The sequence below is a fragment of the Neomonachus schauinslandi genome, chromosome 4 (genome assembly GCF_002201575.2).
Source record: "Neomonachus schauinslandi chromosome 4, ASM220157v2, whole genome shotgun sequence".
NCBI lineage: Eukaryota > Metazoa > Chordata > Mammalia > Carnivora > Phocidae > Neomonachus > Neomonachus schauinslandi.
Window position 1 is genome coordinate 129,606,807 of NC_058406.1, and position 72,089 is coordinate 129,678,895.

At 39.2% G+C, this 72,089-nt stretch overlaps 1 protein-coding gene and 1 non-coding gene across 4 annotated transcripts; one reads left to right on the forward strand and one right to left on the reverse strand.

The window, feature by feature from the left end:
* Positions 1–4,634: 4,634 nt before the first annotated feature.
* LY96 (lymphocyte antigen 96) lies at positions 4,635–32,801 on the forward strand. Of its 3 annotated transcripts, none has more exons than XM_021688447.1 (5): positions 4,635–4,811; positions 16,532–16,621; positions 23,902–24,030; positions 31,646–31,698; positions 32,675–32,801. In XM_021688447.1, exons 1-5 carry the CDS (start codon positions 4,700–4,702, stop codon positions 32,771–32,773), a joined length of 483 nt encoding a protein of 160 aa, XP_021544122.1. In that variant the 5' UTR covers positions 4,635–4,699; the 3' UTR covers positions 32,774–32,801. The 3 variants fall into 3 exon arrangements, with proteins under 3 accessions (XP_021544122.1, XP_021544123.1, XP_044770170.1); XM_021688448.1 differs by having other exon boundaries at positions 23,974–24,030; XM_044914235.1 differs by lacking the exon at positions 16,532–16,621.
* Positions 13,197–13,303, reverse strand: LOC123324644. The gene has a single exon (XR_006539922.1). It is a non-coding gene; the product is annotated as a U6 spliceosomal RNA (small nuclear RNA).
* Positions 32,802–72,089: the final 39,288 nt, after the last annotated feature.

Sequence of the window (72,089 nt, forward strand, 5' to 3'; positions counted from 1 at the left end):
CTATGTAACCATTATGTCACCTGTGTAGTGGAATGAAAAACCTGTTTTTATTAGTATCAGAATAATTCAGAAGACAACTTGGTTGTTTAGGGAAAAGAAAAAAAGCTTAAAATACTAAGTGAGAAAGATGACTTCTCAAGTGCATGGTCTGGAGCAACACCAAGAAGTAGAAAAGGAACAGTATATGTAGAATATGATTCATCACTGAAATAAGTCAGCAGAAACAATTCAGGCCAAGGTGAGGAGGAAAAATTTACACACATCTCTCTATGCCACTTTACTACCTTCACCACAGGTGGAGTAAAATCTTGGAAAGGTTAGGGAAGTGAGGAGTCTCCCACTATCTATAGGAAGGGCGTTGAGTCAATTTTGAGTCTCAAAGGCAGGGTGATCCTGGCTTAACATCTGGGTTATATCAGATAATATACCCATTGATAATAAAATGTTTTGTAATCCCTTTCTAAACCTCGATTTCATTATCCTGAAAGATTTCAGCTTTTAGAAGCAAAAGTAAAGTGGCCATTAGGTCTAAATGATAGCCTTAGCTTGCACACAATTTTAAAAAATTGTATTCTGATTTTTTCAGGTACTTTTGTTGTTGGCTTCCTTTTTGTAGAGAATTTCAATCATTCAAAAGTAGAAGAGTACGATGAATCAACATGACTGTCATTCAGATTCAACAATTACCAATTTGTTGTCAATATTGTTTGATTTAGACCCCAACCACTTGCCCTCTACTTTTATTTGGAAGCAAATCCCAGACATCATAACATCTCTTTCTTAAATGTTTTGTAACTCTACCAGATAATGACTTAAAAAAAAAAACTATAATAACATTATAATACCCAAACCACTCCCCTCTCCCCAAAGTTATCAAGGATCCAGTCTGTTCAAATTCCAATTCCTCCCCACATGTTGTTTGGATTAAGATCTAAGTAAAGTTCATGCCTTATTCACACCAATTTATGAAATTTCTTTTAAGACTCTTCTATGGGCCCCTCCATTTCTTTCACTTCGTTTTTTTCTCCCTTGTAAATTATCTGTTGAAGAAATGGAGTTCTTTGTCCTTTACATCTTTTCGTGGTCTAGACTTTCTGATTGTATCCCTGAGGTGTAGATTAACATGTTTCTCTGTCTTCTGTATCTCCTATAAATTGGTAGTAGGACTTGAGGCTTCATCAGATTGATATTTGATTACTTTGGATAAGACTAATTCATAGATGATGTTGCTTATATTAACTATTGTTGCATTAACAAATTGCCCCCAAAAGTTAGAGGTTTTTTTTTTTTTTTAAGACTTATTTTTTGAGAGAGAGTGTATGTGAGCGAGCAGAGGGAGGGGCAGAGGGAGAGGCAGAGAAGAAGACTTCCCACTGAGCGGGGAGCCTGACAAGGGGCTGGATCCTAGACCCTGAGATCATCATCTGAGTTGAAATCTAGAGTTGGATGCTTAACTGTCTGAGCCACCCAGGTGTCTCAAAAATTAGAGGTTTAAAACCAGTTTAATACTGCATGGTGCCTGTTGGTCCAGTATCCAGGAATGGCTTAGGTGAATGCTTCTGGCTCAGGTTCTCTCATGAGATTGCAGTCAAGCTATCACCTGGTGCTGCTGTCATCTGAAGGTTGAACTGGGCCAGGAGGGACTGTTTCCAAGGTGGCTCACTCATATGACTGACAAACTGGTGCTGGCTTTTTGATGAGAGGCCTCAGTTTCTCACTACATGGTTCTCTCTTTAGGGCTGCTTGCTTCCCCTAGAGCAACTGATCCAGAAGAGCAGAGTGGAAGCCACAAGGATGTATTTTATCTACCTTGGAAGTTGCACACTGTCATTATGCAATATTTTATTAGTTACAGAATCAGCCTTATTCATTGGTGGAGGAGATTACACAAGGATTTGAATACTAGGAAGTAAGGATCATTGGGAGCCATCTTGGAGGCTGGCTACCACAGGGTTCAACCATCAAGAAGTTCACAAAGTCTTTCTCTCTGTGAAGTTAGCAACCACTGATGGCTCGGTGCTTAAGCTCAGTAATTCATTAGGTGTTGCAAAATGGTTATGTTCTATTTTTCCTTTTTTCATATATTAGCTGAATACTTCTAAAAGTAGATAAAAGAGTATAAGGAGGCAAGGGAAAATTGTCCCATCTACTATCTGGTTACCAGTAGTTCAGTTTCTATAGAAAAGTCAGGATAAATGCTTGATTCTTTCCCTTTATTAGTTTTCAAAAGAGTTGACTTCCTAGCATCATCTAATGATTAATTAGACTTTTAAAATATTATGAGCTCAGGGCGCCTGGGTGGCTCAGTTGGTTGAGTATCTGACTTGGTTTTCAGCTCAGATTCTGATTTCAGCGTTGTGAGATTGAGCCCTGCGTTGGGCTCTGCACTCAGTGCAGAGTCTGCTGGAGATTCTCTCTCTTCTCTTCCTCTGTCCCCCCTTCCCCCCCCACTTGTGCTTGCTCTCTCCCTCTCTCTCAAATAAATAAAATCTTTTTTTTTTTAAGATTTTATTTATTTATTTGAAGAGAGAGACACAGCGAGAGAGGGAACACAAGCAGGGGGAGTGGCAGAGGGAGAAGCAGGCTTCCCGCCGAGCGGGGAGCCCGATGCGGGGCTTGATCCCAGGACCCTGGGATCATGACCTGAGCCGAAGGCAGACGCTTAATGACTGAGCCACCCAGGCGCCCACAAATAAATAAAATCTTTAAAAAAATTATGAGCTCATAGTTTTAAAGATATTTGGTGTATTTCAGTTCATTGTAGTCACCATCTTAATGTTTGTATAGTCTACAAGTAGGTTGAATAATGGTCCCTCAAGAAATTCATGTCTGGAAACTGTGAATGTTAAATTATATGGCAAAAAGGATTTTATAGATAGATCTTGGGGAGATTATCCTGGATTATCCAAATGGTTCTAGTGTAATCACAGGGTTCTTATAAGAAGGAGGCAGGAGGTCAGAAGAGGTGATGTGATGATGGAAGCAGAGATGGGAGTGCTGAACTTTGAAGGTGTAGGAATACATGGGTTGCAGCTCTCTAAGATGAAAAAGTAAGGAAACAGGTTCTTCCCCCAGAGTCTCCAGAAGGAACCAGCTCTGCTGACACCTTGACTTTGGCCCAGCGAAACTGATTGCAGACTTCTGACCCCCAGAACTGTAAGAGAACACATTTGTATTGTTTTAAGCCACTAAGTTAGTGGTTAGTCATGACAGCAGCAATAAGAAACCCACCTTTGGTCACTGGAAACTGTCTTCATATTGGTTATCTAATATGCTAAGATGTTCCAGGCTCCATCTTAGACATTTTCTGCCCCAGACCTGGAATCAGCAATTTCTCCAGAGTCTTTGTTCCTTTTAGTGGGAAATGGTATTTTTGAGACCACTAGGGGCATTCATAGGTTTTTCTTCTTCTTTTTGTTTTTTTTCATTTTTTAAATGTGGTAAAAAATATATAATATAAAATTTACCATCTTAACCAATTTTAAGCACAAGTTCAGTAGTGTTAGCTATATTTACATTGCTGTGCAACAGATCTCTAGAACTTCTCATCTTCCAATCCTGAAACTCAGTACCCATTAACAACTTCCATTTCCACATCCTCCCACAGATTTTTGCCTTTCTAAAAATGGGAAAGTAGCATAGTTCTTTAGTGGAATCTTTTACCAACATATGATTATTTTCCTCTAAACTTGTAGATTTTTAGGCCCTGACTCCATGCTATTTTTATTTCTGGCTACTAATCCCAAACTATGTCCTACAAAGGATTTCAAGTAGCAAAGTATCTAAAAGATGAGCTATTTTTCTAGAACAGAGTGAGAAGTTTGAAATACATGCCACATGCAAAATAATGACCATTTCATTATCAGGGCTCAAAATATTCCCTGGAGCTGTACTTTGCTTAAGTAAGTGCATTCTCAAGCTTGGTGTGATCCCCGCCAACAATGCAAAAGTATAGCTAATATCCCATGTCTGCAGTCTCATCTAGTCTGGCTCTGCCCTGTGGCTGCACCTGTTGCAGAGCAGAAATAATTTGCATCAGACTATTCAGTTCAGACCTATAGGTCCAGCTCCCTGGGCCATGAGAAATTGTTGTATAAAAAATTGTTGTATAGGGGCACCTGGGTGGCTCAGTCGTTGGGCGTCGGCCTTCCCCTCAGGTCATGGTCCCAGGGTCCTGGGATCAAGCCCCGTGTTGGGCTCCCTGCTCAGCGGGAAGCCTGCTTCTCCCTCTCCCACTCCCCCTGCTTGTGTTCCCTCTCTCGCTCGCTCGCTCGCTCTGTCAAATAAATAAAAAAATGTTTAAAAAAAATTCTTTAAAAAAATTGTATAAAAAAAAATTGTAAAAAAAAAAAAAAGAATAGCAATGCAGATGGAAAAGGAGTGGCAGTCTGTTGGGATTCTAAAGGAGACCTACAGACTGGTTTTGTTACTATTGACCAGGAAGTACCTTGTTTTGTTTTTAAAGTTCTCTGTTCTTATTTGCATTACGTGTTCTAGAAGAGTATATTCTAAATCATTTTGCTCTCTCCCCTTGCCGGAAGTGCTCGAATACTAAACACACTCAAAAGAGGAAACTCAGGAACTCAGAAATCATGTGACCAATGACTAAGTTAAATCTTTTCTGCTTACTGAAAGGGAAGAGTCTGATGATTAGTTGCCGATTCTCCTTGTATTTTTAAAGTTTTGGTGATACTGAATCATGTTCCCATTTATGCTTTTTTCCACTCTGTTTTCTTCCATATTCACTGAACCTGGGGAGCAACATTGGATCTGCAATTCCTCTGATTCCAGTGTTTGGTATACCTATTGTGGTAAGTAAAACAGCAACAAGTGGTTCAGGGTTAAGTTTTCATAAGAACTTCGAGCTGCTGTGGACGGGACACAGGAAATGACAGTGTGTTCCCACTGCTGCTACTGGTGGAAAGGTGATGGCTGGTTGCTGTCCTGTGTGGATTTTCTGGATCCTTCACAGACCTCACAAGTCACAAGTACAACACACCTGTGTTGTACTTGACCTCCAAGGGCTTTTGTTGTTCCCTGTGGTCAGCTCTGTCCTCCCCGAGCCCAGTTTCAGATTCTTTCCAGTTTTGGCAGAACTCTTTGCTTCTGAGCTTTTGCCTTAGCCCCAAGACTTACTGGTTCTTCTTGAGAAGGTAGAATAGTCCTAGCTGCCTTTTGGAATTGATTATTGCTCTGGTATGTGATTTTTTTTTTTCCTTCAGCACGGCAGTGGGCAAAAAACAGGTGCTTTATAAGTGTTTGAGGCAGTGAGTTTTGGGGAGTCTGGGAATCACCTCCCTAATTGGATGTTAGCCTGGTTCTGTCAGTTACTAGCTGTGTGACCTCGAGCAAAAAGTACTAGCCTCTCTGTGTCCCAGCCTTTTTGTCTGTAAAATGAAAGTGATTTTATAAGCTTTTTTTTTTTTTTTAAAAAAAGAGTGGGGGGGGGGGGGGGGGGGCAGGGGGAGAGAGTGAGAGAGAATCTCAAGTAGGCTCCATGTCCAGTGTGGAGCTGAGGCAGGCCTTGATCTCATGACACTCAAGAGTCGGACGCTTAAACTGACTGAGCCACCCAGGTGCCCCTGAAAGTGATTTTAAAGCTATTTTATAAGGATTGTTGTAGGTTAAGTTTTTAGCATGTAGCCACACAGAAACAACACTATTGATGACTTAAAAAATCAGCCATACCCTTATGCTATTAACCAGCTATATCACTGTTTTTTGTTTTTCCTCCCTATTTCTCTACAGATGTCTGCAGTCTGAAAGCACAGCATCAGGGCTAGACTGCAGTTTTGGTTTGGTATTTGCCACTGGTTTGCTCATCATGGGTTGACTGGTCTTTTCTACCCAGTAGTGGTATCAGGAAGGGTTTGATGCTTCCGAAAATGCTAGCTCCTTAAAATTCTATTGGGAAAAAGGACTGATGGTCTAATCCTTGGGGGAGATTTACAAATGTACTTTGAGTTCTCAGAAGTTCTGTAAGAAAGAAACCTATTTAATCCCCAGATTTTCAATTTTATTTTATTTTATTTTTTGAGTGTGTGTTGACTTTTTGAAAAACACACTCTGGCAAATGCTAATATAAAGTTACTTCCAGGGAATTAACATAATTGCCAGGTATGAGAACAAGATTTAGCCATGTGACCAATCTTATACTCATGGCTTTTTTCCTATATGTGGATTGTAACTGAATTCCCTTGCAACTTATCTCTGAAATTTTTCCATCCTGTAAGGTCAGTATACCTCTCCCCCTCCAGGAAGCTTCCCTAGCCCACTCTGCCACCAAGTGTCTCCTTTCTTTTGGCTTATATGTACCATACATTGATTATGTCACCTTCTATTTAAAAAAAAAAATTTTATTTTTAAGTAATCTTTACATCCAACATGGGGCTTGAATTTACAATCTCAAGATCAAGAGTCACATGCGGGGCACCTGGGTGGCTCAGTCAGTTGAGTGTCTGACTCTTGATTTCAGCTCAGGTCATGATCTCATGGGTGGTGGGGTCGAGCCCCACATCTGGGTTCTGTGCTCAGCAGGGAGTCTGCTTGAAGATTCTCTCCCCCTGCCTTTCCCACACACACGTTCTCTCTTTCTCTCAAATAAATAAAGCTTTTTTTAAAAAAAGAGAGAGTCACATGCTCTACTGACTGAGCCAGCCAGGTGCCGCAATATGTCACCTTCTCTGCGCCGTGTTTCACATGGCCTTTATTTTTGAGGGAGGATCTTACGCCTTTCTGTCTAATGCTGAGAAATCCTGTGGTCCTTTCCTGCTGCCCCACTGCTGTAGGGACTGAGGGGAGCAAGCAGAGTACACAGCTACAGCACAACCCTGCTTGGGGCCCTGGCCACTGCCATGTCCTTATCTTCCCTGCCTTAGAGAATCTATCCTGGCTGAGCTCAAAGTGCATGGGTCGGAAGCACTGATTCCTGTAGGTATTCCTGTGAAGCTGGTGGTACAACAACAACACCTGATTTGGTTTTTCTGTGAGGATGAATTGCATTTGGTGAACCTATGGGGTATCTACAGTGTATCGGTTTGCTAGGACTGCCATAACAAAACACCAAAGATGGGGTGACTTGACAGAAATTTATTTCTCACAGTTCTGGGAGCTGGAAGTCCAAGATCAAGGGTCAGCAGATTTGTTTCCTTCTTGCTTGCAGATGGCCACCTTCTTGCCATGTCTTTATATGGTCTTTTCTCTGCGTGCACTCATGCCTGGCACTCCCTGTGTGTCTAAATCTCCTTTTCTTGTAGGGACATCAATCATATTGGAGTAGGACCTCACCCTAACAGGTTCTTTTTAACTTAATCTCTTGTTTAAAGACCAAATCTCCAAATATAGTCACATTGTCAGGTACTGGGAGGTTAGAATTTCAACATATGAATTTGGTGGGGGTGGGAGGGGACACACAATTCAGTTTATAATCTACAGAAATGGCATGAAGTAGCTGTGTGTTCCTCCACTTTGGAAAAGGCAGAAAATGTGGGTGTGCGTGTCAGTCCATAAGACCCTGGGCACATGCCCTCTTGTAAATTAGAATCATCAGACTCAGATTCGGTTCTAGCCTTTTTTTTTTTTCGTTGCTATAGGTAGTCCAGAAACCCAAGAATTAATGGATCATTTAATTAAACCAATATTTACTGAGCATCTAGCATGTCTATTCTAAGCACTGAGGATATTATATAGCAGCGAACAACAAAGAAAAAAGTCCCTGCCCTTGTGAAGTTTTTTTTTTAAAGACTTATTTATTTGAGAGAGAGAGAGAGAGAGAATGGGTGGGGGAGGAGTAGAGGGAGAGGAACAAGCAGATCCTGCCCTGAACGTGGAGCAGGACAGGGGGCTTGATCCCGTGACCACCAAAGATCACCACCGGGGCCTAATCAAGACTCTGACACTTAACTGACTGAGCCACCTAGGCGCCTCCTCGTGGAGCTGTTATCAGTAAAATATTCAGCATGTCAGATGGTGATAATTTCTTTTTTTTTAAAGATTTTGTTTATTTGACAGAGAGAGACACAGCGAGAGAGGGGACACAAGCAGGGGGAGCGGGAGAGGGAGAAGCAGGCTTCCCGCCGAGCAGGGAGCCCGACATGGGACTCAATCCCAGGACCCTGGGATCATGACCTGAGCTGAAGGCAGACGCTTAACAACTGAGCCACCCAGGCGCCCTTGTTTTACTTTTTTTGTTGTTTTGTTTTTTTCAAGATTTTATTTATTTATTTGACAGAGAGAGAGAGAGACAGCGAGAGAGGGAACACAAGCAGGGGGAGTGGGAGAGGGAGGAGCAGGCTCCCCGCTGAGCAGGGAGCCCGATGTGGGGCTCGATCCCAGGACCCCGGGATCATGACCTGAGCCGAAGGCAGACGCTTAACGACTGAGCCACCCAGGCGCCCCGATGGTGGTAATTTCTGTGAGAAAAAAGTAGAGCAGGGGAGTGGACAGAGAGCAGAGATGGGGAAGGGGATTGCATTATAAAGTCGGATGACCAAGGAAAACATCCCTGGGAAGATGACATTTAGTAAAGACCTGGAATAGTTGAGGGAGTGGGCCATGCAAGATATCTAAGGGAAGAGGTAGAGCAAAGAGCAAACACAAAGGCCCTGATGTGGGACATGTCTGGTGTGTTGGAAGGATAGTAAGGAGTCCAGTGTGGCTGCAATGGAGTGAGGGAGGGGAAAGCAGTAGAAGATGAGGTCATAGAAAGAAATGGGGGAAGGGGGGCCTTGTAGGTCAGGGGATGGCTTATCTTCCACTGCGAGCAAAGCTTGGTCTGGCTCTTGTGTTGACGATAATCCGTAACGGGGCACAGGTGGGAGCAGGAGCTGTGTTGTGAGGCTGAGGCTGTTGCACAATACTCCAGGTGAGAGAGATAATGGTGACTTGGACCAAAGGAGCTGTGGTGGAGGTAATGAGAAGCGGTCAAATTCTGGAAGGAATCTGAAGATGGAGCTGACAGGACTAGTTGACAGATTGGGTGTGAGCTTGCAGCATGGCTCTCCTAGCTAAGCAGGTATATCCCCGTGTCTTGGTGTTCCTCCCTCTGAGCGGGCCAGCCTCTTCACTGGCCTTCAGTTGTGCTTCTTCTGTTCACTAACTTAAAATATCCTGTTTCATGCCAACCTTTTGTGGTCCATCAAAGTCCTACAGAGCATGTCAAGTCAAGTCAGCTGAATTTTATTCAGTTTAACAAGCTTTATTTTATAGGCATTGAGTTTAGTTATTATGCTAAGGAACACTTAGAATGCAAAGGGTATGTGAGATATAGCCGGAACCTCAAGGAGCTTCTGGCTTTTGTCTCATGTGTAGTAGGGGGAGTAACTGTAACATGAGGATTCATTCATTTATTCTATGTGCTCAGCATGGCCACTGGGAAGCCCAGTAGCCATTTGGAGCTAGAATTCTTGACCTATGCCAAGCTGAGCCCACTTCTTCCTGTCTTTCCCATTGCATCATATGATCTTTTGATTCTTACATCTAATTATTTTTTGTATGTTGGTCTTGTCTTCCCAGAAAAATCATAGACTTCCTCATGTGAAGACTAAGCCTCATATCTCTGTTCTCCACTCTCTAACACCCCTGCCCCCTGCCCAACCAGGGGCATCCTTTAATTATTTCTTTTCCTTATCCCCCACATTCAGTGTGTTGGTGATTCCCATTTTAACTATCTCCAGAATATGTTCTTTTTTTTTTTTTAAATGTTTTATTTATTTATTCATGAGGGTCAGAGAGAGAGAGGCAGAGGCAGAGGGAGAAGCAGGCTCCCCGCCAAGCAGGGAGCCCGATGCGGGGCTCGATCCCAGGACCCTGGGATCATGACCTGAGCCGAAGGCAGATGCTTAACCATCTGAGCCACCCAGGCGCCCCTCTCCAGAATATGTTCTTAAGCCAACTACTTCTCACTGTCCTCTGCTCACCACTTATACCCCCCATCTCTCCTCTGGCTTCTGCAGGAGCCTCTCAGATTGTCCTCTCTCCACTTCGATTCTTGTCCCCATACAACCTGTTCTTGGCCCAGAGACCAGGGAGGTCTTTTGAAAATGCAAATAAGTCAGACAATGTCACTCTCCTTGCTTAAAGCTTTCCAGTGGCTTTTCATTACAATTAGAGTGAAGTCCCAATTTTATACTAAGACGTCCAAGACCCCTCCAGATGGCCCCTGCCTACTTGTCTGATTCTGGTGATTCCCACCCACCCTCTCTCATTATTTGCCATCCACACTGGCCTTCATTATTATCATTGTTTATATTACCAACATAACACACATCAAAGTTTCCCTTTTAACCATCTTTAAGTGTATAGTTTAACAGCATTGAGGACATTCACAGTGTTGTGTGATCATTACCACTATCCCTTTCCAGAATTTTCATAATCCCGAACAGAAACTCTGTACCCATTAAACACTAATTCCCCATTTCTCCCTCCCTCTGGTTCCTGGTAACTTCCACTCTACTTTCTGTCTCTGTGAATTTGCTTATTTTAGTTACCTCATATAATGGTCTTTGTGTGTGCATGTTTGTGTGTGTCTGTATGTGCATGTTTTTGTTGTTGTTGCTTGAACATATCAAAGTCATCTCACCTCTGAGTCTGCACTTACTAGGAATCCTTCTGATTAAAACTCTCTATGTCCAGTTTCCACAGGCCTGGTTCCTTCCTGTCACTCCCTGAGTAATGTAGTTGAAGTATCTCCACCACCCCGGCCCCCCACCCCTCCATCTCCACCACACACTCACTGTGTCCCATGACCCTGTTTGATTTTCTTAGTAGCATGTACATTTCTCACGAGCAGGGCCCATGACTTCTTCATTGTTCTTCTTAGTGCCTAGAGAGATGTTCGTTACATAATAGATGCCAAGCAAAAGTGAATAAGCACACATTTGTTATCTGCCATGTGTCTAGCACTGTGCTATGTGCCAGAGATATGAAAAACAGAGATATTCTTTCTGCCCTGAAGGTTTGTGCTATCTTTATGAAGAAGATGGATACGTAGGGGCGCCTGGGTGGCTCAGTCATTAGGTGCCCGCCTTCGGCTCGGGTCATGATCCCCAGGTCCTGGGATTGAGCCCCGCATCGGGCTCCCCGCTTGGCAGGAAGCCTGCTTCTCCCTCTCCCACTCTCCCTGCTTGTGTTCCCTCTCTCGCTATGTCTCTCTCTGTCAAATAAATAAATAAAATCTTAAAAAAAGAAGACAGATATGTAAATGAATAAGTGCAATAAAGATTTACAAATGAGCACTGAAGGATGGTCCAGTGCTATGAATGATGGTGTGTCTGTGACTGTGGGAGTGGGGAGGTGTGGAGGAGTCAAGGAAGGCTTAACAATGTTGATGATATTTGAATACATTTTGAGGGAGAAGAAGGAATTTCTAGACTGATGATGACAAGGGCATTCCTGTCCAAAGGGACCGCATATTTAGGTATCAGAAATTCCGTTAAGGAGGTAAAATGATAGGGCGCCTGGGTGGCTCAGTCGGTTAAGCGACTGCCTTCGGCTCAGGTCATGATCCCGGAGTCCCGGGATCGAGTCCCGCGCCCGGCTCCCTGCTCAGCGGGGGGTCTGCTTCTCCCTCTGACCCTCCTCCCTCTTGTGCTCTGTCTCTCATTCTCTCTCGCAAATAAATAAAATCTTTAAAAAAAAAAAAGAGGTAAAATGATGTGCTATGAAGGTTCAACTCCAGCTAACATTTCCTCCCTAGACCTCCGAGAATACTTAATGCCAACACTCAGAGGGGCACTGGTTTCATTTCCAGTGCCAACTGCAGTTGCCTGGAATGTTGGGCTAAGAAAGATTCTGAGGCTGAGCTCAGTGGGAAAAAGTGCTATGATGGATTAGCAATGCTGACCTTCATGGTTGCAGTGGAAATTGGAGCCTCTTGTGCTGGGCATTTGTTAAAACTGGTCACCACTTTCTGTAACAAACCAAATAGAGGATTTTATCATATACATGGTGACTTTAAAGTAATGAAGCTATCCTCCAGTAGTTCCTTGTAAATAATAAAATCACATTCCGTACAGTGCTATATGATCTTTTGATTCTTACATCTAATTATTTTTTGTATATTGGTCTTGTCCTCCCAGAAAAATCATAGACTTCCTGATGTGAAGACTAAGCCTCATATCTCTGTTCTCCACTCTCTAACACCCCTGGCCCCTGCCCACCCTGCTGTGATGCCTGGCCCAACACTGAGTACCCACAGGGGCTCTCTATAAACATTTGTCTGGTTGAATTGAGTTGTTGACGTTGTCCTCATAATCAGACAATTTCAGACATGTGGGAACCTTAATTGGAAATAGAGAATTGCCCTTAGTAACACGACTCTGGTGATTCACTGCTTTTAACTTGTTCTCAGCTTCTGCTCCAGGGTCTTTGGTCTGCTTGCTCTGAGGATTTTCTACAAGGCTATGGCTGGGAAAGAAGATACACATTACACTATGCTTGGTAATGCATATGAAAGTGCCCACATTTCAATACCCTAACAACCTTTTTCTTCCTAAGAAAGGTAATAATGGGTATTAATTATGCAAATCTTTGAAAATATAGGTGAAAATGAAGACATAAGGTAACCTAAGCCTATCACAATTCAGTTGACCACTATCAATATTCTAATTTTGGTGAATATTCTTTTAGATATATAAAGGTATATATTAAAAACCACAAAACACCAGAATCATACTATATGTACTATTGGGTAAACATGTTTTTAAAACTTGATACTATACGATAAACATCTATGTCATTAAATATTCTAAAAATCCATTTTAATGACTGCATATTAATTTAATATATAGGTATACAAATTTACTTATTCAACCACTTCTGTACATTTTTAATTGAGATATAATTGACATATAAGATTATATTAGATATATGTATATATTGCAAAATGATCACAATAAGTGTGGTTAACATCCATCACCACACAGTTATAAATTTTCTTTTATGATGAGAACTTTGAAGATATATTCTATTAGCAACTTTCTTTTTTTTTTTTAAAGATTTTATTTATTTATTTGAGACAGAGAGAATGAGAGAGAGAGAGCACATGAGAGGGGGGAGGGTCAGAGGGAGAAGCAGGCTCCCTGCCGAGCAGGGAGCCCGATGCGGGACTCGATCCAGGGACTCCAGGATCATGACCTGAGCCGAAAGCAGTCGCTTAACCAACTGAGCCACCCAGGCGCCCCTCTTTTTTTTTTTTTTTAAATATGGAACGCTTCACGAATTTCCGTGTCATCTTTGCGCAGGGGCCATGCTAATCTTCTCTGTATCGTTCCAATTTTAGTATATGTGCTGCCGAAACGAGCACTCTATTAGCAACTTTCAAATGTACAATACAGTTTTATTAACTATAGTCACCATGCTGTATACATCCCAGGACTTATTTATTTTATAACTGGAAGTTTATACCTTTGGACCACCTTCACCCATTTTTGTCCAAACCCATCGCTCACCTCTGGCAACCACCAATCTTTTCTCTGTATCTATAAATTTAGTGTTTTGTTTTGCTTTGTAGATTCCGCATATCAGAGAGATCATATGATATTTGGTTTTCTCTGACTTAGTATAATGCCCTCAGAGGCCATCCATGTTGCAAATTGGGCATTTTTTCTTTGGTCATAAACCATTTAGGGATGAACATCTTTTGGTCAAATATTTGTGAGCATCCATGAGTAGGTGAAATGACTGTTAATATAATTAATTCTATGAGAATTTTGTTGCAGGTAAACTCAATTAATTGAGTGAGAGATGTTAACATTAATTTTTTAAAAGATTATTTATTTATTTATTTATTTATTTATTTATTTATTTATTTATTTGAGTGTGAGCAGGGGTAGAGGCAGAGGGAGAGGGAGAGAGAAACTCTCAAGCAGATTCTGTGCTGAGCACAGAGCCCCTTGTGGGCTGGATCCTATGGCCCTGAGATCATGACCTGAACCCAAACCATTAGAGTCTGATACTTAACCGACTGAGCCACCCAGGCACCCCTAACATTAATTTTAAGGGTTGCATTCAGGGGCAAATCCACACAAACCTGGTATCTTCCCTCCCCCCTCCTCCTCAGTGCTTTTATGAACTCTTCTTCTACACCGTTCTTGAAACTCCCTCTTCAGGAAGACTGTTCATTAATTTATTAATTCATTTATTCACTCACTTAACATTTACCAGATCTTTAAGTACTTGACGTATATTTTCTATTTTGAACCAGTTGAACATACGCAATGTGAAGACAGTGGATAAAAGGAGAGCAATGTTGATGGGAAAAGGTTAAAAAGTTCCAAGTTAGAACAAGTAATTTTATGAAAATATTTTTTGGGGAGTTTTTTTCCTCCACACAGTTTAAAGTAATTCAGTACCTTCAACTTCCACCTTAACAATATTAGGGCATTGAAACACTATTTATGTTATGGGGAGGTTTCTTTTCTGTATTTATACAATATTTTAAAATTCATTTTACTGTGGTAGGAACATTTTACATGAGATCTACCCTCTTCAGTATTTAAGTGTACAACACAATATTGTTGACTATAGGCACAGTGTCATACAGCAGAGCTCTAGAACTTATTCATCTTGCTTGGTTGAAACTTTATGCCTGGGATGCCTGGGTGGCTCAGTCGATTAAGGGTCTGCCTTTGGCTCAGGTCATGATCCTAGGGTCATGGGATCAAGTCCCACATCTGGCTCCTTGCTCAGCAAGGAGCCTGCTTCTCCCTCTGCCTGCCTCTTTCTCTCTCTGACAAATAAATAAAATCTTTAAAAAAAAAAAAGAAACTTTATGCCTGTTGGTTAGGATTTCCCCATCTCCTCCTCCCCCTCAGCCCCTAGCAACCACTCTATGAATTTGACTATTTTAGATACCTCATGTAAGTGGAATCATGCAGTATTTGTCCTTATATAACCAGCTTATTTCCTTTAGCATCCATCGATGTTGTAGCATATTGCAAAATTTCCTTCTTTTTCTAAAGCCTGAATAGTATTCCACTGCATGTATAGGCCACTTTATTTATTTATTTATTTGTTTGTTTAAAGATTTTATTTGACAGAGTGCATGTGCACAAGCAGGGGGAGCGGCAGGCAGAGGGAGAGGGATAAGCAACCTCCCCACGGAGCCAGGGACCCTTGCTCGGGGCTCGATCCCAGGACCCTGGTGGCTTAACCCACTGAACCACCCAGGTGCCCCAAAAATAAAATCTTTAAAAAAAAAGAAATCATGTCTGCATGCGAGGAAAATTTTACTTCTTCCTTTCCAATTTGGATGCTTTTTATTTATTTTTCTTGCCTAATTGATCTGACTAGGTCTTCTGGTGCTATGTAAGGATGGGTATCCTTGCTTTCTTTCTAATCTTAGAGGAAAAACTTTCAGTTTTTTACCATTGAGTGTAATGTTAGCTATGGACTTTTCATATATGGTTTTTATTATGTTGAGGCCATTTCCTCTAATTCTAGTTTGTTGAGAGTTTTTATCACAAAAAGGGTGTTAAATTTTGTCAAATGCATTTTCTGTATCTATTGAGATAACCATGTGCTTTTTATCCTTCATTCTACAGAATTTTGCATCTACATTCATTGGAGATATTGGCCTGTAGTTTTCTTTTCTTGTGGCATCTTTGTCTGGTTTTAGTATCAGGGTAATGCTGGGCTCATAAAATAAGTTTGGAAATGGTCCCTTTCAAATTTTTGAAAGAGTTTGAGGATTGGTATTAATTCTTATTTAAATGTTTGGTGGTAGAATTTACCTGTGAGGCCATCTGGTCCTAGGCTTTTCTTTGTTGGGAATTTTTTTATTACTTATTCAATCTCTTTATTAGTTATAGGTCGGTTCAGACTTTCTAATTTGTCATTCCTTTGGGTATTCCCCTTGGAAAACTTGGGGCTCTGGATACATGAACTGACCTCTTGCTTCTTGAGTGAAGCTGGGGTCTAGGGGATCTTTTCCTGATTGTGCTGTGCCAGATGCAGGGTTTCTAGTAAAAGGACATCCTCTACTGACTTTGGTGAGTCTGATTTCACATTCTCCTGGGATACAGGAAACTTTCAATTAGTTTCTGATTTCTCGCAAAGGGAATTTGTCCATGAGTTGTTGCAGAATTGGTATGTTTGTGAGGGGAAGGGGTGGGTCTTGGACTTCTTACTCTGCCATTTTATTTACGTCACTCCTCCAGGGAGGGAGATGTTTTTAACCACCCCCAAGTTTTCTCATTACAAGATTTTATTTTATTTTATTTTATTATTTTTTAAAGATTTTATTTATTCATTTGAAAGAGAGAGTGAGAGAGAGAGAGAGAGCACAAGAGGGGGGAGAAGGAGAGGGAGAAGCAGACTCCCCGCTGAGCAGGCAGCCCGATGTGGGACTCGATCCCGGGACTCCAGGATCATGACCTGAGCCGAAGGCAGTCGCTTAACCAACTGAGCCACCCAGGCGCCCCCTCATTACATGATTTTAATGGCATCTTTTGGGGAATGATATTTAGAATACTCTACTTACTAAAAATGATTAATAATAATTTATTGACATTATCTTTATTCTTCCATTTAGATGACATGAAAGTTCCTATTTCAATAGATCTTAATCCCTGTATAACATTGAAGGGAAGCAAGGGATATTTGTATATTTCCTACATTCCAAGTAAGTTCAATGTTTTGTTTTTGTAATTCAATGAAAAGGGTTCAAGAATTATTAATGATAAATGATTGTGTTCCAAATGTACATGTATTGGTTTTCTATTTCTATGTAACAAAGTACCACAATTTTAGTGGCTTAAAACAGTACACATCTATTATCTTGCAGTCTTTGTGTGTCAGTAGTCTAGGCATGGCTTAGTTTGTCTGCTTCAGGATCTCCCACAAGGTTTCAGTTAAGGTGTCAGCCAGGACTGGAGTCTCTTCTAATGTTCAATTAGGGAAGAATCCACTTCTAAGCTCATGTGGTTGTTGACAGTATTCCGTTCCTGTCTGGCTGTTGGACAGTAATCAGTTAGTTCCTTGCCATATGGGCCTTTTCAACATAGCTTCTTGCTTCATCAAAGCCAGCAGGAGGGATAAGCTAACAAGATAGAAGTCACAATCTTATGTAGGCTAATCATGGAAGTGTCACTCTATTACCTTTGCTGTATGCTATTTGTTAGAAGTAAGCCACTAGGCTAGCTCACACTCATGGGGGAGGGGATTCCATATGACATAGGGGTAAAAATGGAAATAACTCGAGACTTCCAATAATCTAATAGGTATATCCTTTGTCAGCCATTAACTATTCAGCTCATAAGTAAAGCTGGGTTTCCACTAATCAAAGATCTGTATATGAGCAAACCACAACTTTTTTTTTAAATAAAGATGACCTTTCTAGAGAAAACTATGATGATGATGGGATGAAAGAAGGCAATTTTTTGGTTTTGTTTTATGCTGTGTCTTGTTTTTCCTCTTTATCATTTTACTTGTAATCATCAGTTTGGTAAAAATGAAGTTGGGTAATGGTGATAGCATCAGGATGGATGAGTGTCTGTGAAAACATACAAAATGTTCTTCCTCTCCTCCTAGTCAGCTCTGTTGCCTGTAAGTCCTAGGAAAATTCAGTTCTAATCATCATCATTATCATTATTGTTTTCATCATCACCAACATCACTTACATCCTAACTTATATTTGGAGCTTATACTTTACAAAGTGCTTTCACATAAATAAACTTAAACATTTCCCCCTGATTTTAGTTCTCCAGTTTACAAGACAAAAGACAGCTGAGAATCCAGAAATACAGACAATAAACTTGTGTTTTAATTTTCCTGAATCTAATTGTTTAAACTTATTTTGAAACTTTCTGTATTCATTAAAAAATACTTAGAAATGCATAGTGTATTTCAAGTATAGTGATAGGGCTTGTGAATTCATTGATAAATAAGATGTTCTCTTGACCTTCAAAAATCAGTGCAATAGGAGAGAGAGAGAGAAATCTGTAGATAATATGGTATGATAAGTGAAATGATAGCATTTAGGCTTAGTGGTAGCCCAGAGGAAAGAATAATCAACTCTGTTCACTCCACTTTCTTGGCCAAAGGTGAAAGAAATAATCTAAGTTTTTGCTTGGCTAAAGTTCTACAATTTTTTCCTCTTTTCTCAGGTTTTGTTTTCTGCTTTATGTGGTGTGCTTTACCTGCCCTCCCCCACCCCCCATGTTTGGCAGGAGTGATTATTTACATAACAAATGACCTCATTTTCAAGTGAACCTCTTGCCCTTATACACAAGAAGCAGAATGTATCCTTCTAGGCTAAGTAGTATTGTATTATTACTTTATTAAGTAATAATACAGTACAGTGTACTTGGGGTTCTCTGAAAAGCAGATACTAAAAAAGGAATTAGACATACAAGAGATTTATTGGGGGAAGTTCTGGGAAAAATAAAAGTGAAGAGAAAGCTGGAGTAGGCAAGGAGGGAATTCAGATTAATGTGCAGGTCTGATACCTTTGAAATGAGAGAGGAAAGAAAAGAGTATTTGGTAAGATGGTCATCAGGCCAAAACGAATCCCTGAGATACTCTGAGCCCGGTCAGTGGGGAGCCTTAGAGCAAAGATTGCCTGTCTCATGACAGGCAGGGGTAGTTTGGCTATAGTGTCCTTGTGGAGTTTGGTTATTATAGGAGCAGCCTTCGTCATAATAGGAGCATTATAGGAGTTTGGCTTCTGGGTGATTCTGGAGATAGATCTAAAGGTGCAGCAGCTAAAGGCTGTCTGCCAACTACCCTTCCTTCTCCCAGCAGTTCTTTAAAAGGGAGGTTTGAGTACCTCACCACTGTGGCCACCACAAATACCTTAATCATTCACTAAATACGACGTTTATATAACATTTTATTAATTCAGTAACAAAATAATTATTTAGTCATATTTTAAAAATCGGATTAGTTGTGTTTTTTTGGTGTTGTTGTATAAGTTCTTTATATATTTTGGATATTAATCCCTTATTGAATCCATCATTTGTAAATATTTTCTCCTATTCAGTAGGTTGTCTTTTTGTTTTATTGATGGGTTCCTTTGCTGTGCAAAAGCTTTTTATTTTGGTATAGTCCCAATAGTTTAATTTTGCTTTTGTTTCCCTTGTCAAAGTAAACAAATCTAGAAAAATGTTTCTATGGCTGGTGTCAAAGAAATTACTGCCTGTTTTCTTCCAGGAATCTTACAGTTTCAGGTCTTACATTTAGGTATTTTAATCCACTTTGAGTTTATTTTTGTGTGTGGTATAAGAAAGTGTTACAGTTTCATTCTTTTGCATGTGGCTATCCAGTTTTCTCAATATTATTTGTTGAAGAGACTGTCTTTTTCCCATTGTATATTCTTGCCTCCTTTGTCATAGATTAATGGACCATACAACTGTGGCTTTATTTCTGGGCTCTCTGTTTTGTTCCATTGATCTGTGTCTATTTTTGTGCCAGTACCATACTGTCTTGATTACTGCAGCTTTGTAGTACATCTTGAAATCTGCAATTATGATATGTCCAGCTTTGTTCTTTTTCAAGATTGCTTTGGCTATTTGGGGTCTTTTGTGGTTCCATACAAATTTTAGGATTATTTGTTCTATTTCTGTGAAAATGGTTTTAGTATTTTGATAGGGATTGCATTAAATCTGTAGATTGCTTTGGATAGTATAGATATTTTAGCAATATTTGTTCTCCCAATCCATGAGCATGGAATATTTTTCCATTTGTTTGTGTCACCTTCAATTTCTTTCATCACTGTTTTATAGTTTTCAGAGTATAGGTCTTTCACCTCCTTAGTAAAGTTTATTCCTAGGTATTTTATTCGTTTTGGTACAGTTGTGAATGGGATTATTTTCTTAATTTTTCTTTTTGCTACTTTATTATTAGTGTATAGAAATGCAATAGATTTCTGTAGATTAATTTTTTATCCTGTGACTCTACTGAACTCATTTATCAATTCCAGTAGTTTTTTGGTGGAGTTTTTAGGGTTTTCTTTATATAGTATCATATCATCTGCAAATAGTGAAAGTTTTACTTCTTCCTTACCAATTTGGATGCTTTTTATTTCTTTTTGCTGTCTGATTGCTGTGGCTAGGACTTCTAGTACTATGTTGAATAAAAGTGGTCAGAGTAAACATCCTTGTCTTGTTCCTGATCTTAGAGGAAAAGCTGTCAGTTTTTCCCCCTGGAGTATGATGTTAGCTGTGGGTTTTTCATATATGGCCTTTATTATGTTGAGGTATGTTCCCTCTAAACTTACTTTGTTGAGAGTTTTTACCATGAATGGATGTTGTACTTTGTCAAATGCTTTTTCTGCATCTATTGAAATGATCATATAGTTTTTATTCTTTCTCTTGTTAATGTGATGTATCATGTTGATTGATTTGTGAGTATTGAACCATCCTTGTATCCCTGGAATAAGTCCTACTTGATCATGGTGAATGATTTTTTAATGTGTTGCTGGATTTGGTTTGTTAATATTTTGTTAAGGATGTTTACATCTTCATTCATCAGAGATACTGACCCATAGATCTCTTTTTCTGTAGTGTCTTTATCTGGTTTTGGTGGCAGAGTAGTGCTTGGCCTCATAGAATGAATCTGGAAGCTTTTCTTCCTCTTCTGTTTTTTGGAATAGTTTTTTTTTTTAATTAAGATATAATGTATTATTTGTTTCAGGGATACAGGTCTGTGATTCATCAGTCTTATATAATACCCAGTGCTCATTACATCACATGCCCCCCTTAATGTCCATCACCCAGTTACCCCTTCCCTCCAACCCCCTCCCTTCCAGCAACCCTCAGTTTTTTTCCCGTGATTAAGAGTCTCTTATGGTTTGTCTCCCTCTCTGGTTTCCTCTTGTTTTATTTTTTCTTCTCTTCTCCTGTGATCCTCTGTTTTGTTTCTTAAATTCCACATATCAGTGAGATCATATGATAATTGTCTTTCTCTGATTGACTTATTTCGCTTAGCATAATACCCTCTAGTTCCGTCCACGTCATTGCAAATGGCAAGATTTCGTTTTTTTTTAATGGCTGCTATTTTTTGGAATAGTTTGAGAAGAATAGGTAATAAGTTTTTAAAAAATGTTTGCTAGTATTCACCTGTGAAACCATCTGTCCCCGGACTTTTGTTCATTGGGAGTTTTTTGAATATTGATTTATTTTCATTGCTGATAATTCATCTGTTCAAAATTTCTATTTCTCTCTGATTCAGTTTTGGAAGGTTATATGTTTCTAGAAATTTATCCATCCCTCTAGGTTGTCCAATTTGTTGGCATATAATTTTTCATAATGCTCTCTTATAATCATTTGTATTTCTGTCATGTTGGTTGTTATTTCTCCTCTTTCATTTCTGAGTTTATTTATTTGAGTCCCTTCTCTCTCTCTCTTCTTTTTTTTTTTTTCGATGAGTCTGACTAAAGGTTTATCAATTTTGTTGAACTTTTCAAAGATCAGCTCCTGGTTTCATCAATTACTTAGTCATATTTTTGTAATGCTTTACAATTATGACCTGAGTTTCCTAGAATGTATTAGAATGTCTGTATAAGTGTGGGGCCATAGTCATAGAAATCAACCTTATTTTTATGGGCCTATAGCTACTTAAATTCAATAAGAGCTATAAGAGCTTTGACCAAAAGTAGGTTGGGATGGAAATTATTTATTTTGAGACTTTGTAGCTTTGCTAGTCAATTATTCGTATACTATTAACTGATTAATAAAAAAATAAATAAACCTGCACTTTAAGCCAAAGTTATATCTGAAAGTTCTTGGAGTTGTCTTAGCTGAGCTCAAAAACAGTCTTCTTTGTTACTGCATGAAGCTACCATATTTCTTGTCTCTCACTCTGACACCCACATTGGTATCTCTGGCCTACTGAGCCATACAAGTGGTATCTCACTTTGTCCATTGTTCCTGTGCCTAAAATGACCACAGTGCTGTCCAAGGGCAAGAAGCTTCTCAAGGTGTAAACTGTTGAGATGTCAAAGCAGCACTTTCTTTCTTGGAGTCATTGAAGTCTGGAATCATGCCGTGTTCCATGCAGAAGTGTTAGAAGTTTCATTGTCCTGAATTGTCATTGGTACCACAGCAGTTCTGCCATATGCCCATGTCTCAAGGAATTCCCTGTGAAAACAGCTCTTCAATTTCTACACATACCCCTGCTTTGGGAGTGGTGCAGGCCGAAGTTCATGGAGTGGACCATGGAACCACTGTTTAAAACAGACCCTATGATGTTCTTTTCCACTTTACCCTGAAAGTAGAAAAGTGGAGACAAATTAAGAAGTTTGGTGGTATGTTAGGCTCAGAGTAATGAGGGCCTGCATTAAGAGAGTGGTGATGGGGACGAAAAGGAGGCTAGTAAGATTTCCTGGGATTGTGAATTCTAATGCCTATATGGTGATGAAGATGAGGAAGTCAATTTTGGATCTGTTGGCTGAGACAGTGAGCAGCATTTGGGTAGAGATATTGAATGCATATGTGGGACAGGTGCCCAGGAGAAAGGTTGAGACTAAAGATAATGATTTGGGAATTATCACCCTATGTGGTACTTAAAGCCAGGGAGTATGTGCAAAGTGGAAATTGAGAACTGAGGCTAAAACCGTAAGAGAAGCCAATGAGGAGAAAGAGTCAGAGAGGTTGGAGAAAAACCGGAAGAGAACAGTAGCACTAATGCCAAAGGAAGGAGTTTTGAGAAAGGAGCTGGCATTCCTGTTAAGCATACCAAGTTCAGGTTAAAGATGGAAATTTTGGGGACGTCTGCGTGGCTCAGTCGTTAAGCGTCTGCCTTCAGCTCAGGTCATGGTCCCAGGATCCTGGGATCGAGCCCCACATTAGGCTTTCTGCTCAGTAGGAAGCCTGCTTCTCCCTCTCCCACTCCCCCTGCTTGTGTTCCCTCTCTCACTGTGTCTCTCTGTCAAATAAATAAATAAATAAAATCTTTAAAAAAAAAAAAGATGGAAATTTTTTCTTTTGATTATGGCTACAATGAGTCATGGTGACTTTATTAGGAAAATATTTTTAGTGAGGTAGTGGTTATAATAATTTTTTTGAAGTAATATGGGGCTCGAACTCATGACCCTGCCTTCAAGAGTCACATGCTCTACCCACTGAGCCAGCCACGAGCCCCACAATAATTGTTTTTATCATAAAAAATATTGTACATATTTTCCAGTTGGACCAACCAAATGAATTAGAAGGGTTGAGCAAAATGCAGTGTTTACTGGAATTTTCCATGTTAAATGGTTCTAGGGAGACCATGAGGAAATAATAACTCATGTAAATTTTTTTCTTTTTTTTAAAGATTTTATTTATTTATTTGACAGAGAGAGACACAGCGAGAGAGGGAACACAAGCAGGGGGAGTGGGAGAGGGAGAAGCAGGCTTCCCGCTGAGCAGGGAGCCCAATGTGGGGCTCGATCCCAGGACCCTGGGATCCTGACCTGAGCCTAAGGCAGATGCTTAACGACTGAGCCACCCAGGTGCCCCTAACTCATGTAATTTTTAATCAAGAGGTTGTTCTATTCTCCAAGAACTCTTTCATCAAATCTCCTAAAAAAGTGTGCATGAGTTGATTATCCTCATTTCCTTTCCTTTCCATTTCTTTTTTCTTGAACTTCCTAGCAGAACTGTAATTAGAACTGGAAATTTTACATTTCCGTTTGATAGTTTTCTCAAAAACATAGGCTCCTCTCTTTTCAGCATACATAATTCTTACTGTGCAATATCCTGTTTGGTTGCATTCTACTAATTATCCTCTTAGAACTTCAGTTTTCTCATCTGTTACAGAGGGATAGCAATGCCCACATGGTAAGTTGTTGTGATAATTAAATGAAATAATATAGGAAAGGTGCTGGGCATGTTTTAAGTATACGGTACAGTACATGTTAATTATTATTTATAAAGGAATCTATTATTTGAAGGACTAATGGGATTTTTTTTTCTTTTTAAGGAAGAGATATTAAAAAATTATATTTCAATCTCTATTTATCTTTTCACTCCATGCATTTTCCAATGCGCAAAGAAGTTATTTGCCGAGGATCTGATGATCTTTATTCTTTCTGCAGAGCTCTGAAGGGAGGTAAGCATTCAGTTCATATTATTTTCAGAATAGAACAGAATAGTTTATGAGAATGTTCTGAATATTAAGTGCACTGAAAATGTGCAGTTCCTTTTCTAATAATTTTTTTTATCCAAAGTTTTTACTTTTAGCAGGTTGAACAACATTTTACAATTATGTCACTTATTTAAGTGTATTTGAAGGTATATTAAAATTTTTACCTTGTTCAGATTAATATTGTACATTTACCATTGGTCATAGATCCCTTTTTCTAAGCATTACACTTATTATTTTTTATAGAAACTCACTGAACCACAGTTAAGGGAACAGGATTGGTGGAATCAGAGGGGAAAGAAAAAAAAGGAATTAAAAAAATTTATTAAAAAAAAAAAACTCACTAGATTTTTCTAGTGTTTTCTTCAATGTCTTCCTCCACTTTTTTCCACCCTGATGTTATTCACAGAATCACAAAATTTCAGAGCTTAGGACCTTAAAGGCTACCTATTGCAAACTCACGAATTTTTCCTTAATAATTTTTAAACTAGTATTTTAAATAGTTTAAATGTTTATAAATATTATACTGTCACATTACCAAAAATTGGAAAGTATAAACAATAAAAATATCACAGAATCATATTTCTAAAAACATTTTGGAGTATTTCCTTCTGATTTTTCAATGTATGTGCATTGCTTATGTACTTATAAGTATACTACACTATAATAGTTTTCTTTTTTTTTTTAAGATTTTATTTTTAAGTAATCTCTACACCCAACATGGGGCTTGAACTAACAACCCTAAGATCAAGAGTCACATGCTCTACCAACTGAGCCAGCAGGGTGCCCCAGTAATTTTCTTTTTAAAAATTATTGTATTCAATTTTTTGACTAGATGATCTATGTGGTGCAAAAACCAAAGTATAAACATTACATAATGAAACATCTCCCTTAATGGGTATGCTCTGGTTTATTTAACCATTCTCCTGTTGGACATTAGTTTCCTTATGAAATTTTTACTATTTTAAATAATATTGTGATAAATATATTTCTGTATATAATTTTTCTCATATTTTATATTTGAATTTGTTTGCAAGGAGTTACATATAACTCCCCGGGAAATAGCTGAGCTTAAGTGGGTTGACTGTATTTGTGGTTTTGTTTACATAGGCCAAATCGCTTTTCTAAAGGAATGTATCAATTTATACATTATATCACCAGCAATGTTATGTACAGTAGTTTAATCTCTGTCTTGTTAACAGTGGACATTATCATCTAAAAAATAAAGAAGTTTAAAAAAAAACTATTGGGGGCTGCCTGGGTGGCTCAGTCGGTTAAGTGTCTGCCTTCGGCTCAGGTCATGATCCCAGGGTCCTGGGATTGAGCCCTGCAGGGAGCCTGCTTCTCCCTCTCCCTTTGCCTGCCTGTCTGCCTCCTTGTGATCTCTCTCTCTCTCTGTCAAATAAATAAATAAAATCTTAAAAAACAACAACAACAACAACAAAACTATTAGGTTAAAAAAAACCCAGTTGTTTTATTAACATTTAAAAATGACTATTGCAGTTGAATATTTTTCTATACAATTAGTTATCATTAACCTGTGGCCTCTCTTGTTTAAAAAAAGGTTTTAGAATTTTAGAAATTTTAGAATTTAGATGTGAAGCGTAAAAGTAAATTGCTCTCTGTATGTGATAATGCTCTCTTATTTTAATTGTATTCTTTTTTGAAAGTAGAGTATAAATTAGAGAAATATGTAGCTATGATATAAATCATTACATTTGCTTGGGATTCTTTCTCTCTCTCTCTCCCACTCTGTGCCACACCCTCCCCAGCTCTCTCTCTCTTAAAAAAAAAAAAGATTTTAGGTAGTTAACATGCATACATTAAATTTAGCAACATAGCATAAATTAGATGTAGATGGGACAAAAAATGGAAAATAAGGGCTGGGAATTAATGGAATGAGAGTAGTATAAAAATTCATATCAGGCTTATACTGCTTTGACATTTATATCAATTTGATTATACATTTTCTAGCAGTCATTAAGAAAACTGTTTCTAAGTACATAAGTTTTTTTGCTATGCAGGTGAAGCTTCGAGATATGTCTCCTAGCCAACCATCTCTCCATGGCTCTGACTTGCCTGCCACCCCCAAACCATATGCAAATAATGGAGCTGACATTGCTTCTAAGTCTGGGCTCAGAGTTGGAAAGACCTGAGTCTCTGTTCCAGCTTTTCCACCTACCAACAATGTGGCCTTGGGTGGGTTATTTAACCTCTGTTGGCCTCATTTTCCTCATCTGTAAAATGGGGACAGTGAAACCTATTGAACATGATTTTAAGGATATAATTAGAAAATGCATATTAAAAAAGGTTAGTACAGTGCTCAGAATAAGAATTCAAGAAGTATGGTTCTCGAATAATAAATACTCATGTGGGTAATAGGGGTCCTTTGGTTCCTTATTTTACAATCCTGTCATTTTTACAAGTGAGGAGACTGATGCCTGGAGTGACCCAGTAATGTGTCCTTGGCGAACTAGTAACAGAGTAGTCTCATGACTCTTAAGGCCCACTCTTCCACTGTACCATGATTTCTCTTTGGAAAAAAAAAAAATACAAAACCGTCTTGGAAGATTACTGTTTTTTTTTTTTTTTTTTTAAACAACTGTTTCACAATCCCACCTAATCTCTGTGAGATTATGTTTACATTTTATCTGAATTTTTAAAGTTTCACCTTCTTGAGATCTAAGATGTGTCAGACTCAACGCAGTCTGCTGGCTTTTCCCTCCCTCCCTCATTTCCTTCCACAAACATCTGTTGAACCTAATTTGAGCGAGTCATGATTTAGGCTCTGGTGATCCAAAGTTGAATGATAGGGTCTCCCTCCTCAGAAGGTCCCTCTGTTCTGGCAAAGACAGTTGGGAATAAAAATTATAATGAAATGTCATAAACGCCAATAGAATTATATGCTCCTAATTTTAACTATATAGTTATCAATTTGCTGTGACAGAACTCAGATAAGGTTTCAGAGATTATGTTATTAAAGTCTTGAATCTCAGAACATCAGAGAGGAGGAGGAAGGGCATTCCTTGGAGAGGAAACAGCATAGGCAAACACATGTAGTCATGAAAGAATATGGTTTATTTGGAGAGTAGTTTTTTTGTAGCTGGAGCAGAATGTGCTGTGGGGAATTGCTGGAGATGAGCCTAGGAAAGGGGGCAGGGCGAGCACATAAGTCATGCACAAAATATTGACCTGCATCTTGTCATCAGTGGGTAGGGATGACCCACTGAGATTTTCAGTTTTGCAGATAACTGGTGTCCATATGGAAGGAGGCGGGGGTTGGCTGAGGCAGGAAACTGGGATGGAAGGAAGACCAGCCAGGAGGCTGTGTGAGAGACCATGAGGGCTGAACAAAGATGGCAGCCTGGGAGCAGAGGGGAGGAGAAGAGAGAGGGCATATTTGGAGACAGAATTGGCAGGACATGCTGATTTATTTGATGTGGCAGGCAAAGATTAGGTAAAATCAAGGGCTGGTAGAGGGCCAGTGACTGGGATTAGCAGAAATGCCATTATCTGAAATGATGGGTGCAGAAGAAGGGGCAGATTTTTAAAGAGAAAGCAATGAGTTCTGGTTTGGGCATATTGAACTCAAGGTAATTTTGGAACATTCAAATGAACATGTCCATCTGGTAGCTGAGTATGTGGGCTCAGAGCTCAGGGCATTCTGATTTATGAAGCACTGATGCTATCAAGAGACCCTTGAAAATTTGGGAATCAAATTAGTAAGTACCATACATATCTAATTTTAAAATAATTTTCTTTTTTGTATTTGTTACAAAAGTCATATATTTTTAGGATATCATATTTAGAAAATGTAGGCAAGCAAAAATAAAATAAAGATTACCCATAATATTACCACTTCTTACACACACACACACACATACACACACACATCTTTGTTTCTTTTAAAAACACATTTGAGGGGGTGCCTGGGTGGCTCAGTTGGTTAGGCAACTGCCTTTGGCTCAGGTCATGATCCTGGAGTCCCGGGATCGACTCCCGCATCGGGCTCCTTGCTCAGTGGGGAGCCTGCGTCTCCCTCTGACCCTCTCCCCTCTCATGTACTCTCTCTCTCTCTCTCATTCTCGCTCTCTCAAATAAATAAATAAATCTAAAAAACACACACACACACACACACATTTGAGGGGCACCTGGGTGGCTCAGTTGGGTAAGTGTCTGCCTTTGGCTCAGGTCATGATCTCAGGATCCTGGGATCAAGCCCCGTGTCAGGCTCCATGCTCAGCAGGGAGTCTCCTTGACCCTCTCCCTCTGCCCCTCCCCCCTGCTCTCTCTCTCAAATAAATAAAATCTTTTAAAAAAGCCCGCATTTGAAAATAAATGGATATTTCAAAGGCATATTTTTTTTAAAGATTTTATTTATTCGTCGGAGATAGAGAGAGGGAGAGCACAAGCAGGGGGAGCAGCGGGGCCCAGGGTGCCAGCAGAGGAGTGGGCAGCAGGGAGCCAAGACCCATCTAGGGGAGTTGCGTGCATGCCCCATTGTCCCATCCTGCTTGGTACCCCTCTCCCAGTTACAGCCAGTGACCCCTGCTACCTGGTGGGAGCCTGGATGCAGGGAGGGTCAGGATTAGGCAAAGGTGCCCTGCAGTGTCTGAAGTGGGGTGCGGCCATGATCAACCACCTGGGCTGGCGGCACTGTTTAGTGGGTGACTAGGTGGGGGCAGGACTGCCTCCCCACTAACAGGTAGCTCATGGAGGTATTACATGGAGGTTGCAAAACCCTTGAGGGTCACTCATGGGACAGCAGGCCTATGGGAAGGAAAGAAGCCTGATTTGTCTTCTCTGCCCCGACGTGAGGCATGAGGCATCTGGCAGCATGGGAGAGGGGGACCTCAGGCAGCTGTCAGGCTCATGCTTTGTGCAGGTGCCCCAGTCATGGAGCAACTCCCTGGGTGCCCTTGAGCTTCTATACTCACCTTTCACTCTGTGCCAAGAGAACATCCCCTTGGATCATTCCATGTCTGGGGGTACCTTCTCTTCCTTCTTTCAAATTTCCTGAGTCAATCTTGTGTTAGTTTTCTCAGCTTGAGGTACCTTCTGGGGATGAGCCACCAAATACAAGTTGTGTCATTTCAGTGATTCTGCCTTGGAGTTAAAAGCTCTGATATTTGTGTTTAAATCTGTCATTGCACAATATAAAGATGAATGGCAATTTAAAATTTTGTTTGACTTCAAATGATATTACATAGCAAATAAAAAATATCATGGCAAGTCTAGAGAGAGACTGTGGAAGAAAGCTTTATATTTCTGTACCTTTAATAGGATGACTCTCCTGCTTTTTGATCAAGGGGTCCCCATTTCCATTTTGCCCTGGGCCTTGTACATTATGTAGCTGAGCCAGGGACTCGGGCACCAGGTACTAGGAGGTGGAGATTCAAAAGTGACCAAAGCAAAGCCCCTGTCCTCATGGAACTTATAGACTAGTAAACGAGATCATAAAATAACATTCAAATGAAATAAGATTCAGTTTATGAGAAGTACTCTCAAGGAAAGCAGCAGGCTAATAAGATAGACCGTATCTGTCTATGCGGGAGGGCACCTGAGTTTGTGGGCGTGGAGGGCATTTACCTCCTCTTCTCTTCACCGCTGTCACTGCTTCTTGGCCTCTAACTGGTCTCCCTGACTCTTAGTGCCCCCTTAAATCCATCCGCAATATGGTCATGTGACCCATCTTTCTAAACACAATCTGACCATTTCACACCCTTGGATGTTCTTTCATTGCCTCCATTCTCTCAAATGTGGAATCTGAGCACATTTATGTTTACTTCTTCAGATTTCCTTCTTAGCACTCCTGCTTCTCCTTTGCTTTAATAATGCTGAGCCCCTTGCAGGTGTATGCATTAGTCATACTGATTTTCACTTTCTCGCCTTTGCTCCTCTTTTTCCTGCCGCCTGGAGTGTCCTTCATTTCCTTCCTTCTCATCCTCTATGACAGTTCAACTCACTTCCTTCTCTTTTCTAGATTCCCTTCCCATGGCATCTTGTGAATAAAGTAACTACAATATCAATGATAATATTAAGACATCATTATTATTCACAAGACGCCATGGGAAGAAGGTCTAGAAAGGAGAAGGAATAATATTTAATGTTCTAATAAATAACATTTTAATGTTAGTAACATTTAAAAAATATTTATTTATTTGAGAGAGAGCGCACAAGCCCCGGGGTAGGGGCAGAGGGAGAAGCAGACTCCCCGCTGAGCAGGGACGATCCCAGGACCCAGAGATCATGATCTGAGCTGAAGGCAGCCACCTAACTGACTGAGCCACCCAGGTGCCCCCAAATATTAATAACATTTAATGAGTGCTAAATTCTAGGCATTGTTCTGAGCACATACATATCTTAGCTCTTATAGCCTTCATGTTACTCCTATGAGAGCGGTGTTATTATCCATTGCCATTTTACCAAAGCACAGAGAAGCTAAGTGACTTGCCCAAGGCCACACTCCAAATAAGTAGAGGAGCTGAGATTCAGACTCAGAACCATCACTCTTACCAAAAATGCTATATGCTGCTTTTATCCTTGCTACATCTTTTTATGACATTGTATTTGGAATGGTTTCTTTGCATGCCTATATCCCCATAGATGTTAACTCTTTGAGGGAAGGAACAGTGTGTACTAGTCCTTGTCTCCTCAGTCCTTGGTAAGAGTAGCTTTCAATAAATACTTGTTGAACTATTAAATTTGAATTGGATTGGCCTTGAATGAAAAATCATAACATCATGAAGACATGATCACTTTACTAAGCTCAAGAACTAAGATCTCAGTGTATTAACACCCCTAATAAGGAGATACCCAGAAGCAAATAGGTGCTTTTTTATGAAAACAAAAGTGTATATATATATATATATATATATATATATATATATATATATATACATAATCCATTCATTTGCTATTAAGGATTGTCTTTAGCTAGTTAGGAGAACAATAACCATTGCTTTGAAAGAGATTTTTGGCCATGATTGCTTTTGTTAGAGATTCAAAACATTTCTGCTTTTCTATCCTTATCCTGTAAGTTCACTCCTTTGGTGTTTCTGATTAGGTCAGTGGAGTGTGGTTTTTCTGCACTTCTGTCTTCCACAGCTTCTGCAGGCCCAGGCCCATGGCCATGCATTTCAAATGTGACTACTTAGGCTTCTCACTGGTGGGATTGGAAGGAGATTTGGTATCCTGGCTGCCCTCAACTCTCTCCTCCACTTTTAGGAAGATCTATTATACTCTGCTGAAGGAGCAGCAGTATTAAATATGCACATTTCTAATTTGGGATGAAGCCTATGAGCACTAGCTTGTTCATTCGTTCACTATTGAGACTAGTAGGCCTTCAAATTTTGCATCCCCTGAGGGATGAAATAGGGGCCGATAGTGGGAGATGCTTGGGGTTGGCAGAGGATGCCCTTGGAGAATCATAGCCAGGATACAAAACTCATTACTTCTCCGATTTTCTTGGGACCACCTCTACTAGCAGCAGTGTAAAAGGTGCGCTCCATACTACATAAAAAAACCAAAAATCACCTGATGATGACCAGTATAACTTTTTGTATTTTGTATTTTGTTGTAGAGACTGTGAATACAACAGTATCCTTCTCCTTCAGGGGAATACGATTTTCAAAGGTATTGCTCAAGTCATTTGTACTTTCTTAAGAATCTTTTGCAAACTAGCAAATATGTTAAGAATTTGAAACAAGCCATTCACAACCTCAAAAATAGCTATTCAGTATTAAGGTGTTTTAAGACTGTGTTTTTCCCTTTTATTTAGTTTTGGGTATTTTGTATCTCTTCTTTCTGTAGAATATGGAAATATGGAAAGCTAACACAAAAGAAAGCTCTTTTTCACTTCATGTTCTTCCTCTAATATACATGGCTAAAAGTAATATGAATGCTCATTATTAATATGGTGAATGATCTTTGGGTGAAAGTACTGTACGACCGCTGTGTATGACTCTGTAACTGCCTCCATGAATAGTAATAATGTCATTTTAGATATTTGCATTAGATACCTGGCAGTAAAATTTTGTACATGTTTCACTTTGGGTCACTATTTTATTTATTTATTTATTTTATTTTTATTTTTATTTTTTTAAAAGATTTTATTTATTTATTTGACAGAGAGAGACATAGCGAGAGCAGGAGCACCAGCAGGGGGAGGGGGAGAGGGAGAAGCAGGCCTCCCGTGGAGCAGGGAGCCCGATGCGGGGCTCGATCCCAGGACCCCGGGATCATGACCTGAGCCGAAGGCAGATGCTTAACGACTGAGCCACCCAGGCGCCCTGGGTCACTATTTTAAAATAAACTTCAAGAATGCATATTCTTTACCTATTTTGTTCTAAAGGATATTGAATGTTTGAAAATCTCACAGGCTTGTTTCAAAAAATCATTAAAAAACATCCTCTTATAATTGGGAAATAAATAGGTTTATGCTCGCTGAATTCAAAGGCATACAAAATTTCATCGCATTAGAAAACCAAGATAATGATAACCAATTTAATTTAAATGGCTTCCTTCTACTACGACAAAGTTCTTATAAAAGTCTTACAAAATAGAAGCATCTAACATTTTATTTGCTTGTATTTCTTATTCCTCCTTTTAGGGACAATACAGATGTGTTGCAGAAGCCATCTCTGGAGATCCTGAAGAAATGCTCTTTTGTTTGAATTTTACCATCATACACCACCCTGATTTCAATTAGAATAAATAAAGTATATTTTTATTTTTCAGAGGTCTTATTGTTCACTTAAATTTTATTTTTCATAGTGTATTAATGTCTGCCATAACAAGTAGCACAGCCTGGGTGGCCTGAACAATTAGAAATTTGTTTTCTCACAGTTCCGGATGCTAGAAATGCAAGATAAAATTGTGGGTAGGTTTGGTTCCTCTTAGGGCCTCTCCTTTTGGCTTGGAGATGGCCACCTTCCAAGTGTCTTCACATGGTTTTCCCTCTGTGTGTGTGTCCTAATCTCTTGTTATAAGGACACCAGTCACATTGGTTTAAAGCCCACCCTAATGACCTCATTTTACCTTAATTACCTCTTTAAAGGCACTACCTACAAATCCAGTCACCTTCTGAGGCGCTGGGGGTGAGGACTTAAGCACATGAATTTTAGAGGAACAAAATTCAGCCCGTAACACACAGGTAGTGAAATCTCTTGAACTGGTTGACTTCTCCCCATTTCCTGCCTCTCTACTCTGGGGGAAGTTACCAGCATTGCTCTCCTGGACTACTCTGCTGCCTCCTGACTGATCTTCCTGCACCTGGTCAGGTGCCTCTGGTAAAGTATTCTCCACAAAGGCAGTTTCTGTAATACTTTCAAAATACGTGTCCAGTTATGTCACCACAATGCAAATGGAACAAAATGAAGCGAAACCAAACCAGGTCCTTCCTGTGGCTTCTGATTCTTTTTAGGATAAAGTTGGAATCTTCTGGAGAGCCTGCCAGAGCCTGGCCACTTCTCCCCTTGCTTTCTGTGTTCCAGAATGTGCCACAGTCCTTTCCCTCTAGAATCTTCAGCCACAGTTTCCTCTGGCTCTATTCCACTCCTCCACTCTGCCCTGCCCTTTCACCCCTTCACCTCTGTAATGGGTGTGGATCTTTCCTGGCTCAGGGGCTACTTCCTCAGGGAATCATCAGTGGGTAGTATGGAGTGCAATTCTTAACACTTTTGATGCTAAACAGAGGCAGTCCTGAGCAAAATCATAGAGAAATCATATAACATGGAGCCTAGTTACCAGTCTCCTGTGGTTTTCTCCCTCCCCAGGTCCTTTTGCCCCACCCCCCTTTATGTAGTCCAGGTAGAGCTAGCTTTCTTTGTGATACGCTTTTGTAGACTTGTGTCCCTTCCTTCCAGTACTTAACACTCATTTTGTCATTATTTTGATCATCTATCACTAGACTAAGCTTCGTGAGCCCAGGTAGTGTAGTCAGCCCAGTTATGCTCACCACTCTTGACTCAGCACCTAACATAGTGCCTGGGCTTGGGTTTGCTCTAAATCCATATTTGTTGAATGGATAAATGAACATTTTATTCTTGTAAAATATTCACAATACATAACTATCGAAAGCAAAATATTCATACAATCATTTGACTGATAATTATTGAGCACCTGTCATATGTCAGGCCCTGTTCTAGATGCTGGGGATACAGCATTTAACCACCCAGATAAAAAAAAAAATCCCTGCCCTCATGGCGGTTATATTTTTGTGGGATGAGACTGACAAATAAGTAAATGATAGAGTACTGTAGAAGCAAACAGGCTATGTGTGTGCTATGAAGAACAATAAAACAGGGAAGGGGGGCAGGGCCTGGGGAAGGTGGTGAGGGTTACAGTTTTAAATGGGGTGGTCAGGAACAGCTTCACTGAGATGATATTTGAAAGGGTTGAGGAAACAAGCCATGTGTCTTGCTGGAATTAAAGGCCTTGGAGGTTGAGAGAACAGCTGGTGTCAAGGCCCTGGGGTCAGAGTGCGTCTGGCGTGTTTGGGGAACAGGCTGCTGTTCAAATGAAGTAAGTGAGGGGAGGTGTGGTCAGGGAAGTATGTGTTTGCATTGGGGGTTAAGCAGGCATGCGCGGAAGAATATGATAGGCCATTATTAGGACTTTGGCTTTTGCTCTGAATGAGATGGAGGGTTCTATGTAGGAGAATGACACCAGCTCACATTTAAAAAAGGCTTATTCTGGTAGCCAACTGTTCATGCATGGGAAAAACAAGGGAATTTCCTGTGGTAATTGAGGTAGAAAAGAAAGGAGAAAGTTGGGAGGCATTTGAAGTAATCCAAGAATCAGGACTCTATTACTTGCAAATAAAAGCATTGTAGTTGATTCACAGTTACATTGTCTACCACATCTCAGATGTCAGGCTAATTTCTGATTCTGGCCCTCCCTCTATTCCCTTCTGACTTCTCCCATTGCTTTTAACTCTTTCTGTTGCTGATGCTTGTGGGGCCGACTTATCTATTAGGCATAGTGGGCACAATGCTTATATTTATAAATATTTATATTTATGCAGGATGGGGCCCATGAAAGTCAAAATGTGGCCCTGGGTGCTTGGTTACTACATTCTCTGATTTTTGCTAATATTACAAGTTTCCTAGGTGAATTGATTTCTTTAATATCTATTTAATGCCTACTGTTTTCCAAGCACTGTGCTAGGCCTGGAGGCTACAGGGGTGAAAAAAACAAACAACAATAGTTCTTTCCTTCACAGAGTTTTTGATCTAGTAGGAAAATCAAACAAAACAAGTGATTATTGGAAAATTTGATGGGAGTAACTATTGGAGGGTAAGTATGGAGTGGTGAGGCAATAGAAGAGAATTGAATCTCATCTATGGGATCAGAAAAGGCCCCCTGGAGGCAGTGACAGTAAGGTTGGGAGTTGAGGATGAGTTTGGAATTAATTAAACAAAGTCTATTCCAGGTGTAGGGAAGAGCAGGTGCCAAATTTAGAGGTGAGAGAGATACAACACATTTAAGATGTTGAAAATGTCTAGTAATGGTATTATTAGGTATCAGTTATTGATGCTTATCATGTCAGGTGGTGGACACTTTTCTAGGTACTTTGCATGTCATGAATCTAAGTGAGAGACTATTATTAATCCCATTTTATAGATGAAGAAGATAGAGAAGATGAAACACAGAAAATTAAATTAACTTACTCAGTTCATAGATGCAGCAAGTGGCAGAGCTAGGGTTGGATCTTGACAGTCAGGCTCCAGTATTAGATTTCTCATCTTTCCAGGTACAGTTGGAGGGCAGAGGTGAGAGAGTTGTTGAAGGCGAGGCAGGGAACTGCACTGCATTGCTGGATAGTCCTACTCCTGAAGTCCAGCCTTTGAGTGTGAGCCCTGCTTCTTGACCTCCATATTCATCTCACCACATCCACCATACCCTCTCTTCCTGGACCACTGCAGTTGCTCTCTTAGTGACGTCTACTCTTCTACTTTTATTTCTCATTCCCCAAACCCTCCATTGGCCTAGGTAATCATCCTTAGAATGAAATCCCTCAGTCTGGCCCATAAAACCTGACACCATCTAGTCCCAAAAGACAACCTTTCAGTTGCATGATCTATTTCTCTTGGCATCTTTCATTTGGTTCCAAACACATGATCTCCTTTCTCTTCCATTAATATGTTTAGTACATTATTGTTTTTTTTTTAGATTTTATTTATTTATTTGAGAGACAGAGAGAGAGAGTGAGCATGAGTTGGGGGCAGAGGCAGAGGGAGAAGGAGAAGCAGGCTCCTCACTGAGCAGGGAGCCCTATGCAGGGCTCGATCCCAGGACCCTGGGATCATGACCTGAGCCGAAGGCAGACGCTTAACGACTGAGCCACCCAGGCGCCCCTGGTCTTTCATTCAGTAGATAAACACACACACACACACACAAAACAAACCAAAAACAAATAAACCAAAAAAAACCCCATTTTTTTTTCATTTCAATCAGACTTCATCAATATTTGTCAGGGTACAAATTTGGCTCCTGGGACAAAGACTCTGTATAGCAGTGACTTAAATAAAATAGAAGGTAATTTCTCTCTCATCTGGGACTAATGTGGTACCTTGAGGACCCAGGAGTCTTTTATCTGGCCTTTGTCTGAATGGTCCAAATCGGATCTTCACTGTATCTGTGACCCAGATGGCACCTTTCCATTAATAACACCACTTAATAGACAATTTTATAAAATTGTCAGACACCACTCTTTTCATTCTTGTTTATTACTGGTCTTTCATTGTTCATAAAGAGTTAATGACTTACAAAAATATTGCTTAGATGTTGATCTTGTATTCTTTCTTTTGGAGTCATTTTAGGATTTTTCAGCATCATTTCACATTGAATTTCTTCACAGTATTTTATAATATCCTAACTGGCTTAGTTTATCCTAGATATCAGTTCATTCTATAATGTCCCATTACTAAGGAAAAAAAAAAGTTTATGGAGCTGGACTTTTCCTTGTGCCTGAGCTATTTTATGATGTCGTATCTCTCCCATCAATCTCTTTCCCTGCCCCACCCCTCAAATAATTGGTTTCACTGTTCAATTAATTTCCTCAACTGAGCTTTATGAGAATTTTTCCTACGGATTTCCACATTGCCCATGAAGAGTAAATTTCATTTGTGGAGGTATAAAGTAATTTGTGGCTATCACATTACCCTAGCTTTCTGAAGCTATTTTAAAATTACATCCTTTGTTCTTCTTGGTTCTCATCTCTTTTCTAAATATGTTTGTAGAAATTATTATAGTAAATATGTTTTTAGAAAGTTCTTGATCTACAAACATAATTCAAGGTTACACTGAAAATAGCAAATCTTACATTTTGATTAATTTATGGCACCATCATAAGCATATAATGGAAAACCCCACTTTTTGTGGAAATAGCCTTTTCCCTCATTGTTGATTTCCTTTAGGAATTAAGAAAAGACCATGGTTGTAATGGTTTACTTGTATGGCCCTGGGTAGCTGAGGCTAAAAGATTTATATGGATTGCTATTCTGTGTAAAGAAAGCTGGTGTGGCCAATTTTCAAATGAGCTAGGAGGCCTAGATTAATAAAAATCAGGGGAGACCCAGAAGATGTTTATTTTATCCCAGAGTGATCCTTTGAGGCCAGAAGGTTCAGATTGATCTCGCAAGTCCTCCTGCAGAACTGCACTGATGTAAACCTTTCCTGATATGATTTCAGGATGAACATAGTTGGAAGGTTTTAGGTGACCTATTTGCTTTTGCTATTTTTAATTTGAAATTGTTCTTTACAAGCTGTTAAGTTTGAAAAAAACAACCGGTGGAAGGTTCTATAAAGTAGTTCTGTAATTTAAAGTTATTTTTCCTTTTAAAATTAGAATTTCTCTTTAGATTAAAAAAATCTTTGTTAGCCTCTTAATTACAAAATAATGCATTTCATTTTAATGATTTCACACAATGATTTGTGCAAAAAGCCAAATGAAATTCTTTTTTTTTTTAAGATTTTATTTATTTATTTGAGAGAGAGAGAGACACAATGAGAGAGGGAACACAAGCAGGGGGAGTGGGAGAGGAAGAAGCAGGCTTCCCACTGAGCACTGAGTGCGGGGCTCGATCCCAGGACCCCAGGATCATGACCTGAGCTGAAGGCAGACGCTTAAAGACTGAGCCACCCAGGCGCCCCAGCAAATGAAATTCTTTTCATTTCTTTTTCTACCCTGCCTCCTCAAAACCATTTTAACAGTTTGGTATGTGACTATTCAGACTTTTGTTTCATATGCATGTGATACTATACATGCTATTTTTATGCACATGTATATGCAGATCACGTGTGCATTTTAAAATATGAAATTACTTGTATTACTTTTTAATTTAAATCTGAGAAATATTTCCAAGTGAGTACATATAGATCTACCTCATTTTTTTTTAAAGATTTTATTTATTTATTTGACAGAGAGACACAGTGAGAGAGGGAATACAAAGAGCGGGAGTGGGAGAAGGAGAAGCAGGCTTCCTGCAGAGCAGGGAGCCCGATGCGGGGCTCGATCCCAGGACCCCGGGATCATGACCTGAGCCGAAGGCAGATGCTTAATGACCGAGCCACCCAGGCGCCCCTAGATCTACCTCATTATTTTTAATGGCTATATAAATTTTTATTGTTTGGCTATACTTTAATTTAGTGACCCATTTTCCTATAGAATCTGTAGCATAGATACAGAATATAGTGCTACACACTTTCCTAAGTATTTGTTTTAAAGATTTTATTTATTTATTTGAGAGAGAGTGAGAGAGAGAAGGAAGCTTGTTGAGGGGCTTGATCCCAGGACTCTGGGGTCATGACCTGAGCTGAAGGCAGACACGTAACCGACTGAGCCACCCAGATGCCCCCACACTATCCTAGGTATTATCTCATTTAATTCTCACACAACCTCCAAGAGGTAGATATTATTGTCTTCATTTTATATGTGAGAAAACTAAGGTTAGTGAAATTAAGTAACTTGCCTAGGGTCGCACAGTTAGCAGAGGACCTAGGATTTAATTTCTGTACTATAAATCCCCCCAATCTATATGTGTTGCCTATCATTTTGGTAGAAGTGTTTTAGATTTAGTCCTTGTATTTTTCTGCATTGACTTGTATGTATTGATTTTTATATTTGGCTAAAATGACATTAAAAAGACTGCTTTCATTATTAATCACTTAAGGCCATTGGCTTACTTAAAATTAATGGAACATTTAAGCAATTTCAATCAAGATCAGTGAAAATTGGGAACAACATAAGTGATCATCATTTTGGATAATGTTCAAGGGAAATTGTAGTACTATTAATACATATTACACAGCAGTTTAAAAAAATGAGGTAAATATAGATGTATTTATATTAATATGGATAAATTAAGCAATATTTTTTTTTTAATTAAGCAATATTGCTGAGTTGAAAAGTTAAGCTGCAAAATTCATCCTAAAATTAATATGACATCTCAAGGGACCTTGAATTGCCAAAACAATTTTGAGAAAGAACAAAGTTGGAAGACTCACAGTTCCTGATTTCAAAACATATTACTAACCTACACTGATCAAAGCAGTGTGGTATTGGCATAAAGACAAACAAATAAACTAATAAACCAATGGAATAAAATAGAAAACCTAGGAATAAGTCTTTGTGTATATGGTCAAATGATCTGCAACAAGGATGCTGAGACCAATCAAAGGGGAAAAGACAGTATTTTCAACAAATGGTGCTGGGAAAATTGGATGTCCACATGCAAAAGAATTAAATGAGACACTTACACCATTCAACATATATTAATTCAAAATATATTAAAGACTTAAATGTAAGATCTAAAACTATAAAGCTCCTAGAAGAAAACATATAGTAAAACTTCATGATATTGGACTTGGCAATGATTTATTTGGAATGATGCCAAAAAATGCAGGCAACAAAAGCAAAAACAGACAAATGAAACTATATCAAACTTAAAAACTTTTTTCCATCAAAGGATACAATGCACAGAGTGAAAAAGCAACCTAAGGAATGGCAGAAACTATTTGTAAATCACTTAATCAGATAAAAGGTTACTATCCAGACCATATAAAGATCTCCTACATCTCAATAACAAAAACAACCAATAATCCAATTAAAAAATGGGCAAAGGAGGGGTGCCTGGGTGGCTCAGTCAGTTGAGCGTCTGCCTTAGGCTCTGGCCCTGATCCCAGGGTCCTGGGATTGAGCCCTGCATCGTGCTCCCTGCTCAGCGGGGAGCCTGTTTCTCCCTCTCCCTCTGCTGCTCCCCCTGCTTGTATTCTCTCGCACTCTCTCTCTGTCAAATAAATACATAAAATCTTTAAAAAAATGGGCAAAGTATTTGAATAGACATTTCTCCAATGATCATATATAAATGGTCAATAAGCATATGAAAAAATTCTCAACATCACTAAACATTAAGGAAATGCAAATCAAAAACATCATGAGATATCATCTCATACCCATTATGATGGCTACTATCAAAAATATAGTAAGTGTTATTTGTGGATGAGGAGAAATTGGAACCCTTGTGCACTATTGGTGGGATTGTAAAATGGTGCAACTGCTATGGAAAACAAGAGTTTCCTTAAAAAAAATTTTTTTTTAAGATTTTTATTTATTTATTTGAGAGAGAGAGAGAGAGAGCACATGAGAGGGGGGAGGGTCAGAGGGAGGAGCAGACTCCCCGCCGAGCAGGGAGCCCGATGCGGGACTCGATCCCGGGACTCCAGGATCATGACCTGAGCCGAAGGCAGTCGCTTAACCAACTGAGCCACCCAGGCGCCCCTCCTTAAAAAATTTTTTAAATAAAACTACCATATAATCCAGTAATCCTACTTCTGGATATCTCTCCAAAAGAATTGAAAGCAAGGTTTCAAAGAGACATTTGCATCCATATTTATAGCAGCATTACTCAGAACAGTCAAGAGGTGGAAGCAACCCAAATGTCCATCAACAGACGAATGGATAAACAAATGTGATATATACATACAGTGACATATTTTTCAGCCTTAAAAATGAAGGAAATTTTGCCAAATACTACATTGGTGAAACTTGAGGACATGCTATGTGAAATAAGCTGGCCACAAAAAGACAAATACTGTATGATTCAACTATATGGGATATCTAAAGTCAAGAAACAGAAAGTAAGATCGTGGTTACCAGGAGCTTGGTCAGGGAAAAAGGGTAATTGCTTAAGGGTAATTGCTTAATGCATAAAGTTGCAGATTTGTAAAATGAAAGTTCTCGGGATCTGTTTCACAGCAATGTGAATATACTTAACTATACTCTTAGGTTAAAATGATAAATTTTATGTGAGTTTTGCCACAATAAAAAAACTTTAGTCAAAACATTAAAAACTCTGTTGATTATAAGTGTATAGGGAAATGGAGAAATATTAAAACTAATATTTATTTAGTACACTAATTTAAAACACTGAGGCATTAAAGTGTTTTACTTCTTTGTAAAAAAAGACAAAAAACAAACGTTAAGCCATAGATAGACATGTATAGTATGATACATTGAAAAAAAAAAGTCAAAAGTCAAAACACACCAAAGTAGACAGTGTACTTTCTACAGGGACATATATTCATACCTAAAGACATTAGAGAAGAACTGGAAGGATATACACCAAATTGATCACAGTAGTTATCCTTGGCTATGGGCAAAGGGGACCAAATGGAGAGTGATGGTTAAAAGGGACTTAACCATAGTGCTTCAAGTTTTTATGAAGAGAATCAATTCATAAATTATTTATATAAAATAGCCTCTAAACATATAAAAAGATGTTCAATCTCACTCATAAGAAAAATTCAAGTTAAAACTACAATGAAATTCCATTTCTCTTTTTTCAGACTGGCAGAGATTTGAAGGCTTGATGATATATTCTGTTGGTGAGGCCATGAGGAAACATTGCTGCTGGGAAGGCAAATGATTCCAAGCCTACAAAGGGGAATTTGGCAATATCTAACAAGCCCAGCACTCTACTTCTAGAAATTCACCAGGAACGTACGCCTCTAACAATACAAAAATAAACGCCCAAGGTGATTAATTGCAGCATTACTTATAATTGCAAAATATTGGAAAGTACCTTAATGGCCAAACAAAGAAGACCAACTTTTGTCACATACATACAATCAGTTTCTAGGTCGGATGATGTCTATGAACTGGTAGGAAGTGATTTCCAGAATATAGTAAGTGATAAAGGGGGGTTGCAAAAATATATGTGTAGTATGCTACCTCTGTGTAAGAGAGAAGGAGAAATAAAAAAGAATGCATATACATGCTTATTTTCACAAACCAAAATTTAATGAACTTAGTGACCTATACGGAGTGTGTGTAGAGGAGGCATGGAAACTGTAGAGGCCGGAGTAACACTTCTCTGACCATAACTTTTTATATAAGGTTGATGTCAATTTATGTTAATGTTCTAGATATTTTGAAATAAAATAAATCAACATGGATCAAAAAATTCCTAAAATAGAATGTAAATAGAAACACATAAACCCAACTATATTTTTAAATGAATGTCATGTCCACTTTGAAGGCAGGAAAAAAGCTAATCCAAGTAACTTTTGACTATACAATAATTTGACTATATATACTGCCTAAGGGAAAAAAGAAGGGCAAACACATCTTGAATTCTTCTTAGTATAGTTTTTTTTTTCCTCATAGTAGTGGGGGAATAACAATTCTAAAGCTACTTTATGTGTATTGCAGGATTGACCAAAGGAAAAAAATATATTTATTTGTTGGGAGTTAGGGTGCCCATTATATGAGAGGGGATACAAATATGGACAGTGGGAGGGAGAAGAACTCTATGAAATTTACTGGAATTGGTATTAGTTAAATTTATGATTCCTAATATTTTTACTAACTCTTTTTATTTAAGGGGCTTAGGAACAATGACACCTCAGCAGAAATTTAGTGCGCACAACACAATTCCCCACTAATAGGAATTGGTACTCTTTTTTTTTTTTCTTCCTTTCACCCATTTCCCCCATCCCCCCCAACCCCTTGCCTCTGGCAACCACCAATCTGTTCTCTGTATCAATGAACTAGTATTGTTTTGTTTTTTGTTTTTTAGATTCTGCAAATAAGAGAGATCATATGGTATTTGTCTTTCTCTGACTTATTTCACTTTGCATAATACCCTCTTGGTCAAACCATCTTGTCACAGATGGCAAGGTTTTGTTCTTTTTTATGGCTGAATAATATTCCATTGTATGTGTATGGCACAATTTCTTTATCATTCATCCATTAGTGGACACTTGGGTTGTTTCCATGTCTTGGCCATTGTGTATAATGTTGCAATGAACATGGAGGTGCAAATATCTTCTTGAGTTAGTGTTTTTGTTTCCTTGGGATAAATACCCAAAAGTGGAATTGCAGGATCATATGGGTTCTTTTTTAAATTTTTGAGGAAACTTCATACTGTTTTCCATAGTGGTTACATCAATTTACATTCCCAATAGTGCACAAGGGTTCCCTTTTCTCCACATCCTCGCCAACACTTGTTATTTCTTGTCTTTTTGATAACAGCCATTCCAACAGGTGTGACCTGATATCTCATTGTGGTGTGTGTGTTTTTTTTAAAGATTTTATTTGTCCATTTGACAGAGAGATAGAGAGAGCGCACAAGTAGGCAGAGTGGTAGGCAGAGGGAGAGGGAGAAGCAGGCTCCCCTCCAAGCAGGGAGCCAGATGCGGGGCTCGATCCCAGGACCCCAGGATCATGACCTGAGCCGAAGGCAGCCGCCCAACTGACTGAGCCACCCAGGTGCCCTCATTGTGGTTCTGTTTTGCATTTCCTTGATTATTAATGATGTTGAGCATCTTTTCATCTGCCTGTTGGTCATCTGTACATCTTCTTTGGAAAAATGTCTATTCAGATCCTCTGCCCATTAAAAAATTTATATTTCACAAAAATAGAATAAACAGACCTAAAATATGCATGGAACCACAAGAAATCTTGAATAGCCAAAGCAATCTTGAGAAAAAAGAACAAAGCTGAAGACATCACACCCCCCTGATTTCAAACTATATTACAAAGCTATAGTAATTAAAATAGTATTGGATTGGCATAAAAACAGACACGTAGATCAATGAAACAGAAGAGAGAGCCTAAAAATAAACCCATACATATATATGGCCAATTAATTTATAACCAAGGAGCCCAATGGGAAAAGTCAGACTATTCAATAAATGGTGTTGGTAAAACTGGACAGCTAAATGCAAAAGAATGAAACTGGACTACTATCTTACACCATAAACAAAAATTAATTTAAAATGGATTAAAGACTGGAATGTAAAACCTGAAACCATAGAACTCCTAGAAGAAAACGTAGGTAGTAAACTCCTTGACATAAGCTTGGCGGTAAGCCTTTGAATATTACACTAAAGGCAAAGGTAAAAATAAAGAGTGGGACTACATCCATCTAAAAAGCTTTTGTACCACAAAGGAAACCATCAACAAAATGAAAGGGCAACCTAGTGAATGGAAGCAAATATTTGCAAATCATATGTCTGATCAGGGACTAAAATCCAAAATATGTAAAGAGTTCATACAACTCAACAACAAAGAAACAAACCATTCCCCTCCACTCCAGCAACCCTTAGTTTGTTTCCTGAGATTAAGAGAGTGGAGGAGGGTGGGAGGGATGGGGTGGTTGGGTGATGGACATTGGGGAGGGTACGTGCTATGGTGAGCGCTGTGAGTTGTGTAAGACTGATGAATCACAGTCCTGTACTCCTGAAACAAATAATACATTATATGTTAATAAAAAAAAAAGCCATCTGTCCACCAAACACAATGATTGACCGGTGACCTGACCCAATGGCTTCTGTGGGAGCTCTGCAGACACCGAGCTCTGATCTCCAGCCTGCGGAACAGCAAGGGGCTGCACTCCAGGGGCAGCAAAACTCTCCTGTCCCCACCCCACCCCTATGCAGACTGCAAAAGGCTGCACCACTCCCCCACCCCCCAAAAGGGAACAAACCATTCAATTAAAAAACAGAATTGGTACTCTTTATATAATGGCTGATTTCAGGATTGAGGCAGGGAAAGTCTGATGAGCCTAAAACATTGTATGTTCCCAAAAGTGAGGAAGCATTTTCCCCCAACCCCCATTGATGGCAGCATGCTAAAAATACTCAGTAGCCAGCTTCAAATCTTGCTCACTGGCCAAAATCTGGTCAAATAGTGCATCAAAATATATATGAACAGTAATATATTATTACCCATTTTAAAAAAAGAAGATCCAAGAGTATTTGCTGATAATACACAGAAAATAAGTAAATGAATAAGTTAATAGAGAAGGGAGAGATATTCTTTTTTTTTAAAAAATGGGATTGATTCCTTGATTTCTCTTTCTGCTGCTTCATTATTGGTGTATAGAAATGCAACGATTTCTATTCAATGATTTTATATCCCACGACTTTGCTGAATCAGTTCTGGCAAATTTTCGGTGGAGTTTTTCAGAGGGTTCTTTCTTATATGCCAACTAATAATGGGGTTAGAAGAATAATGGAGTTACAAAATCACCTTTTTTTAACCATTATAGTCAATTTTATTTAAACAAGAATCATAACTAGGTACTAAATCTAAGAAAGGAAAGTTTGAAAAGAAATGAGTAATTACAACAGGAAAAACAGTAACTATGCAGTAGAGAAACTGGGCAACACCTTAACCAAGTGATCACAATGTCACCAATGAAATGTAAAGGGACATCATCGTGTGCCTCCAGATGGACTCCTTGAAAAGGATGCAATACTATACAGTAGCACTCCAGCCAAAATGCACCTAACTTATCAGGAGGATGCATTAAAGAAACAGAAATGAAGATCATTATACAAAACAACTGGCCTGTGTTCTTCAAAAATATCTGTGTAATGAAAAACAAAGAAAGGCTGACACATGGCAGTTAAATGAAATAAGTGATCCTGGCCCAAACAAAAATTGCTTATAAAAGATTATTAGGGCCGTTAATGAGACTGAAAAGTGGACTACAGATTAAATTCAAATTCCTTATTAAATTTCCTAAATTTAATAACTGTACTGTAGTTATGTAAGAGCATATCCTTATTTATAAGGGTTAAAGGGGCATGGTGTATGCAATCTACTCTTGGTTTAGAAGAAAAAAAAGTCCATATTATATATATATATTTTTATATACATATATACATATATATGTATATGTATATATACACACATGTACATACATATACATATATGCAGTGTCGATGTTGGATTCTGGCTGTCAGACTTCAGGAGGGTTTTATGCAGGGCTCTGGAGAAGTAAGATGCAAACTTAGACCCAAAACAATGAAATGAAATACTCAATGAGGGTGGCTAGGAAGAGGGTATGTGGCAGGAGTGGGGCACTGCCATTGTCAGTGACCTTTTTCCAGTTGAAGTTGATTGGAATTTGCTCATGTTGTTTGTCACCGGGTGACACACACATATTTTGTCATTTCTAATTGGCCCAATGTGATTCATCTTGCTTCTCTGCTTCTTATTGTTGGGCAGATGGATTACTTATAATGCTTGCAATTATAAACAACACTATGAAGATTTTGAGATGTTATTTTTTTGTTTTGTTTTGTTTTTAGTGTGGTTTATTTTCTTGGTGTGTATTCTTCCAAAAACGGACAAAGGACATCCATAGTTTAATAGTTTTTTTTTTAAAATACTACCAGATTTCTTTCAAGAAAGACGAACTAATTCACATTGTTTCTTGTAACATATAAATATACCTGCTTCCTTGCAGCCCTGCCAACTCTGGGATACTTGTAAACACTTCTACGCATTTCACATCCTAAACTGTCATGAGCAAAATTTAATTGAGATGATAAAAATGGATGAATTCCTAATTATGATTCTAATTAGAAGAGGATGATTAGGAAGGTAAGATTAAATACTAAAGTTTTGGCATTCTAAAGGTTAAAACATTGACCAAGTGCCAGGCATAGTTTAGTAGAAACCAAATAATAAGAATATAATATATATGAATAAAGATGTTCTGAAGATTCAACTTGTCAGGATTTTAGGAGATGAAACTCATTATAGGTACTTGTCTGGAGACATTGAGTTTGGCATTAAACGGATCTTAGTCAAATTCTTGTTCTGCCATTAACTAAGCTTATGACATCAAACATGTTCCTTAATATAAAAAAGGTGAATAGTTTATAGTTATTTAAAATTACTTATTTATTTATTTGTTAAAGAGAGAGAGAGCGAGTGCGAGCAGGGGGAAGGGCAGAGGGAGAGAGAGAATCTCAAGAAGACTCCCTGCCAAGCATGGAGCCTGATGTTGGGATTGACATCACGACCCTGAGATCATGACCAGAGCTGAAATCAAGAGTTGGATGCTCAACTGACTGAGCCATTCAGGCACCCTATTATTATTTTTTTATTTTTACAATTAAAAAATTTTTTTTTTATTGTTCTGTTAATCCCCATACATTACATCATTAGTTTTAGATGTAGTGTTCCATGATTCATTGTTTGTGCATAACACCCAGTGCTCCATGCAGAATGTGCCCTCTTTAATACCCATCACCAGGCTAACCCATCCTCCCACCCCCCTCCCCTCTAGAACCCTCAGTTTGTTTTTCAGAGTCCATCGTCTCTCATGGTTCGTCTCCCCCTCCGATTTCCCCCCCTTCATTCTTTCCCTCCTGCTATCTTCTTCTTCTTTTTTTTCTTAACGTATATTGCATTATTTGTTTCAGAGGTACAGATCTGAGATTCAACAGTCTTGCACAATTCACAGCGCTTACCAGAGCACATACCCTCCCCAGTGTCTATCACCCAGTCACCCCATCCCTCCCACCCCACCCCCCACTCCAGCAACCCTCAGTTTGTTTCCTGAGATTAAGAATTCCTCATATCAGTGAGGTCATATGATACATGTCTTTCTCTGTTTGACTTATTTCGCTCAGCATAATACTCTCCAGGTCCATCCACGTCATTGCAAATGGCAAGATCTCATTCCTTTTGATGGCTGCATAATATTCCATTGTATATATATACCACATCTTCTTTATCCATTCATCTGTCGATGGACATCTTGGCTCTTTCCACAGTTTGGCTATTGTGGACATTGCTGCTATAAACATCGGGGTGCACGTACCCCTTCGGGTCCCTACATTTGTATCTTTGGGGTAAATACCCAGTAGTGCAATTGCTGGATCTTATGGTAGCTCTATTTTCAACTTTTTGAGGAACCTCCACACTGTTTTCCAGAGTGGCTTCACCAGCTTGCATTCCCACCAACAGTGTAGGAGGGTTCCCCTTTCTCCGCATCCCCGCCAACATCTGTCATTTCCTGATTTGTTAATTTTAGCCATTCTGACTGGTGTGAGGTGGTATCTCATTGAGGGTTTGATTTGGATTTCCCTGATGCTGAGCGATGTTGAGCACTTTTTCATGTGTCTGTTGGCCATTTGGATGTCTTCTTTGGAAAAATGTCTGTTCATGTCTTCTGCCCATTTCTTGATTGGATTCTTTGTTCTTTGAGTGTTGAGTTTGAGAAGTTCTTTATAGATTTTGGATACTAGCCCTTTATCTGATATGTCATTTGCAAATATCATCTCCCATTCTGTCGGTTGTCTTTTGGCTTTGTTGAAGGTTTCCTTTGCTTTGCAAAAGCTTTTTATCTAGATGAAGTCCCAATAGTTCATTTTTGCCCTTGCTTCCCTTGCCTTTGGTGATGTTACTAGGAAGAAGTTGCTGTGGCTGAGGTCGAAGAGGTTGCTGCCTGTGTTCTCCTTTAGGATTTTGATGGACTCCTGTCTCACATTTAGGTCTTTCAACCATTTTGAGTCTATTTTTGTGTGTGGTGTAAGGAAATGGTCCAGTTTCATTCTTCTGCATGTGGCTGTCCAATTTTCCCAGCACCATTTGTTGAAGAGACTGTCTTTTTTCCATTGGACATTCTTTCCTGCTTTGTTGAAGATTAGTTGACCATAGAGTTGAAGGTCCGTTTCTGTCTGGGCTCTCTATTCTGTTCCACTGATCTATTTTTTCCACTGTCTGTTTTTGTGCCAGTACCATACTGTCTTGATGATGACAGCTTTGTAATAGAGCTGGAAGTCCGGAATTGTGATGCTGCCAGCTTTGCTTTTCTTTTTCAACATTCCTCTGGCTATTTGGGGTCTTTTCTGGTTCCATACAAATTTTAGGATTATTTGTTCCATTTCTTTGAAAAAAGTGGATGGTATTTTGATGGGGATTGCATTGAATGTGTAGATTGCTCTAGGTAGCATTGACATCTTCACAATATTTGTTCTTCCAGTCCATGAGCATGGAACGTTTTTCCATTTCTTTGTGTCTTCCTCAATTTCTTTCATGAGTATTTTATAGTTTTCTGAGTACAGATCCTTTGCCTCTTTGGTTAGATTTATTCCTAGGTATCTTATGGTTTTGGGTGCAATTGTAAATGGGATTGACTCCTTAATTTCTCTTTCTTCTGTCTTGTTGTTGGTGTATAGGAGTGCCACTGATTTCTGTGCATTGATTTTATATCCTGCCACTTTACTGAATTCCTGTATGAGTGCTAGCAGTTCTGGGGTGGAGTCTTTGGGGTTTTCCACATAAAGTATCATATCATCTGCAAAGAGTGAGAGTTTGACTTCTTCTTTGCCGATTTGGATGCCTTTTATTTCTTTTTGTTGTCTGATTGCTGTGGCTAGGATTTCTAATACTATGTTGAATAACAGTGGTGATAGTGGACATCCCTGCCGCATTCCCGACCTTAGGGGGAAAGCTCTCAGTTTTTCCCCCATTGAGAATGATATTCGCTGTAGGTTTTTCATAGATGGCGTTTATGATATTGAGGTATGTACCCTCTATGCCTATACTCTGAAGAGTTTTGATCAAGAAAGGATGCTGTACTTTGTCAAATGCTTTTTCTGCATCTGCTGAGAGGATCATATGATTCTTGTTCTTGCTTTTGTTAATGTATTGTATCACGTTGATTGATTTGTGGATGTTGAACCAACCTTGCAGCCCAGGGATAAATCCCACTTGGTCATGGTGAATAATCCTTTTAATGTACTGTTGGATCCTATTGGCTATTAGTTTGGTGAAAATTTTTGCATCCATGTTCATCAGGGATATTGGTCTGTAATTCTCCTTTTTGATGGGGTCTTTGTCTGGTTTGGGGATCAAGGTAATGGTGGCCTCATAAAATGAGTTTGGAAGTTTTCCTTCCATTTCTATTTTTTGGAACAGTTTCAGAAGAATGGGTATTAATTCTTCTTTAAATGTTTGGTAGAATTCCCCTGGGAAGCCATCTGGCCCTGGGCTTTTGTTTGTTGGGAGATTTTTGATGACTGCTTCAATTTCCTTAATGGCTATAGGTCTGTTCAGGTTTTCTATTTCTTCCTGGTTCAGTTTTGGTAGTTGATACATCTCTAGGAATGCCTCCATTTCTTCCAGGTTATCTAATTTGCTGGCATAGAGTTGCTCATAATATGTTCTTATAATTGTTTGTATTTCTTTGGTGTTGGTTGTGATCTCTCCTCTTTCATTCATGATTTTGTTGATTTGGGTCATTTCTCTTTTCTTTTTGATAAGTCTGGCCAGGGGTTTATCAATCTTGTTAATTCTTTTGAAGAACCAGCTCCTAGTTTTGTTGATCTGTTCTACTGTTCTTTTAGTTTCTATTTCATTGATTTCTGCTCTGATCTTTATTATTTCTCTTCTCCTGCTGGGTTTAGGCTTTATTTGCTGTTCTTTCTCCAGCTCCTTTAGGTGTAGGGTTAGGTTGTGTACTTGAGACCTTTCTTGTTTCTTGAGAAAGGCTTGTATTGCTATATAGTTTCCTCTTAGTACTGCCTTTGCTGCATCCCAAAGATTCAGGGACCCTATTATTTTAAATAATTTAATGTAATACTTGCACAGAGTAAAAAAAAAAAATCCACAGCATACAGAGTAAATTTGGGGTAGAACTATTTACCTCACAAAAGTGGTGCAAGGGTAAGATGAAGGAACTTGGAATGTGGTAGGTTTGCCATAAATGATATTTATCTCCCCTGACCTTGCTTTTCCATGTTTTCCTTTCATACTAAACTGTTCAAATATGGAAATTTCCAGTGTTTTTGAATAAATATCAGGGCTTGGCCCTCCAGGCCTCTTCTTTATCTTGGTGGCCTTTGGCTGTCACCAATCACAGTTGCTTCTTTTGTGGCAGCTTTACCTGTCATTCTCCAGAGTCTGTCCAGTCCCTGTCAGCCAGTGGGTAGGCTTTAGAAGATGACTAGATCGTGCCCAAGTGGGCCGAATTCTATATCACTGGACTAGTCCAGATGCCCAGAGCCCTCCCTTTGTAATTGTTTTTCCAGTGGGAAGCCAGGGAACATTGGTCCCAGACCTGGATCTACCACCGATCTGACCTCAGATGTTACAGTCCTCATCTGCCAAGATAAAGGTTTGGACTGGATCATCTCTAATGGCCATGGCTTGATGAAACAAGAAAACCTACACATAATTTACTCTGTCAAAGAATTCTATTATTTTCTAATTTTGCCTTGAGTGTTATATGCCCTTACAGCTTAGTTAGAGCTAGGTTATATAATGTGAGTCAAAAATTAGGGATGAACCCAAACCCTCACTTTCCATTTTGAAGTAAATTTTTGTTCATAGAGAATAGTGGATTATTAGGAATGTAAAAAGAAATCTTTCAACTTGACAACCCCCTGAGTACAAGATAGCTGAAATGTATGAGACAGAAACCATTACTTCTTTTTTTTTGTTAGAAGTAAGTTACTGTGGTTAATTTATGAATGTTTAAATGGGATAACTGGCTCAGAGAAAAAGAATTGGTCATCTCTGAATTTTTTAAGAAGAGATTTATAAGACAATATAAGTCTGTGAGCTACCTCAGCTTCTGATTGTCTGACCCTAACTAAGTTCTCCATATGCTTTGCCCTCACTGCAGACACAACCCTCTGACTTGATTACCAAGTGTTGTTTACTTTTCTCATGTTTGCTCTCTCAGGAGACAGCTGTCTGATGATTTCTGTTCCCTAATAACTGAGACCCAGAATAGACATTATTCTCCATTCATTCAAAGTGTCTGTCCTGAGTTCCATTCCATGCCAGGCTCTGTTACTGATGCAGATGATACAAATAGAAAAATACTTCCCTGTTTTTGAGGCCTTCACAGGCTTCTGAGTCCAGAGGTTAGAGGATAAAAAGCAAATCCAGCAAAGATCAAATGGGAGGGAGCAGTTTCATGTCTTGACATTATATAAGTATAAAGACTTCTCAGGGAACAACAGATAGAAATAAAAACACAAAGGCTATAAATGCCTGTGACAAGAACAAAGAGATGGTTCAGTTCTACTTACAGCAGAGTGACTAAGAATCAAACACAGACACTTGCATTTCTAGGTCTGTTTAAAAAAACTTGAAAAAAAAACTTGGAAAAGTTCTATCCAAGTACAAATGAATTAATGATAAACTGTAAAAGCCTTTAGCTGTAAGGTATTATTACTGTGTCAGTCAGGGTCTCAGCAGAAAACAGATGACACATTTAAAGTAGGATAATTTAAGGAGAGTTTAATAAAGAACTGTTTACAGAGGACCAAATGTAGGGAAACCATGCAGAATAGTGCAGAACCCAGGGCTAGTAACAATGGGCTCCATTATTGCTCTAGATCAAGGATAAGGGACCATGTACAGGAACTGGAGATGGAGAGGATCTGTCTGAGAGACACTGAGACCCCCTACCTCTTTTGGGCAACTAGACCAGCTGGAAGTAACTGCATGGGAGGTAGGGGGAGAATCGCACTCTGCACCTCCCTCAGATCTCCTGCTGGGCTCTTGCTGGCTGAATCCAATGAACTAGAAGGTGAGGGAGCTAGCTGTCCTAGTCTTTACTGTTCAACCTCCCAGGGCACAGAGCAGGGTAGAGAAGACAGGGAATGGAAGATGTCCAGAAAAACTACATAACCAAGAACCTGAATGTCAGTGTTCACAGTGATGTTGGTATCATCTACCCAGCCAATGTTTGACAAACATCCTACAACTGGTCACTTAGTAGTTAACTATGGATGACAAACCTTGATAGCATATCCACAAAAATGTTTGTAATTTATGAGGGACACATTTTCCAAGTTGGTAAGACAGTGTAATTTGAAGAAAAAGGAGCTTCTGCATATGGGAAAAACACTTCCTTACTAAAAATAAATAGAAAGCTGGCCTGACATGTAGTTTTTGGTAGTATATGGTCAATAATAAAGACAAAGAAAGCTTTACCAAGAAAGTCAGGTTATTCTTAAAGTAGGCTCTGCCAAACTATGAAGGGTAAATTATGAATTTGTCTTCATAATCCTTCACCTTTTCTTCCCGCAATCCCCTTTCACCTTCTTACATACCTGTTTTTGTTTGTCATTTATTAGAACTTATCTCTTAAGACCTTTTTGGGGGAGATGAGCATGTTTCCTGATCCACTCATCCTATATGGATTTTCTACAGGAAAGATTTGGTTCTCATTTCATGGAAGGACCAGTTCCTCACTCCATTCCCTGCCTAATGAGCCTCCTGGAACAATAGCACAGAGTCAGAGAGTTCAACACCATTTGGCTTCTTTATGTAAGCAAGGAGATATGGTGGGCCTACCACTCACACTGTGCTTTTGGCCCCATGACTTATGGGCAGGAACAGAGGCTGACTGTTCAGGAGCATTTCTCCACTAGAAATAGGTAGAGAGAAGGATAGAGTGATGAAGAATAGACGATCTCAGAGGATCAAGTTGTATGCTTCACTTTGAAAGTTGGGTAAAGCATGGTGCCCAGTAACACAACATTTGTGCACATGACACAAGCTACTCTGCTATTTGAGTCCAGTGATAGGGGCCTAGTAAATAGATGGTGGGAGAGCTGGTCAGACCTTGCTTTGTATCCTGGCTCAGCCACTAACAGTGTGACTTAAGCCTCAGTTTTCATCTGTCAAATACTCTGGACAATAATGTTAACACTTCGGATGGTTTTGAAGAGTAACAACACAACATGTGCAAAATGCCAATGCTGAAATGGAGAAATCTCTCCCCAAATGATGGTGTGAAGGTGGTAATGATAATCAAAATTATGTCAATGTAGCCATAATCCCATCAACCAATATATCTAGTCAGATCCAAGACCATGTTATTTTTAAATTCCAACCGTCTTCCCCATTTGCTCCCTTTCTTCTACACTCATGCTGCTACCTAGGTCAGGCTTACATACCTCTTGACTTGTCTTCATGCTGGCAGGCTTGTCCTCAATTACCCGTCCTTATTCTGCAGCCTCAGGTCTTTTGCCCTCACACTCTCTCTTAGCACATCTGAATCAGCCAGTCCCTCACAATCCTCAGTATGACATGCAGAAATTGTACAAAACCTGCACACACACAGTTTAGGATATAATCATAAACTACACCCTAGGTTAAGAAATTAAACCCTGCTGTATTCTAGAAACCTCCCCACTCCTGTGTGCCCTTTCTTAATTACACAACAGTCCTCTCTCCAAGAAGTAACCACTCTCCTGATTTCTGTGACAGTGTTTTGCTTTTAAATTTTGCCTGCTATGTATGAATCTCTAAATCATATGCCTCATTTTACCAAATCTAAGAAGTATTATTTTTCATATTTTAGCATATCTGAAGTTGAGATATGCTCATGATGATGACTTGTCATGGTTTAATTTGCAGCATTTTTTCTTTATTAGAAAAAATATAAAATATAAATACAGAAATATAAAATAATGGTGTGTTTTATAGTCAATGGCACCTTAGATTTGATGCCGCTAGTTTTTTTTTTTAAAGACTTTATTTATTTATCTGAGAGAGAGAGAATGAGAGAGAGCACATGAGAGGGGGGAGGGTCAGAGGGAGAAGCAGACTCCCTGCTGAGCAGGGAGCCCGATGCGGGACTCGATCCAGGGACTCCAGGATCATGACCTGAGCCGAAGGCAGTTGCTTAACCAACTGAGCCACCCAGGCGCCCGATGCCGCTAGTTTTGATTGTTTCTGAACCATATGAATAGAATTACACTGTATGTGCTCTGTTACCTCTGTCTTCTTTCTGGTCAACACAATGTTTGTGAGACTCATACATTTTGCAGTCGCATGCAATTGTTCATGTTGTCTACTACAAACAGTGTTGCCATGAACAATACTGTATGTGTGCCCTGTGCTCACAAGGCCTACAACAGTAGACTAAGTCACCATAATCTCTCTGGACTTCTACAATATTATCCAAATACCAACCCTAACCCCAATCCCAACTAGAGCAATGTATTTGAAACACAGATCTGGTCATCTCATTTTCCTGGGTCAAACATTTGAATGGTTTCCTACTGTTCTTAGAATGAAGATCCACATCGATGCAAACGATGGGTATTCGTCCTTTCTTTGGCTGAGTAATATTCCATTGTATATATGTACCACATCTTCTTTATCCATTCATCTGTTGAAGGGCATCTCGGCTCCTTCCACAGTTTGGCTATTTTGGACATTGCTGCTATGAACATTGGGGTGCATGTGCCCCTTCTTCTCACTACATCTGTATCTTTGGGGTAAATACCTAGTAGTGCAATTGCTGGACTCCAGGAAACAAACTGAGGGTTTCAGAGGAGAGAGGGTGGGGGGATGGTATAGCTAGGTGATGGGTATTAAGGAGGCATGTGTTGTGATGAGCACTGGGTGTTATACGCAACTAATGAATCGTTGAACACTACATCAAAAACTAATGATGTACTATATGTTGGCTAACTGAACATAAAAAAAAAAGAAAAGAACTGACCACACCATTATATTAACTGACTGGCCTGATTAATCAGTCACCAACAAAAGCATTCTTGGGGCTTCTGAGTGATTATTTTACAGTTCAGGGAAAATTTCTAGAGAGGAATGTAAAGGAATAGGAATATATGGATTCAGGATTTAGAATATCTGATGACCCTAATCATTGCAGTGTCTTGGGTCTTGCTACCTTTTGGGTGATAAATATGGTGGCCACGGTGAAGAAGCATTTGTTACATTGACTAGTGATGCTTACATATATGGCTTTCTGACATGAGGATGATGTCATTTAGTCTCCCCACAATTAAATATCTCTACTTACATCAAAAAAAAAAAAAAAAGAATGATGATCCTCATCTCTGATATAGACTTTGAGTCCTTCAAACCCAGCCATCAGCTCCCACCATTTTTCTTACACATTCTTTCTCTAGGCTGAATAGCCACAGTGGCCTTCTTTTCAGTTCTTTAAATAAACTTCCCTCCAGTACTCCTATCCACCCACCTCAACCTCTAGCTGGTTAAATCTACCCATTCATCAATCCAGGCTCTAACCTCAGCTCCTCAGATAAGCCCACCTTCTCACAGGCATAAGTCATGACCCTTTGCTGTGTCTTCTCAAAGAATGCTCTTCTTTTTAGAACATAGATCTGCTGTTGAAACAGAGACCCTGGTGACTTTAATAAGATAGAAGTTTATCTTTTGCTTATAATACAGTGTTGGCCTAAGCAGCCCAGGACTTGTCTGGAGTCTCTCTTGATGTTGGGAGCCCCAAATCCTTCTACCTTGTTATATGGACATCTCTAAGTTGTTGCCCTCATCAGCATGCCCTAAGACAATTCACCACCATATTCCCATTCCAGTCAGTGGAAGGGAGAAAAAGGAAAGGGAGGGCATAACCACTCCTTCTAATGGCATGGTTCAGGAATTGCACTTATTACTTTTACTCACCCTTCACTGATCAGAACTTGGTCACATGGCCACATCTTACTGCACAGGAGGCTGGGAAAAGTAGTTTTTATTTTGGCTGCCATGTGTCTAGCTTTGAACCTGATCTGTTACTATAGATGGAGTGAATGGATATGGGGACACCTAGTGGTCTCTGTAGCAGTAAATCCAACCCAGATTTCAATGATACATTAATTAGTATGATTATTTGATTGATATTTATCTACCCCACTAGACTGTAATCTCTACAAGAGCAGGTATCACATCTGTTTTCACTCATCATTATGTCTTTATCATCTATTCCAGTGCCTGGTACCTAGTGTGAATGTATGAATATTTGTTGAATGCATGAATGAATAGATTGGGTCTCTGACTACCTCCTGTTATCCCGTCTCATACTTAATACTCCACCTAGACCAAATCACTTGTGGTTACCTAGTAATGTATTTATTATCCATTAAAGAAAATCTTTGCTAATATGATAAGCAAAAATAGTTATCTCACTGTTTAAATTTCTTTGATGACTTTTGAGATTACACAAATTTTCACATATTTCCATTATATTTCTTGTTTTGAGATTTAGTATGACCAATTCTATCAACATCTCTTGAGGTACACTAAGAACCTAACACAGTAGATTTCAGTCAAAGTCCAAATTAAGCAGGACACTCAGGGATTTGCTTGATGGAGGAGAAGAATATAAAATAGTGCTGGAACTAGGGCATTCATGCAATTTTATGTCAATGCTATTTCTCAGACTTGAACTTTCCATAAGGCTTGGGAAGCAAAGAGTTAAAGGTTATATGCTCTCTTTAGAATCTACAGGGATGGTGTGATATTCTGATTTATAATAAGAAATATATATTTGGTCTCTGTCCCTATTTCTGGTGCAGAACTCCTAAAACCCTTGGAATTTCCTAAGTGATGAGAACAGCAAAGTTTCTTAATTTCCTAATTAAGCACCTTTCAACCACACCCGAGAAAATGATAATAAGATGACTTGGAGAAGCACTTAAGGATGGGAGGGGAAAGGGTCTTGAGGTCAAATCAACTGCCAATGGCTAATAATTTAACCAATCACACCTGTGTAATGAAGCCTCCCTAAAACCCTTTAAGGACAGGGTTCCAGGAGCTTCTAGGATGGTAAACCAGAACACATCTACATATCAGGTCTCAAGCTCCACAGGGACAGAAGCTCCTGCATTTGGGACCTCTTGCTATATATCTCTTCATCTGGCTGTTCATTTGTATCCTTTGTAATAAGCCAGTAATCTGGTAAGTAAAGGGTTTTCCTGAGTTCTGTGAGCTATTTTAGCAAATTAATTGAACTTGAAGAGGGGGTTGTAGAACTTCTGATTTATAGCCAGTGGGTCAGAAGCATAGGAGATAGCTTGGGCTTTTGATTGGCATTGGAAGGGGGGGTGCAGTCTTGTGGAACTGAGGTATTAACCATTGGGAACTGATACGATCTCCACGTAGATAGTGCTGAATCGAGTCATCTGAGATGTTTTGTTAAATTGCTATTTAACGAAATATCCATGAGTTTTAGTAGCCAGTAAAGATTAATGTTGTATTGATAAATGAGTGAGTATAGTTGAGACTTGGTGAGAATGATGGCCAGCTTACCCACAATCACCCAACATACTACCACCACCTTGCTTACTGTATACTGAATGATAGGAATATAAAAAGCATAAAATAATATATTTCATATGGACACACTGAATGAAGCTTTATGAAAAAATGGAAATATGTGAGGGTGGTGGCATTTAGATTTTATTACTATTTTAACATTTTTCTTTAATACTGTTGCTAAGGAAGCTAATTCACAGCACCTGTATCATCACCAAAACATCACCACCAATAATTGTTAGAGATGCCCTTTTAAAAATACTTAAGACCCATAAGATAGAATTTGTAATAGAGAAAAGTAGTGGGGGCTGTTCTAAATATAAGCAAGCATGTGGCCAGTGTGCTGAAGACACATTTTCCTGTATAAGATTCAATTTACAATTCTGAAAGCCAAGAGAGGAAGCAATAATTCAAGGCAAACGAAGTGAAGAGCTTCTATTTCCTTAGTGTTCATGAGCAGGCCTGATATGGACATTCCTGCTAATGAGAAGAACATGCTTTCAGACAAAGAGCACATGTCAGGTTTCCATGGGCAGATAACCCAGGATCAGCAGAACACTATCAAAGGGGAACTCAGCTGTTTTCCTCTTGGTATAAGTTGGGCATGGCTGCAAGTAGCCTACGTATCCTCTTGACTATAGATCCTCCAATGTACATAACTTCCTATGAATCATCTAGTTTAGGAGCTTCTCTTTTCTAATGTCAGAATCCTCAGCAGGGTTCAATTTTACTCACTTCTCAATTCAAATTACTGAGCTTTCAAGTTCAACTATTGTCTAAGCCTACTCATATAGATGTTTAGAGATGCTGAGTGTGCAGAAAAGGAAAAAGAAAGGAAAAAGAAAAACTACTTGGTAATATGGTTGGGGAGAGAAGAGGTTATTTTGGAGAAAGGGAGGAGATTTTGGTGGATGGGTAATTTTGGCCACAGGAGCATGTGAGCATGTTCATGTGAGTGCATATGGGGGTGCAGATAACAGGGGCTAAGAAAAAGTAGAAGTGTAACATAACTGCCTCCATTGCAATTTCAGAGTGGCAGCCCTGGGTAATCATGTGAACCTGGAAGGCTGTAACCTTTAGCTTCCTCCAATTTAGCCCAGTGTGTCCTGACCAGGTTGATCCATTTCTGACCCTTCCTTTTCTGTTCTGACAGAGGTCTACTCCTCGGGTATTGGGAGGAAGAAGAGCTAAAAAGACAAAGAAGGGGAAAATGCCAGATGGGAGCTTTAGAGCTTATGGGCCATGGCACTTGGGAACCAGACACTCTTTTTGGGACAGAGCTATAGCAGCAAATCCAACTATAGATGAAGGTGATGGAATGTGGTAACCAGAGAGTTTGTTGCTAGATGGGCTTCAGGTGCTACTAGAAATGCACCTAGAATGTGGGGTACATGGGAGTGATGGGAACTTGATTCAGGGGGTGATACTCACTCCCATGACATCAATTTCATCAGTATGAGGGGTTACAAATTTAGATCCCTATGAGGGTCAGAGAGAGCAGGCTGGGTGTAAGACAATGGCGGGGTGAGTGTGCTATTATGGTGAATGGAAGGGCACACACATAATTTAAATTTACTGTGTGGGAATACCAGCCCAATGTGGTCAGATCTTCTGATTTTCCAAGAGAAGGCATAAATTTGGATTTTTATGTAAAAAATGTAATCACAAAATGTTGGCAATTGATTTTAGAGCCTAAAAACCCCATGCAGCACATTATTGAACCTGTCAAACAACACTTGCCTATCTCACAGCCCCTGAAACTCTATCAAAAAATGGAACTCATTAGTTTGTGTTCCCCATTTCAGTGAATGATGCCACTGACTCCCAGGAAACTCAAGCTAGAAAGGTGGGCATAAGCACAGATTCCTTCCTTTCCTTTACTCTTCACATCCATTAGGTTACCTAACTATGTGGGTTCAACCTTCTGAAATCTTATACTAGTTGCCCCAATCTATGTCCTCATTCTGTCTTTGTTCAGGTTTTCACAATTTCTTTCCTAGCTAACCCATTTCGAATCCACTGGTGACCTGTCTAAAATAAAAACTGAAGCAATTGCCTTGTCCCCTCAAATTTCATTTTGACCCACTACCTGTAGGATAAACTCAATGTGTTTTGGCATGGCACACATTTAGTCTCCTATTCTGACTCCCGTCTACATCTTTAGCCTCATTCCGTCTATGCCTTCCTCCTATTCTATGCTCAGATACTGAAATGCCTGTAGTTCCCCTAAGGGTCATGCTGTTCTATTCCTCTCTACCTTTGCTCTTCCTGCCCCTCTTACCTACAGTGAATGCCCTTGCCTTTTTGTACCAGGGTGTATTCAGTTCTAAGAAACACAAAACCCAACTCAAACTGGCTTAAATAATAAGGAAGATTTATTGACTTATGTAAGTAGTAGGGCAGACTTCAGAGTTGGTCTGATTCAGTGGCTCAGTGATGTCACAAAGAACCCATATTTCTCCTTTTCCATGTTCTATTGTGTCATCTTCATTCCAAGGCTGAAATTACAAATAGCTGCTGACAACCCCTGGGTTACCCGTTTCCTTGTCCACATCTGAGATGGAGGTGGTTGTATGGTGGGGAGAGGAACACATGGTTTCCAGAAAGTCTCTCAAAAGAGCAAGAAAACCTCTTTTCTAGAATCCTTCAGTTAGTGTTTCCCTCAATCTCATTAGCTGATACTGGGTTAAAGTAGCTATGGCCAGAAGATGGATTATATGGTTCTGATTAGGTAGCCTGACCTCACCTTGAGAGGGGTGCCTCACCTTGAGAGGGGTGGAACTGGGTTCTTCAGTCGTACATGGGCTTCATTGGGTACATGTGGATATTCAGTCTGAAATTGAGATGGTTTCCGAAACAGGGGATTGGATGTGATGAAGGAAATTTTAATATTCTCAGTCACTTTTTTTTAAGGCTTGAATTTTTAGAGTTATTTTTTTATTGAGGTATAATTGAATTACATTATTTTAGGTGTATGATATAATGATTCATATTTGCATATATTGCAAAATGATCACAGTAAGTCTGGTTAACATCTATCATCATAGTTATTTTTTTCTTGTGATGAGAACTTTAAAGACTTACTCTTAGCAACTTCCAAATATGTAATGTAGTAGTATTATTTTTCCCCCCAAATAATAAAAGCTGACCTTTATTGAACATGTGCTATATTCCAGGCATTATACTAGGTACTTTATTTTATTTTATATTTATTTTATTAAATTTAAATTCAAGTTAGTTAACATATAGTGTAGTATTGGTTGCAGGAGTATAATTTAGTGATTCATCACTTACATATAATACCCAGTGCTCATCCCAACAAGTGCCCTCCTTAATGCCATTGAGCCCACCCCCCCACCCACCTCCCCTCCAGCAACCCTCAGTTTATTCTCTATAGTTACGAGTCTCTTACATTTGCCTCCTTCTCTGTTTTTAACTTATTTTATTTTTCCTTCCCTTTCCCTATGTTCATCTGTTTTGTTTCTTAAATTCCATATATGAGTGAAATCATATATTTGTCTTTCTCTGACTTATCTCACTTAGCATAATACACTCTAGTTCCATCCACATCATTGTAAATGGCAAGATTTCATTCTTTTTGATGGCTGACTAATATTCCATTATTTATATATATATATATATATATATATATATATATATATATATACACCACATCTTCTTTATCCACTCATCAGTTGATGGTATAATATAGTATTATTGACTATAGTCACGACTCTGTACATTACATCCCCAGGACTTATTTTATAACTGGAAGTTTATACCTTTTGACTCCTTTCACCTATTTTGCCCATCCCCACCCCCCACCTCTGACAACTATCAATTTGTTCTCTGTATCTATGAGCTTGACTTTTTCTAGATTCCACATTTAAGTGAGATAATATGCTATTTGTCTTTCTCTGTCTGGCTTATTTCACTTAGCATAATACCCTGAAGTTCCACCTATTTTATTACAAATGGCAGGATTTTCTTCTTTTTATGGCTGAAAAAAAAATATAAACCATATATACATACCACATCTTACCTATTGATGCTGCATTGAATATGGGGTGTGCATATCTTTTCAAATTCATGTTTTCTTTTTTTTTTTTAAGATTTTATTTATTTGAGAGAGAGTAAGCATGAGAGAGAGAGTGCGCGTGAGCATGTGCGAGCATGAGCGGGCTGGGGGGAAGGGCAGAGGGAGAAGCAGGCTCCCTGCTCAGCAGGGAGCCTGATGGGGAGCTTGATCCCAGGACCGTGGGATCATGACCTGAGCTGAAGGCAGATGCTTAATCAACTGAGCCACCCAGATGCCTCTGTGCTTTCCTTTTCTTCAGATAAATACCAAGAAGTGGAATTGCTGGATCATGTCCTAGTTCTATTTTTAATTTTTGGAGGAAACTCCATACTGTTTTCCATAGCAGCTGTGCCAATTGATATTCCCACTGGCAATGCACAAATTTCCCTTTTCTCCACATCTTTGTGAACACTTGTTATTCCTAGTCTTTTTGATGGCAACCATTCTAAGAGGTGTGAGGTGGTATCTTGTTATGGTTTTGATTTGCATTTTCCTGATGCTGAGTGATGCTGAGTATCTGTTCATGTAATTGGTATTTTTTTAAAATCTTCCTTTATTTTACAAGTGTTTATTGAGCACCTACTATGTGTCAGGCACTATTTCTAGGCACTTGAGATTCAAGATTGAACACAACAAAGAACTTGCTTTCACTGAGAACAAGTAGAAATTAAACAAGTAAATTAATTTATAAGCAAGATAACTTGAGTTTGAAGGAAGGAGTTTATAGACTAGTAGATTTAGGACTTGTTATGAGTGAGATGTATTGAGGTTTCCTAGGCAGCAAGTTTATGCTTCAGTAGGTGTGAGCAGAGTGTTCATTTTGCTGAGTGAGGTTTGATTAGCTATTACCTTGTAGAGCAGGAATGAAGGGTTTTATAGTGAAAGTGTGGGGGTGAAGTTGAGATTTTATATCTAGTTTTATCTTTATGTGAAGACAGAAGAGAGGAAAATAATGAAGTAACTGTCATGAGAAGAAAAAAAGATATTTAGGAAGGATTCTTTTGGGGGGAGGTTTACTTTATGTTACATAGTAGAGTCTACACCTTTATTTCTTTATTTTTAGAGATTTTATTTATTTTAGAGAGAGAGAGGGTGTGAACAGGGGGAGGGGCAGATGGAGAGAGAGAATCACAGGCAAACTCTGTGCCAGCATGAGCATGGGGTTTGATCTCACAACCCTGAGCTCATGACCTGAGCCGAAGCCAAGAGTCAGACACTTCACCAACTGAGACACTCAGTGCCCTACCTTTATTTCTTTAAAAAACCTTGAGTAAAGTCTACATTCCATGAACAGGCACTTCACAAAAGAGCATAACTTAATGGCAACATGAAACACAAAAAAGTGCTCTACATCATTAGGAAAATGGAAATTAAAACCTGAATGAGGCACTACAGTACCTCTACCAGAATGGTTAAAACGAAAAGACTGACAATAACAAGTGTTGGGGGAAGATGTGGAGCAGTTGGAATTCTCCTGTATTGCTGGTGGGAGTGTAAATTGGTAGAACACATTTAAAGCTTACCATGTATCATTATAACCCAGCAATTCTACTCCTGGGTATATACCCAATAAGAAAAAACATTTAGTGTACACCAAAGGACATGTGAAAGAATGTTCACTGCAAACTTATAATAGTCCCAAACTGGAAATAATCCAAATACTCATCAACAGCTGAATGGAAAAATTAATTATAACATATTAATATTATAAATACATATCATACACTGGAGTACCTCACAGCAATATAAAACTACTTGTAACAATGTAGGTGAATCTCACAGACATAAACATGAGTGAAAGAAGACACACAAGTTACATGAACTTCAAGAATAAACAAGATATTTAATCTGTGGTGATATAAGTCAGAATAGGGTTTCTTTTTTGAGGGGGGGAAAGAATTAACTAGGGTGTATGAAGATGCCTTTTGAGGTGTTGAAATTGTTCTGTATTTTGATATGGGTAGTGTTTATAAGGGAGCAAATGTATAAAATCTTTTGAGCCATACAGTTAAGTATGTGCCCTTTATAATATCTAAGTCATAACAATAAAGTCATTTTTAAAAATTCTACATTACACATCAATACCTTCTTAATTAAATTTGTGTCTGTGCTTTTGATTTGATACTTCTGAGACTAAGCAGATGTAGCCTAATAAGGCAGAGTCACATGTGTGTTTTATACATATTATAATAACATTACCTTTCCAGGTTTATCTCTAGCACTTCCCGACATATACTACATTCCAGCCAAATTGGATTACTCATTCTTCCTTAAACACCCTATCCTTTCCACTTTGTCTTTGCTCATGTTCTCTGTATATTAATTTTTCCTAAGTTAAATCACATTTTAAATGAGCCAAAAGAGCTTTCTTTTGAATCAAATCTTGTTAGACCTTTTGCAAAATGAAGAATCTCAAAATCTTATTATACCATTTATTTTTTTGAAAAAACTCAGATTTTCATATATTGAGCTTATATAAAATGCAAATCACATGATCCAGAAATATTCACTAATAAAACTAGTAAAAGTTATTAGCAATAATGAAAACAGCTAAAAACATTAATTCTGTGAGGCAGTATAAGGTAGAGGAATGAACATAGTCTTTGATGTCAGATGGATAAGATTTTGATTTGTTTTTGCTACTTGTTCGATGTGAACTCACTTAGGTCAGTTAGGTTCTTTTTGATAAATAGCAGTAGCTTCTAAAAATTAATGGTAGTGATGGTTCTATGTCTCCTTTCAACTTTTCTGTCAGTTTGCAATGATAGCAAGGTTTCGACCAATTTCAGTCACACACAGAAGCCAGTTACTATGTTGTAAGGACTCCCAAGCAGCTCTGTGGAGAGGGCTAATATGGTGAGGAACAGAGGCATCCTACAATAGCCTCGTGAATGAGCCATCTTGGAAAATGCTCCTTCCACTCTGGTCAAGCCTTCAGATAACTGGAGCCCAGGCTGTCCTCTTGACACCAACCTCATGAGAAACTGAACCAGAACCACCCAGCTAAGCCTCTCCTGGATTCATGACCCATAGAAAAAATAAATATATATAATGTATTTTAAAGCTGCTAAGTTTTGGGGTCAGTTGTTAGTAATAGATAATTAAAACAGCTAGACTAATGTTCCACTGAAAAGACATCTAGTAATCTCTTTGGGCTATAAATAAGTCTTGGACATTAGAAACAGATTCCTCAACTTTTGAGGAGTCATATTATATATAATATATAATTTTTTTAAAGCCAAATTTTTTATAATCTCTTTACAATCAACACATTGAAATATGTTTCTTAGGAAATTGCTTTTTATTTAAGTAAATGATTGACTTTAATTTTAATAAATGCCTTCCTGAGCAAGTTATTTGCAAATGTAAGGTCGATGTAGGTTTAGTTAAACAACTTTTAGGAAGAATTTTAGGGAAAATGTAGTTTTGTTGAATATAAGAAGAAAAAACAGTCAAGCATTTATATTGGCTGAGCTTGGGATAATTTTAGCAATCTGAACCATCCACGTGGCCTTCTGACATCTTGTGACAACACATAGTCTTGGCTGCAGAAACAGTCCTATAGAGGGAGTGTGGTGTGCCAGTAAAGAACACAGATGTGGGAGCCAGAGCCCCTGGGTCTGAAGCTCACCAGTGCCACTTACAAATTGTGTAACTTTGGGAAGCTTATTTCACCTTCTTTGCTCTAGTCCCCACCTGTAAAAAAAGTATGATATTCAAGGTACCAAATCAAAGCTCACCAGTGCCACTTACAAATTGTGTAACTTTGGGAAGCTTATTTCACCTTCTTTGCTCTAGTCCCCACCTGTAAAAAAAGTATGATATTCAAGGTACCAAATGATCAGATTTTTGAGAAAATTAAATCAGTTGATGTATGTAAAGCACCCAGGACACTATGTTGCATGAGTATAAAGCACACATATATGGTAGGCAGATGACCCCCCAAAGATGTTCACACCCTAATCATGGGAGCCCATGAATAAGTTATATTATGTGGCAAAAGGGGCTTTGCAGGTATAATCAAGGTGGCAGACTGTAAAATAGAGGAAATTACTCCGGATTGTCCATGTGGGTTCAAACTAATTACGCGAGCCCTTAAAAGCAAACAAACTGAGAGTTCTAGACGGGAGGGGGTGGGGGAATGGGTTAGCCAGGTGATGGGTATTAAAGAGGGCATGTATTGATTGGAGCACTGGGTGTTATATGCAAACAATGAATCATGGAACACTGTAGCAAAAACTAATGATGTAATGTATGGTGATTAACATAACATAAAAAAAAAACCTGAGCAAAAAAAAAAAAAAAAGGCAAAGGACTTTCTCTGGCTGGAGGCAGAAGAGATGCAGAAGAATGAGAGGTCAGAGCATTCTCAAGCATGAGAAGGACTAGTGCTACTGCATTGTTGATCCTGAGAGGTAAGGGCCTCTCAGGATCAACATGTGACCATGTACAAGAACTGGAGAGAGGCCCCTAGAAGCTGAAAGGCAGCACTGGCTGACAGCCAGAAAGGAAACAGGGACCTGAATAAGCTTGGAAGCAGATTTGCCCCCAGAATTTACAGATGAGAGCACAGGCTGGTTGACAACTTGATTTTAACCTTGTGAGACCAGAGGGAGGGAACAGTTGAGCTCACCAGACTTTTGACTTCCATAACTGAGAGGGGATAAATTTGTGCTACGTGAGCAATGGACTTCTTTATATTAAGCAACTGAAATTTGGGGATTGTTTGTAACCACATCCTAGCTTACCATAACTAATATAGCAGTTCTGTAAATATAAATAGTTACAAATTGGGAGAAAAATAATACATGCCCCAAAATGCCATCTACTTTTTTCTTCCTATGAAAACATACCCATGAAAACAAAAACAAATGAAAATTAAAGTGTGTGGGAAGCGTTCTTGGCAGAAATACATGGAAATCAGTATGTGTCCATCATTTCAATTCTTTAAATATATATTGAATATCTGAAAAAAATGTGTTGGGCAGCCCTGGATAGAGAAATACATTATGTAGTCCCTACTCCTTTTTTTTTTTTTTTAAGATCTATTTATTTATTTGAGGGAGAGAGAGTGCATGGAGGGGGAGGGGCAGAGAGGGAGCGAGAGTATCTGAAGTAGACTCCTGGCTGAGCGTGGAGCCTGAGATCATGACCTGAGCCAAAATCAAGAGATGGACACTTAACTGACTGAGCCACGCAGATGCCCATGTAGTCCCTACTCTTGATGAGCTTGTGGCCGGTGGGGAGGCATAAAGGCAAGGGTAAATTGACATCTGGGCTATGTTTAGAGATGAGAGTGGCATAAAACCTATAACAGAGTGCTGGATTTTGTGATACCAATCAGTATTTGGAGAAGAGAAACCATGCAGGGCTGGTGGTGTTGCAAAGATTCATGGAGAAAGTACAGAGGTATATACATGAGGAATGAGCTCTTGGCTCCTCCTTGCCGTTTCTACTACACTCTCTTCCCTGTTTTTATTTCTGGGTTTAATATTCATATCATCAAAGAATTATGGATTCATAAAGGAACTTAGAGATTATCTAGTTACAGATAAGGTAACAAGTCAAGTGTATAATTATAGCTAACTTCAGTAGGCACATAGTGAAAAATATCGATCATTTGGTGGTCAATAATGTGATAATATAGGGGCACGTGGGTGGCTCAGTCAGTTAAGCATCCGACTCTTGATCTCAGCTCAGGTCTTGATCTCGGGGTTGTGTGTTCAAGCCCTGCATTGGACTCTATGTTGGGCATGGAGCCTAATTTAAAAAAAAGTGATAATATAATTATATATTAATAATGTATGTATTGATTAATAATTATAAAAAATTAAATTTATTGTTGATTGGTGGTTTCAGTCCAATAAATCATCAGTTTCTTAAATATTTTCTATCCCAAAAGATGTGAGGGAGGATGAAGGCATGTATGTCATGCATTCATGGGCTTGCCTATAAACCCTTATAACATTCTTCATTTGACCATGTCAAAACTTTCTATTCTCCTCCAGCCTGACCCAAATTCCTTACTGTGACTCAAAATCACTGGAGGTGCCAGCAGGAAACAAATGGCATTCTGAACTGACTAATTTGAGGAGAGTTTTTTTTTTTTTTTTAAAGATTTTATTTATTTATTTGAGAGCGAGAGAATGAGAGAGAGAGCACATGAGGGGGGGGAGGGTCAGAGGGAGAAGCAGACTCCCCGCCGAGCAGGGAGCCCGATGCGGGACTCGATCCAGGGACTCCAGGATCATGACCTGAGCCGAAGGCAGTTGCTTAACCAACTGAGCCACCCAGGCACCCGAGGAGAGTTTAATAAGAGGATTATTTACAAAGATATGTGCAAGATTTAAGGAAGCCAGTGGAGGAGAGTGTATCCCAGAGGTAGTGACAACAGGGGGGCTATTACCACCTTCATCCTGAAGACACAACAGGGAGGGATGCTTACCAAAACATTGGTGGGGGGCAGGGTAGTTACATGGAGACCTGACCTGGCAGCATCTGTGGGTCTCTGGTACAAGTACGGAGCCAACCTGTGGTATCGGATAGGGAAGGAGCTGTGAAAAAAACACCCAACCTCAATCTTCCTCATACCCTGATCTGTCAAGGTCTCCTACTGGTGAATCCCAACCTGATTTGGAAGCAAGGGTCTTATTAACTTAGTTCATCACCTCAGCCTCCCAAGCTCAGAGAAGGATAAACACGGGAGGTCAAACCAGATGTCCAGTATACCTTCTCTTGATACAAAAATACTTACTATTCTGAAAAGATTAAGACTTCCTAAGTTTGGATGTTTCAGATTCTTTCTTCAACTCTTTGGATATTGTCCATCCTTTTCTCTTTCATTCTTATCTTGCAGGAAGTGTCCTTTTTTTCAAAGCTGAAATAATTCCCTTTATTTCACCTTTACTCCCTCTAACACAGTATGGGAGATGGGAAGGTAAATAGTTGCTGCAGAAATTTTCAGTGTTCTTCCAGTAAATCCTAACACTCAGGAAAAAAAAAAAAAACATGCCAGAGTGTAAAACAGATACCATTACTGGGACAAATTTGGATATATTCTAATTTATCTGAATAGCAAATCATCAGCACACTTTAGTATTCTCACTCTTAACAAATTATATGTGGTGCTCATCACAAGTGATTGTGACACAAGACTGAGATTGGTGGCCTCCAGCAGTGATTTAGAGGACAGTGATAGTGTGAGGAGACCTGCATTTTAGAGCAGTTGCTGGCCATGTTAGGATAGATTAAAGATCAGTAAGTTGGAGGGGCACCTGAGTGGCTCAGTCAGTTAAGCGTCCAACTCTTGGTTTTGGCTTCAGGTCATGATCTCAGGGTCATGGGACTCAACCCTGCGTCTGCTTGTCCCTCTCCCTCTTCTCTTCTCTCTCTCTCTCATAAATAAATAAAATCTTAAAAAAAAAAAAGATCAGGGCGCCTGGGTGGCTCAGTCGTTAAGCGTCTGCCTTCGGCTCAGGTCATGATCCCAGGGTCCTGGGATTGGGTCCCACATCGGGCTCCCTGCTCTGCGGGAAGCCTGCTTCTCCCTCTCCCACTCCCCCTGCTTGTGTTCCTGCTCTCGCTATGTCTCTCTCTGTCAAGTAAATAAATAAAATCTTTAAAAAAAAAAAAGATCAGTAAGTTGGAGGTAGGGCAATCTGAGGCTACTTTTGTCATCCAGGTGAAGGTGATGACGGGGGGGTGAAGTGAGGGGCAGAATATGAAGATTTCAAAGAGGTACAAGGGTAGACCTAAGGGAGTGAAGAATGGGAGTGAGTGCTAGATGACTCCTGGGTTTGTAGATTGGGTGGCTGAGTGGGCGGTGTGTTAATTTAGTTATCAGATAGTTGGATGCTTTGAGCTACAAGAACAAAAAGCTCAACTAACTGGCTTAAGCCAGCATTTCCCAGCCAGTATGCCTAGGGACAATAGTGTGCAGCAGGTTGGTTGCAGGTGCTCTGAAATATTGATCTCCTCAGACACTGGGGCAATAAGGTAAGAGCCTGGGGTGGCCTGGACCCCTGGGAGCTACCCATGAACATCCCCAACTGCTTACCCCAGTGTGTCATATAAATATCACTTTTTTATATATGCTATAAAATGAAAAATTCATTTGGCTTAAACAATAAATCATGTAAATTCCAGCTGAAGTTTTAGATCTAAGACTGATTAATTCAGTAGCAAAACACAGTTGTGAGGAACCCAGATGATCTCCATCTTTAAACTCTGCCTTCCTTGCCATGTCAGCTTTCATCTTCATGCTTGTTCCAGATGGTTCCTGGGTATAGGTCAGTTGTTTCCTGTCCTGCAGTTTGGGCTTTTCTGATGTTCTTCATGATTGGATTCAGGTAATGAATTTTGGTAGGAATGTATCTCCCCCCCCCCAGTGAAAGGAAATTTTCCTCAGAAGCTCCCCATGAGACTGCCTTATGTCTCCTTGGCCAGAGCTTAGTCACCATCAAATGCCAGACCAGTCCTGGCAAAAGGGAATGAGATCACCATGACTGCTTGCCAAACCAAATGTGTGGCTATGTCTTCTTCATCTTGTGCTTAGAAGCCAGGGTCCTCTCTACATTATAAGTCAGATTCTCATTCTCCCACCTTAAAGCCCTTCAATGCTTTCCTATTTGCCAAGCCAAAAGTTTTGGTCTGACATCTGTGTTACTGAAATCTTTTCTGTCACTATTCTTCACACTCAGTATTCTAGTCATGGTGAGCTTTTTCTTCTTCTTCTTCTTCTTTTAAATTTTGATGTAACTTTTATTTTTTGGTATTGGTGTATTTTCTTTATTTTTCTCTTATTTTTAATTGAAGTATAGTTGACATATTAGTTTCAGGTGTACAACATAGTGATTCAGCAATTACATACATTACAAAATGCTCACCACAATAAGTGTGCCATCTGTCATCACCAAAGTTATTATAATATTATTGACTATATTCCTTATGCTGTACTTTTCATCCTTGTGACTTATTTATTTTGTAACTGGAAATTTTAAAAAGTTTTTATTTAAATTCCAGTTAGTTAACATACAGTGTAATATTAGTTTCAGGTGTACAATTTAGTGACTCAACACTTCCATACAACACTATATCCTTGTCAACATGCGTTATTTCTTGTTTCTTCAATCCTAGATATTCTAACTGGTGTGAGGTGACATCTCATTGTGGTTTTGATTTGCCTTTTTCTGATGATTAGTGATATTGAGCATCTTTTCATGGGTCTGGCCATCTGCCCATGTCTTCTTTGGAAAAAATATACATTCAGGTCTTCTGCCCATTTCAAAATCAGTTTGTGTTTTTTTGGTGTTGAACTTATGGTTGCATGAGTTCTTTATATATTTTGGATATTAACCCCTTATTTGATATGCCATTGTGAGTATCTTCTCCCATTTAGTTGTTTTGAGTTTATTTTTATTTATTTATTTTTAAAAAGATTTTATTTATTTATTTATTTGAGAGAGAGAGAGAGAGAAACAGCATGAGAGGGGAGAGGGCCAGAGGGAAAAGCAGGCTCCTTGCTGAGCCGGGAGCCCGATGTGGGACTCGATCCCAGGACTCCGGGACCATGACCTGAGCCGAAGGCAG

Coding starts and splice junctions, on each gene's coding strand:
- LY96 (XM_021688447.1), top strand. CDS start 4,700: ATGTTCCCATTTATGCTTTTTTCCACTCTGTTTTCTTCCATATTCACT. Junction 4,812..16,531: donor TGTTTGGTATACCTATTGTG/GTAAGTAAAACA, acceptor TCTTCCATTTAG/ATGACATGAAAGTTCCTATT. Junction 31,699..32,674: donor GGGGAATACGATTTTCAAAG/GTATTGCTCAAG, acceptor TCCTCCTTTTAG/GGACAATACAGATGTGTTGC.